This window comes from Crinia signifera, chromosome 11, assembly GCF_055691185.1.
Source record: "Crinia signifera chromosome 11, ASM5569118v1, whole genome shotgun sequence".
NCBI lineage: Eukaryota > Metazoa > Chordata > Amphibia > Anura > Myobatrachidae > Crinia > Crinia signifera.
In genome coordinates this window covers 100,813,500-100,885,138 of record NC_139227.1, presented here as the reverse complement: position 1 = coordinate 100,885,138, position 71,639 = coordinate 100,813,500, and the positions used below count along the sequence as shown (strand labels likewise).

The 71,639-nt window shown below is 46.9% G+C and overlaps 3 protein-coding genes across 11 annotated transcripts; 2 read left to right on the top strand and 1 right to left on the bottom strand.

The window, feature by feature from the left end:
• The first annotated feature begins 12,985 nt into the window (after positions 1 to 12,985).
• GTF2H1 (general transcription factor IIH subunit 1) lies at positions 12,986 to 34,936 on the top strand. Its single transcript, XM_083163949.1, has 15 exons — positions 12,986 to 13,144; positions 16,407 to 16,580; positions 21,385 to 21,577; positions 22,587 to 22,749; positions 23,115 to 23,208; positions 24,539 to 24,688; positions 26,001 to 26,080; positions 27,060 to 27,187; positions 28,352 to 28,442; positions 28,602 to 28,690; positions 29,326 to 29,443; positions 29,638 to 29,728; positions 30,496 to 30,611; positions 31,053 to 31,145; positions 33,607 to 34,936. Exons 2-15 carry the CDS (start codon positions 16,427 to 16,429, stop codon positions 33,691 to 33,693), a joined length of 1,647 nt encoding a protein of 548 aa, XP_083020075.1. The 5' UTR covers positions 12,986 to 13,144; positions 16,407 to 16,426; the 3' UTR covers positions 33,694 to 34,936.
• A 4,250-nt stretch (positions 34,937 to 39,186) lies between these two features.
• Positions 39,187 to 50,188, bottom strand: LOC146045227 (uncharacterized). 4 transcript variants are annotated; one of them, XM_083163946.1, is made up of 2 exons: positions 49,185 to 50,188; positions 39,187 to 42,379 (listed from the first exon to the last, which is right to left on the bottom strand). In XM_083163946.1, exon 2 carries the CDS (start codon positions 40,612 to 40,614, stop codon positions 39,340 to 39,342), a length of 1,275 nt encoding a protein of 424 aa, XP_083020072.1. In that variant the 5' UTR covers positions 40,615 to 42,379; positions 49,185 to 50,188; the 3' UTR covers positions 39,187 to 39,339. The 4 variants fall into 2 exon arrangements, with proteins under 4 accessions (XP_083020072.1, XP_083020073.1, XP_083020071.1 ...); XM_083163945.1 differs by having other exon boundaries at positions 39,187 to 42,376.
• Positions 41,706 to 70,786, top strand: HPS5 (HPS5 biogenesis of lysosomal organelles complex 2 subunit 2). Of its 6 annotated transcripts, none has more exons than XM_083163939.1 (24): positions 41,706 to 41,817; positions 49,203 to 49,512; positions 50,673 to 50,815; positions 51,391 to 51,501; positions 51,670 to 51,734; positions 52,375 to 52,567; positions 52,818 to 52,951; positions 53,318 to 53,533; positions 54,979 to 55,050; positions 55,137 to 55,225; positions 55,809 to 55,987; positions 56,279 to 56,437; positions 56,643 to 56,802; positions 58,142 to 58,265; positions 60,287 to 60,436; positions 61,033 to 61,113; positions 61,860 to 62,320; positions 63,458 to 63,575; positions 64,192 to 64,347; positions 65,595 to 65,714; positions 65,824 to 65,937; positions 66,272 to 66,378; positions 67,753 to 68,038; positions 69,781 to 70,786. In XM_083163939.1, the coding sequence occupies exons 3-24, from the start codon at positions 50,714 to 50,716 to the stop codon at positions 69,839 to 69,841; spliced, it is 3,258 nt and encodes a 1,085-aa protein (XP_083020065.1). In that variant the 5' UTR covers positions 41,706 to 41,817; positions 49,203 to 49,512; positions 50,673 to 50,713; the 3' UTR covers positions 69,842 to 70,786. The 6 variants fall into 6 exon arrangements, with proteins under 6 accessions (XP_083020065.1, XP_083020066.1, XP_083020068.1 ...); XM_083163940.1 differs by having other exon boundaries at positions 41,791 to 41,868; XM_083163942.1 differs by lacking the exon at positions 41,706 to 41,817 and adding an exon at positions 41,904 to 41,922.
• Positions 70,787 to 71,639: the final 853 nt, after the last annotated feature.

Genomic DNA, 71,639 nt, shown 5'->3' with positions numbered 1-71,639 from the left:
ATGGAGAGGGAGAGACGAGCCCAGCAGTAGACAGATGATGGTCCTCGAAATGACGACTTGGATACCGACAGATGACTAGACAGGAACCCAGCTAGAAAGCCCCAAGAGCCGACGAAATACACAAGCCGACCAAGAGAATGATGACCCCTAGACGACCCCACGTCGTGATGAGCAGAAGACCCACTAGAGATTTTTTTCTTTGGCCCATAGTTTTAATGTCAAGAGACACTAGGAATGACCCAAAAGGGCGTAGAAGGTTTTTTACCCTGGGACCCTATTCAGGTTTTTTAATCCCCTACTGCCCAAGGAGAAATGACTGTTCTCCACTCTTTCAGGAAATCTTTATAATACTCTGTTAAATTGTTTTTTGTTATGTTGTTCATCCATGTTTACCCAGCATCCTTTGTAGGACATATGAAGGTTGTACAACCCTGTACACCCTGCGGTAGGTTACACAACACCTATGCAGGAACACTACACCCACATAGACTACACATACACTCCCCAAATGTATCATTCAGTCGTGTGTGTCTGGGCTGTGGCCCTACAACTATTGTGAGGTCATAGTCTGGACATGCCGGCGTTAAGTAAATGCACTCCCCCATTTATTATTAATCTCGGATTAAGCCATTGCGCAAAAATGATACATCCCCTTCTTTATACATACACATAAGTTCCACCCTTTAAAAAATCTTTTTTATCAATGAAAAAATATTTTTATGAAAAATATTGAAATTTTATGAATTATGAAAATTAATGCGGAAATTATGCATTATTAATGTGACAGTTATTATAATCTGTCAAATGGGCGACTGTCAATGCCTAATTTTTCCCAGCATATAATTTCCATAATCATAATTATAATCATGCCCACTAAATTAATATAGTCAGGGATAAATAATCTTTTATCCCATAAATGTCATGTTTGGACTCTACATGTGCAAAATTACACTAGCTATCAGATGACAGTTATTAAAATTCCATATCATATTGCACTCACATGTTATTACAAATCATAAGCTCACACTATATTAAGATACAGCAATCAGAGGGGCGTGTCTATAAGCTAATGGATAGAATGTGCAAAAGGATCCAGCTAAGCCAGTCACAAGATACTGTAAACATAAGCTAAGTGATACCAGGGGAAGACAATAGGATCAACTCCTCCCCCGAGAGTTCTCTTGAAAGCCAGAGAAAATCAAATAGGTTAGTGTGTGATTTTAGCAGGAGACGGAAGGAGCTATGGGACTGGACTCGCCAGGACATGAGTGAGGGATAAGTATCAAATGTTTATATTACTGTGTATCAGGCATGGCTCGGAATATTGATAATGGATAGAGCTTAATCATGAGAGTATGATTCAGGTATAGAGTGTTGAAGGTCTGAGAAGGTCAAATGATTGGAAGGTATGTGAAACGTGACTGTAAGAGATAAAGTAATGATTGGAATCTGATATATATATATATATATATACATATATATGGGTATGTGTAGATGTTATGAATGTGAGTAAGGATAGGCTTAAATTGGTAGATATAGCCGTGTACGTTTACATGTGGACAAAGTGAGGCCTAAGCCAGCTGCTGCCATGTGGCAAAGCAGAGGCCTAGTTCCTGGATCTTTTGTATGCAAGGAGTAAATAGATTCCTTTTGTCTGCTATGTGTCTGGATATTTAAACTAGCCACTGTTGTGTCCATGTGTGGGTGTAGAACTGAAAGCTTTTGGAGTGTGTTGTCCGGCTAGATTATCTAGATATTCGGATGTGACTGTAAGAAACATGTGCTGTGAGGGTAGTCCCTATTGTCTGGATTCTTGGTATTTGAATGCATGTGTAAGGCTATGCAAGAACAGGGTGCGAGTGCTTTGTGTGGTGTCCAGTAAGAGTGTCTGGATAGACTATCGGATGGAAACAACTTATATGTAACAAATGTTAATAGCATGATGCTCGGATGGTGTGTGTGTAACGGCATGGGATGTGAGTATGATATAGCAAGGCCATAGATTGTATGTGCCAGTTTGGTGTTCTGTACAGAGAAGTACATTGTAGCTTAAATGATATTCAATTGTGTATGCTGCAGGTAAAGTGTGTTTGCTGAATGTGCGAGTTATTGTAAGGATTGAGAGTATCGTATGATGCAAGCTAGAGGTAATTTGGAATAAATGTTGTGGAAAGAAATTATGAACGTACAGTCAGTTTATGTGTGATTGCCAGGCGGAAGTTATTAGTCTTTTGTTAAGGTTTCCATTGTGTGCCATGTAGTGGAATCTAAGATGGCCGACAGTTACCATAAGATGGCTGAATGCCATGCGGCGGTATCTAAAATGGCGGACACAAAGACTTGGTATCACAAAATGGCTGCTTCTTCATAGCCACGCCCCCTCCCAGCACTGTAATTCACATACACATTATATAACACTGAGGTTAGCTTTATTTAAGGATGCTGGAATAATAATCGTTATCATGTATAAATACCTGTATTGTTATATTTTGTAATCCATGATACAGTTTCATCAGTTTACACTTATAAATAATATTCATTGATTATAAATCTGGACATTCAATTATTGGTTGCGTGCGAAAATGAATAAATTAGATAGACTTTGCATATATAAATAAATGTACTTCCATACGCCTGACTTGGTTCCCTGTGACTTTGTTCCGTTACCTAACTGGAAAAAGTGGCTCGCGGGGAAAAAATAAACATATTCATAGCGCAATTCAAGCAATTTGGCTGCAACAATTCCGGATGAGAGAGCTGGGTACTTGTTTCCTAGCACGGCCACACTGATTTGCATCGGGGTGATCGTGTCGGAAAAATTGCGTCGGTCGCGGAAGCGTGGCGAGCGGTGGCGGTGCGCGTCCTCCGACCTTTTCATACCCCTACTATCCACGTCGGCGTGGAGTTGAGAATATAAAGTGTGGCGAGCCCGAAGCGTGGCGAGCGCAGCGAGCCCCGCGAGGGGACACGTATAACTTCACAGGTATACGCGTCCCCTTCCGGGGCTCGCTGCGCTCGCCACGCTTCGGGCTCGGTGGCTCGCTGCGCTCTCCACACTTTATATTCTCAACTCCACGCCGACGTAGATAGTAGGGGTATGAAAAGGTCGGAGGACGCGCACCACCGCGCCTCGCGGGCTCGCTGCGCTCAACACTCTTCGGGTTGGCGTCAATCGTGGGGTGCCGCTCACAATGGGGTTGCGTAACCCATGACGGGGCCATATACAATGTGAAATGGGTCATATTGGCCCATTTCACATTGTTTCCTATGTAAAATGGACTTAATCAAGTCCATCTCATCTTGTGCCATTATAATGGCACAAGACCGACGCGATGTTTTCTGATTTCAATGTTAAAAATATTTTAACATTGAAGCCTATGGCAAAATCGGGGGCATCGCGTCGGTCGCGTCGGGGGCCATGTGAATGCTCGCGACCGACGCGATGCCCCCGATTTTGCCTTTGCCGGCAAAATGGACCTGATTTCAAAGGAAATCGGGTCCATCGCGTCCATCGTGTACCTTAACTTTAAGGTACACGATGGACGCGATTGTGGCCGTGCTAGGAAACAAGTACCGAGAGCTGGTGCATTGCCGTGGTGGAAAAAAAAAAGTACCTATAAACCAATCTGAAATTTGGTATGGTGTTGTTTGAAAGATGGTAGAACACGATAGTAATACAAACTTTCCTCAGCAACGCCACCTGTCTTCAAACACAGGTACTTATTGATCCACCCTCGTATCATACTAGCCTACCTGACCCTCTCCATGAGGGAGAAAATGCTCTGTTCCTGGACTTCCCTGGTAATGTGTGATTGCCATCACCTGTGGTGACACCTTTCTTATCAATGACCTAGCTCATTACCAGGGAAGCCCAGGAACAGAGCATTTTCTCCCTGAAGGAGAGGGTCAGGTAGGCAAGTGTGCCTTGTGTGTGTGTATTTATATATATATATATATATATATATATATATAGGGTGTAGAGGGGAGACGCACACTCATAGTATCCAAGTATCCAATATTGTATATCAATCACCGGAGAGGTAACCCATTCCTTAGATAGACGGGGCCAGCACACCCTTGCAAATAAAATGCAATAAAATAAAATCAATTTAATCGAGTAAGATACATTGATTCAAAATACTCATCACGTGGCAGTAGCTGAAGACAGCGATACACTCATGTCCACAGTATAGCCCTGACGGGCCGTTTCGGTGATCCACCTTTGGATGGTGGATGACCACCAAAACGGCCCGTCAGGGCTATACTGTGGACATGAGTGTATCGCTGTCTTCAGCTACTGCCACGTGATGAGTATTTCATTCCCACTGAACCTGTACACTGGCACACATCTCCTAAAGGACAGTGATAACCGTATAGCCGATCAATTTGTGACTGCATACTGAATGCACCTATTCTCGAGTATACATTGATCTAAAGCGGCCCCTGAATGAGAGTGTCCACCAGACAGGGCTAATTGGAGCAGCAACAACCGATATATCGAATGCTTATCCTAATGGCTCTTATATCTCAATATCCCTAAGAAGTGAACAGATTGTGGGCATATTAGCAGGGAGAATACCCTCGAACCCTGAAATCTCAAGTTATTTCAAAACTCTACACATATACGGACCTAATTGATTATCTGTATCAAACTTTTTGAGAGCTCAAACACCAGAGCAAAGAAGCGCTTGTTCATCTGGTCCAATGAAATATTGAGGGTACCTTGGGAGTTATAAGAACCTAGCATATAAATACAATCTGAAGACACCTTTTTACCAAGAAAATATTGGAAATTGTCCCTATACTTTTAGCGAACCCCTGATGAAGTCCCGTGTGGGGACGAAACGCGTTGGGATCGTCTATATTGCTATTGTGAAATTTACCACTGAACTTTTTATGGTCTGATCAAACCACCATTGTAGTGTGGAACCAGAGACATTTTAATAAATTTATACGAATCATTGGACTTTACTTGCTTGTTTATGGAATTCTGACTAAAGGCTTTATAGATCTAATTACCAAAGATCTCACTAAGGGGCGCCAACCCACAACTGCTATCCATATATATATATATATATATATATATATATATATATATAAATCAGGGTTGCCTACCCTCCCAGAATGGCCGGGAGGATCCCGAAAATCGGGTCCTCCTCTCAGCCCCCTGGAAAGCTGAGCAATCCTCCTGGATTCTGGGGGAACCCCACGCCACCCCCTAATTGCGGCGTCTTCCCCCTGACCTCTGCATTTAAATGCAGCAATCAGCATGTCTGAGAGGAGGGGGCGGAGCTAAAATGTCCACAATCGTGTCATTTTGGCCCGGCCCCCCCACGGAGATCTGTGAATTGGGGTATTTTACATCCTGGGGGTGGGGCTTAATGAGCCCCGCCCCTGAACTGCAGCTGGAAGTCTCCTATCCAGGCTTCTCCTGGAGAGGAGACTGATAAAGTCGGCAACCCTGATGCAACACTGTGACCCTGGATGTAAATGGGCACACTGCACCTGGCCCTGAGTCCCAGTAGCCTGACTCCAGTACAAGGTATTGGTTACTTGATATCCTGATATCGGTTCTCTGCAAATAGTAGGAAAGACCATCCCACCAGATTGTGCGATAGGTTTATTTCTATGTACGGCTTTCGCCATCCCTGATTATTTTTTAAAAGGCTTTTTTGCCACTGGACCTCTTTTTTTTTTTTGAATCAAGTGTTTTTATTGAGTTTTTTCAAATTGCATGTATTACATTACATTTACTTAACTAACCATACAAAACAAAAAAAAATAAAACAATAAAAGTATTAATCTTAAACATTACTTGTGTGTTACATTATTCCAAATTGGGAAAGCATACTTGGTGTGTTCAAACATATACATCTGCATTTTTTCATTAATCAGCAGTTATTACAGGTGGTGTATACAATGGCATCAATGGGAAGGATAAAACAAGGTTTCAAAGGGTCTCAACCGAGCTACAAACCGAGTCAAGGGCTCATCAGCTCTGTAGGTGTAAGGGGGGTTCAGTGAATCACTGGCATGGGTCTTGTAAATATAGGTTGGATGCTTGCCATAGGCTCCAAATTTTATTGTATTTCCCCAGGCAGTTCCTTTTAGTATACATTAAACGTTCATGGGATATGGTGGTGTTAACCAGGGCTACCCACATAGCATGCGATGGGGGGGAGGGACCCATCCAAGTCCTAGCGATACACACACGGGCCAGAGTGAAAAGGGCATTGACATAGACTCTGTGATATTTAGGGAGTAGTTCCTCCAATTCCAGGCCGAAGATACAGACATGAGGGTCAGTAAGCGGGGCCTGTATACCCGTGTCCTGGATACCAGCCAAGACAGCCTCCCAAAAGGAGTGTACCTGTGGACATTGCCATAGTAGGTGCCAGAAATCTGCATCAGGGCTCTTGCACTTGGGACACATGTCAGATCCGATACCACCCATCCGCATCAATCTATGAGGGGTCCAGTAAACCCGGTGTAGGATATATAACGGAATCTGCTGGAACCGTGCAAATGCCGTGGCCTCCCTGGGTGAGCACAGCATATGAGACCATTCCTCGTCCTCAATGGGCCCCAAGTCCAACACCCATCTAGCCCGTAGACCCTCCAACCGATCTATTCCCGAGAAGGTGAGAAGAGGGGAATACAGAGCGGAAACCCTCCCTCGATCTGGAAGCTTACTGATCAGTGTATGCACCGGGGATGTAGCAAGGTCGGGCATATTCCCTCTCCATTGTGCATTCACTGCGTGTCTGAGCTGGAGGTACTTATAGAAGTACTGTCTTGGTACTGCATATTTGGCCACCATTTGGTCAAAGGAGTGAAATGTCCCGTCTTGAAAGAGGTGGCCTATCTCAGAGACACCAAATGACTTCCAGTCTGGGCCTGCCCTTAATTTGTAAAGCTCAGGGAATTTTCTATTCCTCCATATGGGAGCGTAGGAGTCTACTACTGGGTCTCCCCGTATGGTCCCCGCCGTCTCCCACACTCTATGAGCCTGCTGTAAAAGGGGGGGAAGCGTCTTTAGCGTGGTTTTTGCCAGGAGAAATTGCAAGGGTGTAAAAAACAGATTTGCCCTGTTTAATAGAGCAGTAGGCAAATTCCCGTGGTGCGCTGGTGTAATCCATTCAACTAATTGGGCCAGTTGTGCCGCCAAGTAATACAGCCTTAGATCTGGGAGTGCCAAGCCTCCATCACATCTAGATCGGCATAGAGTTCTAGCTGCCACCCGGGAACGTTTGCTCCCCCATATAAAGGAGACTATGTGTCTAGTAATGAGCTTAAAGTAGGAGACAGGTATATATGTGGGTGAGTTCTGCAGTACGTATAGAAATTTGGGCTGGACCGTCATTTTAATGAGGTTCACCCTGCCCGTCACCGACAAAGGGAGCGTCTGCCATGTGCGAGCTCTCTGACGTAGGTGGTCAATCTGTGGGGTCAGGTTCAGGGATATAAATTCGGTGGGGGAATGGAAAATTTGGATACCTAGGTATTTAAATTGTGTGCACCAGCGTAGGGGGCCACTATAAGACAGGGGCTGCTGTGTGGTAGGAAGCAGGGGAAATACCAATGACTTATCCCAGTTTATTCCTACCCCCGAAAATCGGGCATATTCTGTCATCAGGGCGAGTAATGCTGGGAGGGAAGAGGTCATGTCAGATAGGTACAAGATCATATCGTCTGCGTATAACCCAATTTTTTCTTCGGTGTCGCCTACCCGAAACCCTTTAATTACGGGGCATGCCCTGATATAGCAGGCCAGCGGCTCCACCGCAAGTGCAAAAAGCAGGGGGGAAAGGGGACACCCCTGTCTGGTTCCCCTGCCCAGCCTAAAGGAGGCTGTGGTAAAACCGTTAACCATCACCCGGGCGGTTGGTCCAGAGTACAACAACCTGACCCATGAAAGGAAATTTGGGCCTATTCCAAACCTACTCAACACCTCCCACAAATAGCACCACTGAACTGAATCAAAAGCACGGGCTGCGTCTAAGGAGACTACAACTGCATCTTCCATCCCCTCCCGGGCCCAGCCACTGGACCTCTTTTACCAGTATTGTGGGAAGTCTTACAAAAACCGTCACTTCCATCAGTCATTGATTTTATACTGTTCTTTCCGTGCACGTATATAAAAAAAAACCCTGATGAAGCCTTTGTGAAAGGCGAAACGCACTGGGTTGTTTTTGGCATTTTGAAATGAAAGAATACTTCTATGAAATTTTAAAAGGAAAAACTTTTTAATAAAATATTTTTTTAATACAAATTTGTATACATTGTTATATGCGGTGTAAAATCACACTTCAACCAGGTGGTGGAATATAACTTAGCGCTCTCTATATCTTGGTGTCTATATATATATATATGGCGAGTGTGTTGGTACTTCTGTAACTATATATTTGGGTTGATTTTTAATTAACCTCTGTCACTGTGATCATAGCTTTCTCATGCACCCTAGATAAGCTCATTTACCTGAAACCTGTGACAGCTGCCCCTTTAATACTAATTCAGGTGCTGTGTTTGGGATGGTCTCACCTTTAAAAGCCATAAGGTACTTGGCAGTTGAGCTTTAACCCAAGAAAAAAAAAAACACATGTTCATTTTAGCTATGATGTGCAATCAGTTGCCAGGTTCCCATGAAAACCAGTTGTTAGTGTAGGACTTGCAGTGAAATGGGGTCCCTTGGCGATGGGCTTCAAGCTTAAATGCATTGATGAATTCATGAACTAAAACCCCATTATTTATTTAATTGATTTTTTGAATGTTAAGGTAAGTCAGTTTGTTGTAGTGAGTGCTGCCCTCCCTGTGTTTATTTATATTTATATATATATATATATAAATATATATATATATATATATATATATATATATATATATATCAGGGTTGCCTACCCTCCCAGAATGGCCGGGGGATCCCGAAAATCGGGTCCTCCTCCCGGCCCCCTGGAAAGGTGGGCAACCCTCCTGGATTCTGGGGGAACCTCATGCCACCCCCTAATTGCGGCATCTTCCCCCTGACCTCTGCATTTAAATGCAGCAATCCGCGGGTCTCAGAGGAGGGGGCGGAGCTAAAATGTCCACAATCATGTCATTTTGGCCCTGCCCCCACCCCCACCCCACAGAGATCTGTGAATTGGGGTATTTTACATCCTGGGGGTGGGGCTTATTGAGCCCCGCCCCCCAAAATGCAGCTGGAAGTCTCCTCTCCAGGAGAAGTCGGCAACCCTGATGCAACACTGTGAGCCATTTGTGTGCATTTGTTATTGATTTGTACCCTGAAGACATGTTTTAAAAAAATGGTTGTGGAGTGCCTACTTTTGGGATTGGTATACAATGACTTGTAGTGCACCTGACCTAGTTGATGTTTTTCAGTGGAGTGCCGGCATATTGCAGGACTATATATATATATATATATATATATATATATATATATATTGCAGATTGGATCCCAAGGTGAACACATCTCCCTCAGTTACAGGGAAAAAATCTTGTTCTTCTGGGTGCCTAATACCACTAAACTGTGGATTATCAACAGATACTACCCTACTAGGTTTCCAACTCAAGCCTAATATAAATACACTCCCTTACCAGGGTCTATAAGTGTCACAATTTTGAGACCATAAGAAGGCTTCTTCTATACCAACCATCCACCAGAGGTGCTCCAATAAGACCCTAAACACGGTTCCATTTATTGAATTGTGATTTTTCCATCTCTGGACCCAGAAGTGTTACAGTATAACCTAAAGATCATGAACCCCTGATGAAGTCTCTAAGAGTGAATCCAGAAGCTTCTGGATTCACTAGAGTGAACTTCTGGTCACCCAGCCTTATACTTTTTGAAGTTACCCACTGATCCTCGATGTTAACACCTGTATAAAAGGTGTGCGAAACAGGATAACTGGTGATACACGCCTGGGCTATTGCTTTTGTGTTCTGATGTCTGGCGACATATTTACACCCGTGCAACCCTAGCTGGAATACACAGCTATTTATTTGGTCATTTAGAGACGCTCCGAGAAGATATATATCTGTATGATTCTTGCTTGAATACACTGCCTTTGGTTTGATCAATTGCTTGAATACACTGCCTTTGGTTTGATCAATTGAAGACAACCCTAGAAGTGCTATCGCACCTATTACAATCAACATCCAAAACGCCCCTGATGAAGTCACGTGGGTGACGAAACGCGTTGGACCTGTTCCATACTATGGATTGTAAAATTATTTTATGAAATGGCTGTGTAACTCTGTCTGATTTGTTCTAAGATCAATTGAGGCTTTTTTATTAAATATTTATATTTTAATTACAAAGTTGTATAATTTACCTTAGCGCACCCTGATCTTTTCTGTATATATATATATATATATATAGTGATGTGTAGAGGCGGCACTCATCAGGTCTTTGTAGAAATATTTCAGGCGTGGAACACCATAAGTTATATCAAATATAACTCATATAATGTTCCACGTCTGAAATATTTCTACAAAGACCTGATGAGTGCCGCCTCTACACATCACTATCTACCCTACTCCTGGACTGGAGTAACTGAGGAAGGCACCTGGGCATCTAACAGTAAGAAGAGACTCCAACCAACCTTTATATATACAATTATATATATATATATATATATATATATATATATATATATACAGAGAACCAGGATGGATGTCACTCGGAGTATGTCAAATAAAGCAACAGCACGACAGTGAACTGATAGCCAACGTTTCAGGATGTTTAACCCTTTCATAATCAAATACAGAAGTGGCACTTCAAGAAGTCAGTGAAAAAAGTGTGGACTCTTTAATCCAATAAGCCCATCAACGTTTCGGGGTACGACGACCCTGTCTTCAGGCATTCGGCGGACTAAGATCAATGAAATAATGATCACCACACGGCTATGTCCACATCATTGTTTCATTACATTTACAAATATCGTCAGGATGTACATCCTGACGATATTTGTAAATGAAATGAAACGTTGATGTGGACATAGCCGTGTGGTTATCGTTATTTCATCCTGCTATTTATTCCGCCTCATTCAGACGGATGCGGATGCCCTGGGGCAAATATTATATATATATATATTTTTTTTTATTAATATATATATATATATATATATATATATATATATATATAAAAGAAACTGTAGTCAGCGGCACTCATCTCCAGTCCTGGGGTAACATATAAAGATACAGTGGCGGTGCCTTCCTTTAAAAGTTTATGGTTTGGGATCCACAAACTTATACGGTATTTGTTCGGTGGCGGCACTCAGCCAATAACAGGAGTCCCACAGAGGTTTGTTACAGCACCCTGACGAAAGCATTGAAACATTGGTTACAAGACCTCTGTGGGACTCCTGTTATTGGCTGAGTGCCGCCACCGAACAAATACTATATATATATATATATATATATATAAAGTTCGAATTGAAGAGGCACTCGTCAGACTTCATAAGATGCAATCAAAAGATTTCTTAAAAATCTTTTGATTGCATCTTATGAAGTCTGACGAGTGCCTCTTCAATTCGAACTTTATTTGGGAGTCTGACATCCAAAGTAGGCACCGGAGCATTTCACTATATGACCCAGACGAGTGCCGGATCTACCGTCTGTTATATATATATATATATATATATATATATATATATATATATATATATATATATACTGTTTAATAAAATAATATGGGATGTGTGACATTATTCCTAGCTATGGAGAGTGGAACCCTGATGGCATTTAATGGGGTTATTTAAGGTTACTTTGAGTGAATTGAATGATTGGCAGACAGACCTTTGTAGAACTTCACTCTGAGACCAGAAACTGGATGTTCTGTTCTACCGTCTACGTGCGTTTTATTTACTATCGGACAAGTAGATATTGTGGAGCCTAATCAGTGGACTAGGCTTATAATTGAGTGCACCGGGTGAATAACCTCCTTTATTATTGTATGGTCCCACCTATAATAATTTGAACACCACTACCACCTTAAGACCCACATAAATTGGGGATACTCTGAGACTACGTTGACCCTATAAAGAGACAACCTGGGTATCGTCCTTTCGAAGTGAAAGCGACCACTATGGAATCTATATGTCAATAGACATATTTAAATAACCTTTTAGATATCTGAACTTTACTCCTGTGAGGGAGGTCATCACGACCCACGTAATTTTGGAGCTTAATAAGCCGGTTCAAACACCGCTAAATTGCTACTGATTTTGAAGTCCGCCCCTTTGAGGGAGTTTTACACCATTTACGCATATTTGAGGAAATATACGCTGGTATAAGCGTTCTAATATTACAATGTACTAAACCCCTGATGAAGTCTTTTTCAAGACGAAACGCGTCGGGTTACTTGCATTTCCGAAAAGGATACTACTTCCAGATGTGACTCTGAAAAAATCTTTCAATAAAAAGCACACTGGTTTTATTAAGATTTGTACTGTTTTGTATTTTAACAAATTATTGGTTGAATCTCCATTTGGTGGTTGAAAGCGCTCTCTATACCTCTATTCCTCCTATTTCTAAAACTCCGCCTCCCACTAACAGGGGGGGACATAGAGTAGCTGCTTATAATTCTCTAAGGGCGCACGTGGGGTCACTCTTTTGTTGTGATATATATATATATATACTGTTTAATAAAATAATATGGGATGTGTGACATTATTCCTAGCTATGGAGAGTGGAACCCTGATGGCATTTAATGGGGTTATTTAAGGTTACTTTGAGTCAGCGCGGCCATTTTGTTGGTGGGTGTCAGGAGTATGAAAAGCGTCATTATTACTGGCAGTTTATATCCCCACCCACATATCATGTGACTTGAAACAAGCAATAGACTGAACGCTGCACCTAACCATGTGATCATAACTAACAAATGGTAAGGTTTATATTACAGCCATTGCTTTCTACTACCAGCTGACCACTGCCAGCCAATAACATGTCAGGTAGAGCCGTGGATGTTACTGGGATCGCGTGACCCTGATGAGCCAATGGGCGGCGTTGTTAGATATGATGTGAAGCTGAGGTGGTTTGTGCTGTCCGGGGTTCCGTACATAGACCCAGTGGAAGGAAAGAGGAAGCGGCGAGCGGGGCAGTCTGGGAGCATGGAGCCGCTGTCTGTGTGTGCCTAACCGGAGCGGTATGTGTCCCCGTGCCCCGTCACCCCCATCCGGGGCATAATGACACACTGCTGCCCCCTCACAGTGCCTGTTACCCTATATATCCTAATACTGTGCCACCCGTACACACTGACAGCGCCATGTCCCTGCTCTACCGTCTGTACGCAGTGCCTGCCACCCTATATATCCTAATACTGTGCCACCCGTACACACTGACAGCGCCATGTCCCTGCTCTACCGTCTGTACACAATGCCTGCTACCCTATATATCCTAATACTGTGCCACCCGTACACACTGACAGCGCCATGTCCCTGCTCTACCGTCTGTACACAATGCCTGCTACCCTATATATCCTAATACTGTGCCACCCGTACACACTGACAGCGCCATGTCCCTGCTCTACCGTCTGTACACAGTGCCTGCTACCCTATATATCCTAATACTGTGCCACCCGTATACACTGACAGCGCCATGTCCCTGCTCTACTATCTGTACACAGTGCCTGCCATCCTATATAGCCTAATACTGTGCCACCCGTATACACTGACAGCGCCATGTCCCTGCTCTACCGTCTGTACACAGTGCCTGCTACCCTATATATCCTAATACTGTGCCACCCGTATACACTGACAGCGCCATGTCCCTGCTCTACCGTCTGTACACAGTGCCTGCTACCCTATATATCCTAATACTGTGCCACCCGTAATACACTGACAGCGCCATGTCCCTGCTCTACCGTCTGTACACAGTGCCTGCTACCCTATAAATCAGTGGTGGGGAACCTCAGGCCCTGGGGCCGTATGCGGCCCCCGTAGCCGGTCTGAGTGGCCCTCCTACCCACTCGGCAACTTTGCCGGGAGACAACTACAGTGGAGATTTTGCGAGAGGTCGGTAGTTCTTGCGAGATTCCTCTTAATTAACAGCAACCAGAGACTGTCAGTCCTATTCAGCGGCAGCCGCCGGAGCGTGGGACGGCTGCAGCAGGACAATTTGTAAGAGAATGTTTTACATATGGCCCCCGAAGGATTTTTCCACCATACAATTGGCACTTGGCACAAAAAAGGTTCCCCCACCCCTGCTATAAATCCTAATACTGTGCCACCCATACACATTGACAGCACCATGTCCCTGCTCTACCGTATGTACACACTGACAGCAACATGTCCATTTCTGTCACCTGTACACATTGCCTGCTACCTTATATATCCTAATACTGTGCCAACCATACACACTGACAGCACCATGTCACTGCTGTACCATCTGTACACATTGTCTGCTACCTTATGTATCCTAATACTGTGCGCCCGTACACACTGACAGCAACATGTCCATTTCTCTGTCACCTGTACACATTGCCTGCTACCTTTTATATATCCTAATACTGTGCCGCCCATACACACTGACAGCGCCATGTCCTAGCTTCTCAGTTTGTACACTGAACACAGCCCTTTGGGGCAGATTTATTAAGCTTGGTGAAGTGATAGTGTCTGGTTTTTTATCACCAGTTCCTACCTGTCATTTTTCAAACCAAACCTGTAACTTCACAGTTAGGAGCTGATTGGCCGGTGATAAAAAGCAGACACCATGTCCCAGCATTACCTTGTATATTCTAATACTATGCTATCTATTCAGTAACACCTTTTATATACAATATCATCCTCACACAGTGACAGCACTGGGTGCCAGCATCATGATCTATTCACAATGCCTCCCACCTTGTATTTCCTAATAATGCACCATACATACACAGTGACAGCACCGTGTCCTAGCATTATTGTATATTCATGATGCCTCCCACCTTGTATTTCCTAATAATGCACCATACATACACAGTGACAGCACCGTGTCCTAGCATTATGGTATATTCATGATGCCTCCCACCTTGTATTTCCTAATAATGCACCATACATACACAGTGACAGCACCGTGTCCTAGCATTATGGTATATTCATGATCCCGTCCATCTTGTATTTCCTAATAATGCACCATACATACACAGTGACAGCACCGTGTCCTAGCATTATGGTATATTCACAATGCCTCCCATCTTGTATTTCCTAATAATGCACCATACATACACAGTGACAGCACCGTGTCCTAGCATTATGGTATATTCATGATGCCTCCCCCCTTGTATTTCCTAATAATGCACCATACATACACAGTGACAGCACCGTGTCCTAGCATTATGGTATATTCACGATGGCTCCCATCTTGTATTTCCTAATAATGCACCATACATACACAGTGACAGCACCGTGTCCTAGCATTATGGTATATTCATGATGCCTCCCATCTTGTATTTCCTAATAATGCACCATACATACACAGTGACAGCACCGTGTCCTAGCATTATGGTATAATCATGATGCCTATCACCTTGTATTTCCTAATAATGCACCATACGTACACAGTGACAGCACCGTGTCCTAGCATTATGGTATATTCACAATGCCTCCCACCTTGTATTTCCTAATAATGCACCATACATACACAGTGACAGCACCGTGTCCTAGCATTATGGTATATTCATGATGCCTCCCACCTTGTATTTCCTAATAATGCACCATACATACACAGTGACAGCACCGTGTCCTAGCATTATGGTATATTCATGATGCCTCCCACCTTGTATTTCCTAATAATGCACCATACATACACAGTGACAGCACCGTGTCCTAGCATTATGGTATATTCACGATGGCTCCCATCTTGTATTTCCTAATAATGCACCATACATACACAGTGACAGCACCGTGTCCTAGCATTATGGTATATTCATGATCCTTCCCACCTTGTATTTCCTAATAATGCACCATACATACAGTGACAGCACAGTGTCCTAGCATTATGGTATATTCATGATGCCTCCCACCTTGTATTTCCTAATAATGCACCATACATACACAGTGACAGCAATACTGTCTTTTCACAGGGACTCAGAAATGATATATCCTAATACAATACCATCCATAGTGATTACCAGGACATCTGACTACTGCCCAATAAGCCTTGATTTGGTTATTTTCAGGCTGTGCTAATTGCGCCGGTACAGATATGGGGTAATATATTTATACATTGTCCAGCTTTAGAGTCTGTTCCCTGTAAATCACTGTGACCAGTCCAGCCTGGTGTTGGGGCTGGCATCACTAAGATGACGTATTCCCGACTATCGGACCCATAGGTGCTTTGTTCATTGTGGAAGGTTTCTTCTTACATGTCTGTTTAATATCACAGCCAAGGTAACGCAGAGTTTATATGTCATTTATCACATTCTGCAGCACTCGCCCAACTCGCCACCATGGCTACATCCTCCGAAGAAGTACTACTCATAGTGAAGAAGGTGCGTCACAAAAAACAAGATGGGGCCCTTTACCTGATGGCGGAAAGGATCGCCTGGGCCCCTGAGGGCAAGGATCGGTTCACAGTGAGCCACATGTATGGGGACATCAAGTGTAAGTGGCTGTCGGCAATACAACATCGGTTACTCTGGGCAGACTTATTATTAGTGCGTTCATTATAGCAATACAAAGCGTGTAGTTCTTCCTCTCCTCATTCTGGTGCCCTCTCACCTCCTCCTCCATGTTGTCCTCTGGCGGTCCGGAGTATGCGAGAGGATGACAGTTGCCCATGGCTGTCCTACTAGACCGCGGACACATTGACTAGTGCTGGTGTTTTCTGTTATGTATTTCTCAGCCGTAACCCTACAGTCCGCCAGGAAACAGCCCCGTTCTCCTGCACACCTCCTCATAAGAGCCCTGTTAGTGCTGCTACCTGTTAGCTGCTTGTATGTAATGCCACGGACAGGTGGATTCTTCGGCTTCTTGCCCCAGACAATTTATAGATTACTAGGTGATTCATCGCGCCCTATTGGCGCTTCTCACATCGTCGTAAGGGGCTCCGCCCACTTAACATGTGAACGCCTTTAGTGTGTGATATCTGGTTTGTATTATATGGAGGATTACTGGTATTGGTACTATAGTTAGAGGTTTCATATTTAAGATGAAAAGGGTGTTCGATTGTGAAGAGGGTGTAGGTTATTTTGTTGGTATGAACAGTGCTTACAGACGATGGGCGTCTGTGGCATTGGTGTGGCTGGTTGCAGGGATAATGTGGAATGTAGAGGTGCAGTGTTTTGGCAGTTGGATGTGGAGGTGCTGCGTGTGGTGAAGGGGGCTTGGTGTCGTTGGAGATTTTTTTTTGCGAGTGGTGGAGTTGGAGGTGCATGTGGGTGGTGCGGGGGTGAGGGTGCTGTAGTTGGGTGGAGGGTGGTTAGGGAAGGGGTTTGGGCATGTTGTGGATGTGTGAAAGGCCAGTGTAGCTTTGGTGGGGGAGGGGTGGTGTGGGTGTAGCGGAGGTGTGGGAGGGGCGGTTGTCGTGTTTGCGCAAGTGGATTTCGGTGGGCTTGTGTGTTGTGGTATAGTTTGTGGCGGGGGGGGGGGGGAGGGCTAGTGTGAGGTGCAAGATAGTGTGGGTGGTGGAGTTACACGTGTGGTGGTGTGGTGGTGTGGTGCATGGGTGCACCGGTTGCTAAACATGCATTTTGCGGGGGTGCTGTGAGAAGTGTGTGGTGTTGGGAGACAGATGGGTGTGTGGGTAATGCGGGAGGGGGATGGGCGGGTGCAGTGTTGGTGCTGCTTGTTGCGGGGGTACTTTGGGATGGAGAGGGGCAGGTGCAGTATTTTTGCAGGTGGATGTGGAGGTGCTGCTGGTGTTGGGGGGGGGGGGTTATGTAGGGGTGTGGTGGGTGTGTGAAGGTTGGGTGTAAGGTTGCTATGGGTGTGAAAAGGCATTAGGGGGTGGTGTGTGTTGTGTTGAGCCAGCCTCGCTCTGCATAATTTATGCTGCATATGTATGTTATATGTTGTCTGTCTTGTATGTCATTTTTTTATAATGTTGTAATGAAAAATAATATGTATTAAAATAAGTGGTAACACAATTCATGGTCCAGCTGATCTTTTTGTTAAGCAGCGCCACCTGTGGTGGTTTGCTTATAGTAAATCTACCAATCCCTTCTACATGTGTTGTGAAATGGAAGATGTGGGGATATTGTGTATGTGGGGTGGTTGGCCATGTGGGTGGTGTGGGTTGGTTAGTAGTGGTGGTGCACCGTTTTAGTGCGGTGCATTTGCGGTGGTGCTGTGGGTGTAGTAGCAAGGGTTGTGTGTTTGGGTGAGGCATGGGTGTGTCGGCAGTGTAGGTTGGGGATGGGCTGGTATGGTGTTGCCATGGGTGGGTGCATGGATACTTTGAGTTAAGGAATTTGAGGTGGAGGTGTGTTGGTGTATTTGTGCCACGAGGGGCAGGTGCAGTGTTTTGGGAGGTTGATGGGGGGGGGGGGGGAGGGGGGGGTGTAGTGTGCGTGGGGGGGTGGAGTGTAGTGTGGGAGGGACGGTTGTCATGGTTGTGCAAGTGGATGCGGGGTTCCTGTAGGTGCTGGAGGGGTGGGTGCGGTGATGGGGGAGGGTGCTTATTAGTGTGGTGGTGTGGGACGGATGGGCACGTTGGTTATGTGGTAGGGTTATTGGCAGGAAGAGTGTTGTGGGGGTCTAGGAGTGTTAGGAGATTTGGGTGTTGGGGTGGTGAGGGTGAGTGCATTAGTAGTGCGGTTGGGGAAGTGGGGTATGTGGAGTGGCTGCAGGTGGGTGACAGTGTACAGTGGTAGGGGTGGGTGTTCTGCGAGATAGTTAGTCCTGCGGGTAGGGGGGTGTGTATAGACTAGTTAGGCTTGTGGGGGTGTACTGTATAAATAGAGGGAGGCTTGCGGGGGGGAGGGGGTGCATAGGTAAAGTTAGAGTGTGTGTGAGCCCAGGTTACTAACCTGGGCTTAAAAGGAGGTGGCTTTTGGGGGACACACCGGACCAATTAACTATTGCATCCTATGGGGACCTCCGCTTCCAGGTTCACTGCAGGCTGCTTCTCCCTTCTGTTCTCCCTTCTGCCACTGGGACCCGCATTTCTTCTGGTCCAGTGGCAGGCACCCTGCTTGTGTCCTCTTCATCAGGCCAGGCCGAACAAAACACTGGGTCTAGAGCGCTTTGGGATAGTGGCTGTGTGCTGCCTACACAAGCTGCTTTATATGGTAGAGGGATGCTGCCCTCAAATAGTTACCAAAAAGAGAAAAGAACCATCGGGCGCCAATGTACTTTGTGTACAGTTGCAATTATATTATCCACAAGTGATAGAGGAATCTTGGCAGCCGTGGCCGGTTGTCAGGCCGTTTGTGCTGGGCTGCCGCTGGCAGAGGTGGCCGCAGGATACAGGAGCCGCTGCTCACACCGCGCGGCATCTCTGGAGCTCCAAGCTGATGAACTGACCAGCGGGCCAAGTGGGAGACTACCTGTTCTCAGCGGGTGCGTGGCTGTGTTGGAAGGTGAGAAGGCACGGTACTTGTTTCCTAGCACGGCCACAATCTTTGGGATCGTGTACCTTTAAGTTAAGGTACACGATCCCCGCGATGGACCCCGTGGATAGTAGGGGAATGAACAGGTCGGAGGACGCGCACCGCCACCCCTCGCGGGCTCGCTGTGCTCGCCACACTTCGGGTTGGCGTCTATCGTGGGGTGGGGTTTACGTTGGAAAATTTGGGGGTCTAGGGAATATTTTACATTGAATCCAATGTAAAATCGGGTCCCAGGGACCCTATTCACATTTGATTCAATTAAAAAATCGGGTCGGTTGCATCGATCGCATGCGATGCGATCGACGCAATTTTTCCGACACGACCACCCCGATGGAAATCGGGGTGGCCGTGCTAGGAAACAAGTACTGAAGGCACTTCTGCCAGGTGACTGCCCAGGATCCTGGGCTGTGTGTGCACTCCTCCGTATTAGCGGTAATCAATGTCTGTGCAGTCTGCACCGGGACCGTGATATGAGGGGATCTGTAGACTGAATGAATGCAGATAAAAAGTTGTCCCTTAGGTCACCGGCCAGTTGTGCTTAAGATCTCCTCAAAAACGCGTTTCGCCACGCTCAGGGCGGCTTTTTCAATTCAGAACCTGAATTGAAAAAGCAACCCTGAGCCTGGTGAAACGCGTGGATAATATAATTGCAACTGCACATTTCTGCTCCCCCCCCAACTGCCAATTTTGGAGATCCATATGTGAGTACCTATCAACTTACCAACACAATACATCTGTTGGGAGGACATGAATTACTAAGTTTGCGGATATATACCTTCCCCTTGGGACTTCTAACAAAGCTGTTTAATCTGTGCAATGTAACCTGTACTAGTCAGGATTTATGAAATATCAGTATCTAATACGGTTAATTTTAAAATAATTGTATGTGCCTATTTATGGTGTACTTATATTCCTTTTAATATAATATGTATATTTGTTTTTTCCATGCATGCAATTAATTTTATTTGATTTATTAAAGTGTTATTTGTGTACATTGGCGCCCGATGGTTCTTTTCTCTATCAGGCCAGGCCGGCCTGGCTCCTGTCATACAATCAGGGGCCGGCGCAGCAGAGAGCAGACACATGTTCGGGGAGGGAGAGACACTCTGAATCGCTCTGCAAGCCTGCGCACACATACTGGCACTGTGCCAGTTAAATTAAAGATTGAAGGGGGGGGGGGCAGTTGGGAGTCCCCCCAGCATGAAGGAATAGATGTGCATGCGCACAGCATCTATTCAGCGACGCAGAGGATGAAAAAGGGGGTATTCAATGTTTGGCGTGCTCCCGCAGCCATCTCCCGACGGGAGATATATAAGAGATTTTTTTTTTTTCAATTTATTATTTTATTTATTCAGTTTCTTATATCGCACAGCAAATTCAGTTCAGTGATAAACAATTGGAAACAGTGATAACATCTAAAACAATTGGAATCAACAAGACTGGGTAATAACAGTCCTAGAGGTAGTAGGGTCCTGCTCGTAGGCTTACAATCTATAGGGAGGTAGGCATTGATACACAAGGGTGGGTGTTCTCTATTGCATGACGGGCCCCCAGTCGCGAAACTCTGCACGTGCCATGTGCAGGACCAGTCCTGCGATTGTGGTATTTGTGGGAGGGACGGCTGGTATTTTCGAATATATGATGTTCTAAACCGGTTATACAGGTGTACATAGGTTGCAGTGGTCACTTTGTAATGTCTTTGATGTGATCCTGGGGTCCAGTGAGTGGACAGAGAAGTGCCCCCAGTAGCCTGTCTGGGTCTACCAGCGTCACTTCCCACATGCTACGTGGCTTGGGTCGATCCTTGACAGTTTTACCATGAATCTTGCATCTGATTTATTGCTTCCTCTCTCCAGGTCAGAAGATCAGCCCAGATGGCAAAGCCAAGGTCCAGCTCCAGCTCATCCTCCACGCGGGAGAGACCACTAACTTGCATTTCTCCAATGACAGCACAGCAATAAAAGAGAGGGATGCCGTGAAAGAGCTGCTGCAGCAGCTGCTTCCCAAATTCAAGAGGAAGGCCAACAAGGAGCTAGAAGAGAAGAACAGGTAAGCAAGAAGCTGGTACAGTGGTTACTCCAGGTGGCCATCCTGTACCCCACCCTTCCCTCTTTATCATAATCCCAAATCGGCATGTCTCTCATGATGAACCCCAGGTTTAAATTATGTGTAAGGGATCACACATAGAATAGTCCCAGGTTTAAATTAGGATGGGGCAATTGGGACCAAATTAACCACTTCTCAAATTGCCACTTTTACCAAGCCACACCTTCTTTGTGTCAGCTGATCATGCTCCTGTGTAAGCCCCACCCCTCTTCAGGATCCTAGATAACGTCTGTCCTAGCTGCCTAAGCCATACTCTCCAATATGAAGTCCTCTAATGTGAGTAATACCCCTTTTCCACTAGCCTAAATATCCCGGGTTTTTGCACAGGATCGCGCAAAACCCGGGATTTTAGGCAGGTGGAAATGCTCCTTGTAGAAATAATGCAGGTCGTAAGACCCGGCATTTCTACCCAGGTAGCGACCAGGGTTGAACACAGGTTCAACCTGGGTCACTGTGTAGTGTAAACGGGTAACCGGGGTCGATGTGACCCGGGTCCTGTTCACTACAGTGCAAAAGCTGGCGCTGGGAGATGCTTTCATCTCCCAGCCCCTCCCCGACCCCACCTCCCGGTGATGTCACCCGCCCGGCATTCTGCCGGGTGCGGACTCTAGTGTAAATGGGTTTGCAAGCCGGGTCGCACCCAGGCTGTAGCCGGGTACAAAATCCTGGGTGCGACCCAGCTTGCAGATGGAAAAGGGGTATAACTGGATCCATGGTCCTTAACTCCCCTGCGTCTGTCTGGGCTATAGAACATGGGTAAGAGTAATTATAGGGACGGGGACTACCCAAAGAAGGTCACATATCCTGAACTCTGGACTAAAAACTCCAAAGAACCGTTTGTGGCATTGCATCTGTCCGTCACACATTATCTTCAATACATTAAGGGGGTATTTAATGCAGGGTCACGACTGTCGTGATGGCAATGATGCAGTGATCTGCTCTGTTGTCTTAGGATGCTGAAGGAGGACCCCGTCTTGTTCCAGCTCTACAAGGACCTTGTGGTCAGTCAGGTGATCAGTGCCGAGGAGTTCTGGACGAATCGCCTCAGCCTGACCTCGCTGGAGAGCACAGTGTCTAACAGCAAGCAGGACGTGGGGATCTCCGCTGCCTTCCTGGTGCGTTCACTATGATGCCGCAAGGGGTCAAATAGAGCATTGTATGCATCAGTATTTAAGGGGTGGGCGGGGGTAACAAATGTCTCCAGTATGACACTTGGGTGAATCCTATGTAAGAGAATATGGCGCTAGCTTGGCTCACCCTCATTCCTTGGAGTAACTCTGACACTCTGACGCTGCACGCCTGATTACAGAGCCTTGCCGTGAGAGCACTTGCCGCCCCCTTGTGGCAGCTATCAGTAATGGGCCATGACCCATAGCACACACTATTGATTGTTATAGTGTAAATGTATAATTAAGGTACATACGTCGCTTAGCGTTATACTATGCTGGCTTTGCTATGAATATGTTTGTTTTTCCTGTAGGCAGATGTACGCCCCCAAACTGACGGGTGCAATGGTCTGCGATACAACCTGACTCCAGACATTATTGAGTCCATATTCCGCACATATCCTGCAGGTAGGGTTTCACAGTGTCGGTGTATAGCAGTGGTCTTCAACTGCGGTCCCCAAGGCACAGTCCAGGTTTTATGGCTAACCCTGCTTTTGCACAGATAAGCTGACTTAGGTACAAATCAAGTCATCTGTGCCTTAGCCTGGATAGTCTGAAACCGTGGACTGGTGGTCTGCCTTAAGGACCCTGGTTCCTGGGGCTGGCGGCACTGTATGTATCATGTCTCTCTTATTCCTGGGGCCGGTGGCACTGTATGTATTGTGTCACTCTTATTCCTGGAGCTGGTGGCACTGTATGCATTGTCACGCTTATTCCTGGGGCTGGCGGCACTGTATGTATTATGTCATGCTTATTCCTGGGGCTGGTGGCACTGTATGTATAGTGTCACGCTTATTCCTGGGGCTGGCGGCACTGTATGTATCATGTCACGCTTATTCCTGGGGCTGGCGGCACTGTGTGTATTGTCACGCTTATTCCTGGGGCTGGTGGCACTGTATGTATAGTGTCACGCTTATTCCTGGGACTGGCGGCACTGTATGTATCGTGTCACGCTTATTCCTGGGACTGGCGGCACTGTATGTATCGTGTCACGCTTATTCCTGGGGCTGGCGGCACTGTATGTATCGTGCCACGCTTCTTCCTGGGGCCGGCGGCACTGTATGTATTGTGTCACGGTTATGCCTGGGCCGGCGGCACTGTATGTATTGTGTCACGCTTTTTCCTGGGGCTGGAGGCACTGTATGTATCGTGTAACGCTTATTCCTGGGGCTGGCGGCACTGTATGTATCGTGTCACGCTTATTCCTGGGGCCGGCGGCACTGTATGTATCGTGTCACGCTTTTTCCTGCGGCCGGAGGCACTGTATGTATCGTGTCACGCTTATTCCTGGGGCTGGCGGCACTGTATGTATAGTGTCACTCTTATTCCTGGGGCTGGCGGCACTGTATGTATAGTGTCACTCTTATTCCTGGGGCCGGCGGCACTGTATGTATCGTGTCACTCTTATTCCTGGGGCCGGCGACACTGTATGTATCGTGTCACTCTTATTCCTGGGACTGGCGGCACTGTATGTATCGTGTCATGCTTATTCCTGGGGCTGGTGGCACTGTATGTATAGTGTCACTCTTATTCCTGGGCTGGCGGCACTGTATGTATAGTGTCACTCTTATTCCTGGGGCTGGCGGCACTGTATGTATAGTGTCACGCTTATTCCTGGGGCCGGCTGCACTGTATGTATTGTGTCACGGTTATGCCTGGGCCGGCGGCACTGTACATGACCTAAGCTGGCTGTAGGATGAGACTACAGAATGGATAACACGTGTTACGTTCCTTACAGTGAAGCTGAAGTATGATGAGAACGTTCCCCACAACATGACGGAGAAAGAGTTCTGGACCCGCTTCTTCCAGTCTCATTACTTTCATAGAGACCGGCTCAACACGGGATCAAAGGACTTGTTTGCGGAATGCGCCAAGCTGGATGAGAAAGGTAATTACATCTCTTTATCTGCGGTGCGTGGTGCCGAAGATCTCATGTATCTGTTATCATGTCATAGACTTCAGCTGCCCCCTGCAGCTTCCCTCTACCAGTGCCCATGTCTCGTCCAGTGTTCTAGCCCTGTTTGGTGTCACTGGTACATTGTACTCCCTGCCCTCAGTAGATCCGTGACCTACACATGTAGATTTATCAGGTGCTGGAGGAACAGTGCTGGCTGAGGGGGTGCATCTAGCATGCTAGCAATTCGGATAGGCAAAATCTTCACTGGGTATCTTCACTCTTTCCAATTCTCTCCCTATTTCTTTTTTTTTTAATCATGAATTTTTTATTCGGTACTAGCATTCCAACAATAACAAACAATTTGGGTACACAGATTGCAGAGGTACAGTAGAAATCTAGCATTACAAAGATGTATATTAGCACTAGTAATTGTTCGTGGTTGCAGGTTACTGCTAGCATTTTGCAGCGATTGGAGTGAACGCTGTGGGTCATCTTGTATTTAGGCTTGATTTGAGTCAATTGTGATCCAAGAATGTATATAGACCGAACAGTTTCTTTTCTTTTTTTTTAACTCTTAACATGTAAACTGTAATAAACATTTTTAACTCGACACATCATTGGTGGCTTGTTATTGGCTTGTTTCGTTTCGTGTGAAGTTCATTGAACATGTGACTACACGATTTTTCAACTAAGTTACAGTTCTCACTCGAATGCTATCTGTGTTTTAGATATTACTTAAGTAGAATTAAGGGGGAAATAGTATAGACCTATGTAGGTTTTTAGGTTGTAGGATGAAAAGAAGGGGCATGTAGGTAAGAGAATTGTAAAGTAAGGGGTTGGAGAAGGGGGGGAGGGGGTAGAGAAAGGGAGAAAAGAAAGAGAAGAGAAGGTTGCGCTAGGACTCCGGGGATCATGCAAGACTTGTGCCACGGATTTTTTATCCTGATGTTTTCCGCTACACCAGGGCCTGAAGGTTTTTCGTATCGTCTTGGGTTGTACGTCTTGGTCAGTCAGGAGTGTATGTGTCTTTAGGGTAAACATATGCGTAGCTGGCGTATTGTGTCTGGGGGTAGTGATTTGATGTAGTTTTCCCATATATTGAGTAATTTTTTCTGGGTTTGTTGGTTATTCGTATATGTCCCCAACCATGTCAGCTTGAAAAACAAGAAAAGTTTGTCCTCAAAGATTTGCATAGAAGGCGGGAGGGGAGACAGCCATAGTTGCAAGATGGATTTTCTGGCCACACCTGCGATTCTCTCCCTATTTCTACGCCTAATCCATGACTGTATTTATCAATTTCCAGGTCTGAAATCCCTGGTCTCTCAAGGGGTGAGAAATCCAATGTTAGACTTGTTGTCGCTGGAAGACAAGTGTATGGATGAGGTAAGAGGGGATATGTGGTCTCACCATCATCTTTCCTGTTCTCTAGGGCAGTCCGGTGGCACGGAGCAGACTCCTAGAATAAAAGGGGTTATTCAGATAGCTCATTGCCAAAATGTAACATTACTCAGTGTTTAACCCTTTGAGCGCCGAGCGCATTTGTCAAAATAGGTGTGAAAATTGGCAAGCAAACATTTCTATTCATCATAATGAACGGTAACGTTTATCTCCTGTAGGAAATATCCTCTTTTATTACACAAAATATTTTATTTGAATCTCTGTAACAAATGTGAGCGACGCCGGCACATTTAGCGGATATTTTACGCATCTCTTTCAGATCTTGGCGCTTTAAGGGCTAAATAACATACACGGTGACGGAGAAATACATTGTGTTCTTCGTACTTCATTATTAGAAGTCAATATGCAGAGGGGCAAAACTTCTAAGAATATTAAATGTTAATAAAAAGGTCATGGTGGAAAATGATAAATGAAAAATACAAAGGAATTTACAGTTGGAGCAGAGTTTATTGCCATGGGTTTGGATTGCGTGAAAAGGATTCGGGACAACATTCTATAATCAGTTTAGTAATTCTGGGGTTGGCCAATGAAGCTTAAAGGTAAAAATGGAAGGTTATGTGGTGCGCTTGTGCAGTTGACGCTGGAGTGTTATGGGGCTTGTGTATGTGCGCAGTTGCTGTGCTGACGACAATGCTTCCAGGTGTCGGCAGCTGCATTGATGTTGCTATATGTCAAAAATGTCGACATTACAGGTTAGGGAGGCACTTGCCTTACAAACTGTGTTGACATTCTGAGCATGCTGACATTTCAGTAGTGTCGACTTATGACACAGCATGCTGTCCAGTGCAATGAGAGGACAATTCGTGCCCTCTGGAGTTGGGGTGGGGGGGGACGTTGTAGTCCGTTCCCCGGTAGAGTAACCCTGCAATGTTGTGTATGACCATGTGCTCTGTTCTTGTTCCAGGGCTACGGAATTTCCTCGGTTCCATCCACCTCAAATGCAAAATCCGTGAAGGAGAACAGCAACGCCGCCATCATCAAACGTTTTAACCACCACAGTGCCATGGTGCTGGCCGCAGGACTCCGCAGAGAGTGCGTTTACCCTTCTAGCCCAGCGCAGTAAAGGGGGCACAGTGTTCTTTGTTTTTTAAGATTCCTTCTTCTATTTGTCACGTCACAATTGTGTTTTTTTTAGTGAATGGAAATGACCCGAGCATCATATTATGGACACCTCACACTAGGGTGACTGTGATGTGACTAATGCAGAGGAACTGTGCAAAGCTTCCCAAATGCCATCGTTACAGTCCTGGATGTCATGGATATCCTTAAAACTTGGACTGTAATAGAGCTTGGGAAACTGTTCTATGGCAGTGGTTCCCAAATGTGTGGTCCTCAACACACTCTCAGTCCAGATTTTAAGAATATCCATACTTAGGTACAGGTCACTTCATAATGACCTGAAACAGTCTGATTATACCATTTACGCACAAGCAGGGACATCCCGAAAATCTGTACTGCTGGGGCATCCTGAGGTTCGCATTTGGGAACCACTACTGTAAGGGGGTTTTGGTTTCCTCTACAGCAGGGTTTCTCAGCTCCAGCCCTGAAGTCCCACCAACATGTCATGTTTTATGGATCTCTTTATTCATGCAGAGGTGAGATAACCTGTGTTACTGGGTCACTAATGATCCCATTGGCTTCCACAGAAAGAGATCCTCAAACCCCAGGAACTGTTGTGGCTCATTCAGGGCTGAGGTTCAGTGGCCACTATCCTATAAGTCCTGATGCCGTTTTGGACGATAAAAATGGCCGGATGTCACAATTATTGACCGATGGCCCGATTATCGGCAATTTGTATTGACCGAAAATGGACACAAAATCTGTCAAAAACGTGTAATCGTGGGTCACGGGGCTGCTTATCGGGCTCAGGCACCACCTTGTGGTAGACTTGGTACTGCAGGCTTATGAGGCAGAATGGGGCACATTTAGCCCCATAAATACATTCTACAAGCAGGCTCGGCAAGGGGTCCATTGTATTGTTCTGCCTGAATTTCCCTTGTTGATATGTTAATGTATTTCCCAATTATGTATCGTTTTATTTTGCCATTTCATTTGCATCCTGCCTATCTGAACTGTAATAATCGTGCATTTAGAACAGTTTGCTTTGAAAGTAAAACTAAGCGTACCCAGAGTTAGTTCCCGAATGTCCTGCAGTGTTTGGCTCACTCTAATGGGGCTACGTCTTATTCTCACCAGAGAAGCACAACAAAATGACCAGTACAGCGAGACGAGCAGCACAGACGGGAACTCCCGCGATTCTGATTTCTTTCAGCCCCCTATAAAAAAGGTAACCATGAACGTTCTAGACCGGTCATTACAATGTCTGCTGACTGTTCTAGCTAATGTTGCGTTGCTTCTACCCCAGCTGGGCTACTAGGCCTGAGTTCTGGGGCAGGCCTCTGTCACTCAGGACAGGGAACAATGTGTCTGCCTCTGTCATTTGTAGGTGAAGATGCAGGAAGCCATAGATTACGAAGATTTGGGGGAAGGTAACGGTATAAAACCAATAGCGCTAACTCTCAAGAAATCAGATAGGTGAGTTCTAAATATGCCGCCACTGCTTCTTGTGTGTATTGTACCCCCGGACCCGTGAAAATATATTTGGTATAACAGGGTGTTTATTTTTTTCTCAGCTTTGGATTCTAGTAGAACTGCGGGGTGTATCCAATGTGGGGAGTTGGTTGCTTACCAATGTCGAGGGGTAGTACAGGAGGGATTTCTGTAGTAATGAATGAGAATATAAAGTGTTACACAATCTGTTCTATTCCCACATAGCTTAGTTCTAAGGTAAATCTTTAAGTTCTGCTAACAGCTCAGTCTATCAGCAGGTCATTGACTAAGGAGGTGGCACGGAAATAAATATATATGGCAGAAGGCACCAAGCAACCTAAGGACAAGCTGTTCTGACCTCTATAAGAGAAGGAAATACCACAATATGCATGCTAATCCAGGGCACTTCCATGCGTTCTAGTGCCCAGTTAATCTGATGAAATAGAACACTGTACAATGGGGAGAAGGATTTTACAGTGCGCCAGAGGAGGTGGCCATGTTGTGGGTGGAGCCAATAGTTGAGACTGTCCTGATATAGGTCAATAATTAATCTTCTTCTCTAGCTCCCGCAGTCGGTGATAGTTACTGGTGGTAAGTTTTGAGTTATTTATGTTTTCCAGGTATTATCACGGACCAACCCCAGTCCAGTCCCAGCAATACGCAACAAGCGAGGATATTATTAACTCTCTTAATAGTATTAAACAACAAATGGAAAACTATGTACCAAGACTAACTCAGGTAGGTGGGAGTACTTACCAATGTCCAGGGGTAGTACAGAATGGATTTCTGGGTAATGTTTGCCCCCTGGGATAACTATCGGTATTTCCTGATCATGCATGCTAAATGTGGAATCATGTGAATTAAAGGGTTTAATTAATATATATAAATATATATATATATAATGTGTTACATTTTATTTGTTTAATCTGTAGGTTCTTTCAAGTGGTGCTGCTAGTATTACAGTGTCTGCGTTGTCCCCTGGCGGAGCCTTAATGCAGGGGGCAAACCAGCAATCCATAAACCGTGAGTACAGCACTCTCTAATGGGAGTGGTCCTGGCTGAGCTCCCTATGACCTGTATTCCAGGGAATAAGCAGGGAGAAAGGAACGTGGCTTCGGCCCTCTGAGGGAAGTGTGCAAATAGGTCACAGAGCCGTTGTGGGAACATAAGACCGTTTATTTTATTCTCCCCAGAAAATGCTTTCAACTGGGTGGTATAAGTAGCCAGGTGGGGGCAGTGAAATCGTAGTAGGACTCAGAAATATTACTTTTAAAAACTCTTGCAGATTTTGGCCACCTGCCGTCTGGACACGGATATAACGGTGTCCAGTGGTGCATGCTGGGACACGGTGCCGTGCGCTGAAGCAATGCATGCTGGAAGACCGGGGGGAAGATGTTATGTGGTCATAACAAAAATATTTTAAAGGCATCTTTAAATCACAGAATGTAGGTCACTAAATGGGTATTTCTTGGCATCATGAAGCAGCAGCCTCTCTGCACACACCACAGCTGCGTATTGGGTTCAAAGGCAGAAGCTGTGGCACTGCCAGGTAAAGGGGGGAGGGGTGTGGTGAGCGGTGGATCTTGGTCCCTGCCGGGCCACTCCATCAGACCATGGATTGGTATTGGCCCACCCCTTCTTGGTGCCACTGCTGGAGGCGTTAGCAGTGGAAAATAGGGATGCTCAAGAGCCACCAATGATCAAGTTGTTTTATTTTGTTTCTCCGCCTACATGGAGAACGGGACGATCGGTGTGCGGGTTGCTGATATATCCCTATCTGCCTCTTTCAGAGATGGTGCCAAACGACATCCAGTCTGAGCTGAAGCACTTGTACGTGGCTTTGGGAGAATTGCTTCGCCACTTCTGGTCCTGCTTCCCGGTCAGTACGCTCTTCTTAGAGGAAAAGGTAAGGGCTCCTGCATTAGCCTCCATGTTGCTGCATTTCCGCTCCCTGACGTGTGTTCTGTAATTATTAACCTTCATAGAATCCCATTGTGCTTTACAATTGCAATCGGATAAAACAGAGGGGTCGGAGGGCCCTGCTCGCAAGCTTATCCTCTATAGGGAAGCAGGATTGTTATACGAGAGATACATATTGTATATAGGGCCAGCCTGGGCGGTATGATCCAGTCACACAGCATTGTCAGCCTGGGGTCAGCGGGACGGGAGTGTAGGAACATATTGCGTAATTTGCCGGAACTAATTGCTCTTGTTCCGTTGATATTATCGGAGTATAACTTGAATTGTATGTCGCTGGGGCGTTTAGTTGTTGGTGGCTTTTTCAAAGCATCGCAGCCATTAATATCTTACTACTTATAGTAACAAAGATGAATTTATCTCTTTTCAGGTTATTAAAATGAGGAATAACTTAGAACGGTTCCAAATTTCCAAACTCTGTCCATTCCAGGAGAAAGTGAAGAAGCAATACCTGAGCCCAAACGTAAGCCCCCTGGGTTCTGTACATTCATTCCAGGATAACATGGTTGTTGAGGTTGTACAAATACATAAATCCATCAAGTTCTACCTATATATGATCTGCGCTGTGTAAATGTCCCTGATGAGGGTAGCTGAAGATTTGCCACCTTCATGTATTCTCGCCCCCTCCGCATCATTGTCCCCACTAGCTCGGTCCTTCTACCAGAACCTCAGAGCAGCCGCCGGTGAGTACATCCTCAGAGCAGGGAGGGGTGTATCCCGGCACTGGAACCCCGGAAGCCGCCTGGTTATCCCAGGTTTTGTGGCTGAGAATACAGGAGTGTGCTGTGTGGATGAGCGCCACTTCTGCCAATCAGATGCTGCGATCACTACGCACCTCTTTTGTTCTGTTCTAGCTGTTCTCGAGCAATGGGAATGTCCCCTGTCCTGTGCACTAATATGGGGTGAGCATTAGGGATTTGGGGGTCACCAAAAGATGGCAAAGCCCTTAAAGTGGCCATACAATATGCCCCCCATGAGCCGCTTGTGACCGATTATATGGCTTACAATTTATCACGTACAACCCTGTTTCCAGCACCCGGGAGGGCCGAGACGGAGGTTGGACGGGCAGAAGGTAAGAGCTCTGGGCTCAGCTCCGATGTGCACGGGACCGCCAGGGCCGGCAAAAGAAATCTTGGGCCCGGAACACTGATATCTCTGGGGCCCCCCCAACACAGAATGCAGATTGTTTTTACATTGCATATTGAATTTTTTTTAAAATTAGAAATGAATAGATAACTAATATTCACAATGCAATATAATAGGGAAGGGCAGATGGGAGGGCTCAGCATTGTGTGTTGTGTGGTTTGGTGTGTTCCGTGATGTGACTAAACTCATTAGAACGGGTAGCCAGACAGGTGATTAGGCAGCCATGCATACAGATCCTGAGTCCCTCAAAGCTTTGGGGCCCCTCAACTGGTCGGGGCCCGGTACGAGTGTCCCCTTTGACCCCCCCTGTCGCCTGCCCTGGGGACCGCACATCGGACCCAAGGGGGATGGCAAACACATATGATTTGGGATGATTTTTTGGCTCGATGGGGGCCTTAATCCTCATCCCTCCTGTCCTCGCAGCTGGAGTCCCTCCAGAGTAATCCTATAAAGTGGGCATCACAGATTAGGGGGCTGCAGGTGCCTTTGCAAATGGATTATGTGCCCGGGGTATACAAACTTAGGGTCCTGTGTCTCTAAACCAATGAGTTATTCCACTGTTCAGTGCTTGGAACCTGTCCATGAATGTTCTTACATTGGATAAAAAAAAGAGGGGGAGTACAGCGCTAGGTTTAACTGAAAAGAATGTACACTACCACATGTACATAAATTCAAAACATTTATTTATACAAAGAAATGCATGAGAGCTCTCATGAAAACATAGATATTGTTAAAATAAAATATAAAAACAATCATACAAGGCTCTCTGAATAAAACTCCACAGTGTAAGCATCAGCACGTGTATAGTTACCAGAGGGAGAGGGGGGGCACATGTAATCTCCTTGGTGAATATAGTGCATGGGTATGTCCCAATCCGGATAGAATGCCCAGTAGTCCAGGAGTCAATGTAAAGGTGTTTTTAGGCAGTCCTTATGGTATATAAATACCAGGCTTGATTTTGCAATGGCTGCTTGGAAGAAAAGGTCCTGGAAGGTGGTGAACTGGTCCGGAAATAAAGTGCAAGGTTTGTGGTGCAGTCTCGGCTGGTGCAAAAGGGCAATAAAGTGCAGTGGAGTGATATAAAAGCTGCTCAACGCGTTTCGACGCTAGCTTGCGTCTTCATCAGGAGCTGGGATACCCCAGCTCCTGATGAAGACGCAAGCTAGCGTCGAAACGCGTTGAGCAGCTTTTATATCACTCCACTGCACTTTATTGCCCTTTTGCACCAGCCGAGACTGCACCACAAACCTTGCACTTTATTTCCGGACCAGTTCACCACCTTCCAGGACCTTTTCTTCCAAGCAGCCATTGCAAAATCAAGCCTGGTATTTATATACCATAAGGACTGCCTAAAAACACCTTTACATTGACTCCTGGACTACTGGGCATTCTATCCGGATTGGGACATACCCATGCACTATATTCACCAAGGAGATTACATGTGCCCCCCCTCTCCCTCTGGTAACTATACACGTGCTGATGCTTACACTGTGGAGTTTTATTCAGAGAGCCTTGTATGATTGTTTTTATATTTTATTTTAACAATATCTATGTTTTCATGAGCGCTCTAATGCATTTCTTTGTATAAATAAATGTTTTGAATTTATGTACATGTGGTAGTGTACATTCTTTTCAGTTAAACCTAGCGCTGTACTCCCCCTCTTTTTTTTGTCTATATCAATATCGGGAGACCTACACACTCCCTGTACAGCAGCTTTGGTTGTGCCTTGGTTCTGTTCTTCCTTGTTCTTACATTGGATCTCTGTTCTCTTGTGCAGCTCACAAGCCACTTAGAAGAAATGCTGCAGACGGCGTACAACAAGTTCCAGATGTGGCAGTCTCGCCGTATGACTAAGAAGACGTGAGGTCGCCCCTCCGGCAGTACAGATGCAAACCAGTCCTGGCAGAAGTGCGCAGGGCGTGAGGTGTGCGCTCTGGCGAGAAGACCCGCACGGTCCTTGGCGTTGATCTCAAACAGCGAGCACATCGCTACAGCCAAGTAGAATCACATCGAAACCGATAAATATATAATCCAAAAGCGGGAGAGAATTGCATGAGATACTCAGGGACTGCACCAATTCTTCCCTTTCTGGTTATGAAGCTGCTTGGGGGGGGGGGGGGGTGAACTTCTGTAAGAACATCCCCAGAACAGAAAACAAATACACTATTTCCGGCTTTTTTTATTTCATTATTTTTTTTTTTATTCCATTTAAAGGCTTAGCGATGCCGGTGTGTGGAAAACATTTCTTGCTCTTACCTGAGTTTTAGTTTGGGAGTTTAATACCAGTTTAAAGCTTTTAATAAAAGTAGTTTTTGGGGACGTTTTTTTTTTCTCTCCCATAAAAATTGACTTGAATCATTGAAAAGACTGAAGTAAACTTATTTTCTGGTTTCTTCCTCCGATCTGTGTCTACCATAGACAAGTGGGTTATTGCGCTACAGACTGCCGCTATCCGTTATCCAGGGTGCAGGGATGTTTGTACAGTGACTTTCCTTGGACAAGAGGACGGGGAGGGTGTAAAGGGGGGGGGTCTAGGTTAAGTGTTTCGTCATCGCATTGATAATCATTGACGATATGGAACAGGGTGGCGAATGCCGCAGCCTGAAGTTTAGGTGCCCGAGCCTGTGCCACAAAACTTTTCTGCTTTGGATTGGCTCTTACATGAAAGCTGAGTCTTGTGTTACAGAAGAAGAGATTGGATGTTCTATACATACATATATATTGTGTTCTCTTGGCAACCTAAATGAGCTATGCAGATATGGTTATGGAGCGTTTAATTTTTGTTTTCAGCTTGAAAAGCAAGATGTGTTCTGATATTATCTTTGTCTTGGTGATGGCGGCCGTCACCCCCCTCCCCCCGGCTGTTGTTGTGCCGCCTGTCACAGGTGTCCAATGACCTTCTTCTTTTTAAAGAGCCAGGTGCGTTTGAAACACTGCAAACGAGCGTTGTGACAAATTGTCACTGGACGATTTCTAGCCGGGATCTGTCACTTGAAGAGTTGCGATGTATCATTATTACGCAGCCGACTTTAAACAGATCTCGCTCCTTTTTTCTTGTGTTTTTTTTTTTCTTTTTTTTATATGTAAAATAAAAATGTAATTCATAATTTTGTGTTTTGTTTGGTGTCTTAAAGGGTGACGAAATCCAGACAAATACCCCTATTGTTAATCACGTTCACAATGTGATCTGAGTGCGATCCTGGTGACCAGGATAGAATTGCATGTAACATAACATAGATCCAGCCCACTACTGCGCATATCCACAGAATGGGGCATGGGCTGTTAGAGCGGCCGCATGCAGAATTAGGGATTAATAAGCAAGCATTAGGGATATACAGCCTGTACTGCACCCAATCGAGCAGTACAAGGGGAATGTGACAGTGATGACTACACCTGTGCACCAGCTAGGTGATCTGGGACATGTGACAGCTAGTAATCACTACAGCTGTGCACCAGCTAGGTGGTCTGGGGAATGTGGCAGTAATGACTACACCTGTGCACCAGCTAGGTGGTCTGGGACATGTGACAGCTAGTAATCACTACAGCTGTGCACCAGCTAGGTGGTCTGGGGAATGTGACAGTAATGACTACACCTGTGCACCAGCTAGGTGGTCTGGGACATGTGAAAGTTAGTAATAATTAGACCTGTGCATCAGCTAGGTGGTCTGGGGAATGTGACAGTAATGACTACACCTGTGCACCAGCTAGGTGATCTGGGACATGACAGTTAGTAATCACTACATCTGTGCACCAGCTAGGTGGTCTGGGGAATGTGACAGTAATGGCTACACCTGTGCACCAGCTAGGCGATCTGGGACATGTGACAGTTAGTAATCACTTCAGCTGTGCACCAGCTAGGTGGTCTGGGGAATGTGACAGTAATGACTACACCTGTGCACCAGCTTAGTGGTCTGGGGAATGTGACAGTTAGTGATGACTACACCTGTGCACCAGCTAGGTGGTCTGGGGAATGTGACAGTAATGACTACACCTGTGCACCAGCTAGGTGGTCTGGGGAATGTGACAGTAATGACTACACCTGTGCACCAGCTTAGTGGTCTGGGGAATGTGACAGTTAGTGATGACTACACCTGTGCACCAGCTAGGTGATCTGAAAAACGGGGACTGTTGAAAGATCTCGAGGAGACACTTCCGACGTCACGGATGACACCGACATCATCTCCCACAGTAATTGTGGCACCGATAATGTCACTGATGATGTCATAATTGATTTGCAGACACTTGCAACATAACCTATACCAGCCCAGGTTGTCGACTATGCCAACTGCTTGTATAATGGACAGACGTGCCAATGTGCATCGACCTTGACAGCGTTCAAAAGGGGATATTAAAGCAACCAGATTGATCACTCCGATGATGTAACAGTGTACACCCGTTTGTATTCGCTTACTTCAAGTAGTTCATTATGTTGCTATTGTGGCAGTATAATGAACTTACCTCAGTACCGAGCAAACGTAAAATATGTGGTCCGCCAAAAATAAATCCACGAGGTGTACACCAGGCCACCAGACTCCTCAACTCAGCGCATTTCTCCACCTATGTCAAATCAGTTTCCTTAGAACAGTGGTTCTCATCTCGGTCCTCAAGTGAAATAATTAGCTCCACCTGTGATCTCTTAAAATGTGTCAATGAGTAATGAGTGCACCTGTACACCTGCCAGGTGACCTGGAAAACGTGCACTGTTGGGGGTCTTTGAGGACCGAGTTGAGAACCACTGCCTTAGAAGCTAAGATAGAGCCTGCGGCCACGGGTGTGTCACGTGATCGCAGCCCTGAGGGATCCGGGACATGTACAAGAGGATTACTTTTGTCTGGTTCCAGCAATGCTACATCAGAACTGCGGTGTAAGTCTGATGACCCTTCTGTGGATCACATCTTACTCGATATAACGAGCTGTGGGCTGAGAATGCTAAATCTCATGGGTAGAGATCTTGCCCTTATCGCCCAATCAGATTCAAGTTATTCATCCAGCATGATCTAGAACAGAGGTAAGCAGACAGTGGTACTCTGCTGTAGTACTAGGCATCCCGGCATGCCCTAACATCAAAACTGTGGCAGGACATGCTGGGATATGTGGTGCCACAGAATTCCTACTCATATGCGTAACTGTTTCATTTTTAGAAGGTTTGGTAAATCTATAATTAAATGTTGTTAAATGTTTTGTCTCCCTACACCAGGGGGGGCCAAACGGGATGCAGTTTAAATCCCGGCGTTCAAAATCCCGACGCCGGAATCCCGAATGACGAAATCCTGACACTAAATTAGTGTGCCGAGCGTAGCGAGGCACCGGGCCCGCTGCGTGGCGAGTGCAGCGAGCCCGCAAGGGGGGCGATCCCTTGTCGGGATTTCGGCGTTCGGGATTCCGGCGCCGAGATCCCGACCGCCGGCTTTTCATGTCGAATCCGGCCAAACCTCTCCTCGAGATCTTTCAACGGTCCCCGTTTTTCAGATCACCTAGCTGGTGCACAGGTGTAGTCATCACTAACTGTCACTTTCCCGAGACCACTAAGCTGGTGCACAGGTGTAGTCATTCCTGTCACATTCCCCAGACCACCTAGCTGGTGCACAGATGTAGTGATTACTGTCTCATGTCCCAGATCACCTAGTTGGTGCACAGGTGCAGTCATTACTACTGTCACATTCCCCAGACCACTTAGCTGGTGCACAGGTGTAAACATTAATACCTGTCACATTTTCAAACATTCATTCATTCATACTATAGATCTACAGGTTGCCTGAGGCACAAGTACTGTTGGTAGATCTTGAGGATAGGTTTGGCCACCCCTGATCTACACCTTTTGCTACATACATATATCTATATTTTTGCCCTTCCAGCTGTACTTCTCAGTCACTTTGCCTGGTTCTGTGTCAGTGAGACTGACCAGCAGAAGTGGAGCCTATAGAATAGTATCCAGTACGGCTTTAGGGGCATTCACTGTTCACAAGCAGGATCCTAAAAATCCAATATAAAACACCCTTCATGTCTACTGTGTAATTACAAGGCAGGTGAGCGTCTCTATTCTGTAAAATAAAAGTGAAAGTGGCTCACATGAGGCTAAGTACACACTCGATGACGTTCGTAATCATCTCAGGAAGGAGAACCTGGAATTCCTAACCTAGATTTAGACCTGAGATCTGCAGAGAGCACAGGTAACTTTTTATATAAGGGACAGGCAGACCCAACAGGCAGGTGGAAGGGGATACTGATTAATAGCAGACTGAAGGGTGGGAGGGGAGACTGAGTAATAGCAGACTGACAGGTGGGAGGGGATACTGAGTAATAGCAGGCAGGTGGAAGTTGAGACTGGTTAATAGTTGGGGGGGGGGGGGGGGGGGGAGATTGAGACAGTCGCACAGGAGTACCTAGGGGTGAATTTACGCAATGTTACCCTCGTGTATTATTCCTTTTATTTATCTATGGAAAAAAGAGGGTTTGCTACCACTGGACACAAATTGACATTGTAGCAAAGAAAAGAAAGAATTACATTCTTTCCTTTGCTACAGAGACTGATTAATAGCAGACTGACAGGCAGGTGGAAGGGGATACTGATTAATAGCAGACTAACAGGTGGGAGGGGAGACTGACTAATAGCAGACTGACAGGCAGGTGGAAAGGGAGACTTATTAATAGCAGACTGACATGTGGGAGGGGAGACTGAGTAATAGACTGACAGGTGGGAGAGGAGACTGAGTAAAAACAGACTGACAGGCAGGTGGGAGAGGAGACTGATTAATAGCAGACTGACCAGCAGAAGGGAGGTAAGACTGAGTAATAACAGACTGACAGGCAGGAGGGGAGATGGAGTAATAACAGACTGACAGGCAGCAGGTGGGAGGGGAGACAGTAATTTGACAGGCAGGCGGGAAGGGAGACTGAGTACTAGCAGACTGACCGGTAGATGGGAGGAGAGACTAAGTAATAGCAGACTGACAGATGGGCAGAAGGGGAGACTGAGATATAGCAGACTGACAGACAGGCGGGGGAATAGACAGAGTAATACCAGACTGACAGGCAGGCGGGAGGGGAGACTGAGTAATAACAGACTGACAGGCAGGCGAGAATGGAGACTCAGTCATAGCAAAAACAAGAAAAAATGGAAGGCAGCGCTATTGAAAGTAATAATGTATTAATTCGAAAGATTAAATAATAATACAATAAATATTATCACACAGTATTTCAGTAATTGATATATACCGGCCGGTGTTAAAGAAACTTAAGAATATGCAATGAATAAAACAGGAGCTCTCTCACAACCATATAAATATATATATATATATATATATATATATATATATATATATATATATATATATATAAAAAAATTATAATCCAGCATCATGATATCCAATCCTAGGTGAACAGATGATTAATTATAATGGATTTGCAAGTGTATTTTATATTCCTGAACTCTCTCAAAGTTCAACACTACTTAGCTTTTGATTTGCGATATTGCAGGTACCTTTAGATAATAAAGGTATTTTAATGTCCTTTAAGGAGTTGTTCTATCCCGCAAATTTAGGCTTTGTAGCCGCCAAGGTCCGTAATAGCAGACGGACAGGCAGGCGGGAGGGGAGACTGAGTAATAGCAGATGGACAGGCAGGCGGGAATGGAGACTGAGTAATAGTAGACGGACAGGCAGGCGGGAATGGAGACTGAGTAATAGCAGACGGACAGCCAGGCGGAGACTGAGTAATAATAGCAGACGGAGAGGCAGGAAGGAATGAAGACTGAGTAATAGCAGACTGACAGGCAGGCGGGAGGGGAGACTGAGTAATAGCAGACGGACAGGCAGGCGGGAATGAAGACTGAGTAATAGCAGACGGACAGGCAGGCGGGAGGGGAGACTGAGTAATAGCAGACTGACAGGCAGGCGGGAGGGGAGACTGAGTAATAGCAGACGGACAGGCAGGCGGGAATGAAGACTGAGTAATAGCAGACTGACAGGCAGGCGGGAGGGGAGACTGAGTAATAGCAGATGGACAGGCAGGCGGGAATGGAGACTGAGTAATAGTAGACGGACAGGCAGGCGGGAATGGAGACTGAGTAATAGCAGACGGACAGCCAGGCGGGACTGGAGACTGAGTAATAATAGCAGACGGAGAGGCAGGCAGGAATGAAGACTGAGTAATAGCAGACTGACAGGCAGGCGGGAGGGGAGACTGAGTAATAGCAGACGGACAGGCAGGCGGGAGGGGAGACTGAGTAATAGCAGACGGACAGGCAGACGGGAGGGGAGACTGAGTAATAGCAGACGGACAGGCAGGTGGGAGGGGAGACTGAGTAATAGCAGACGGACAGGCAGGTGGGAATGGAGACTGAGTAATAGTAGACGAACAAGCAGGCGGGAATGGAGACTGAGTAATAGCAGACGGACAGCCAGGCGGGACTGGAGACTGAGTAATAATAGCAGACGGAGAGGCAGGCAGGAATGAAGACTGAGTAATAGCAGACTGACAGGCAGGTGGGAGGGGAGACTGAGTAATAGCAGACGGACAGGCAGGCAGGAATGGAGACTGAGTAATAGAAGACGGACAGCCAGGCGGGACTGGAGACTGAGTAATAATAGCAGACGGAGAGGCAGGCAGGACTGGAGACTGAGTAATAGCAGACTGACAGGCAGGCGGGAGGGGAGACTGAGTAATAGCAGACGGACAGGCAGGCGGGAGGGGAGACTGAGTAATAGCATACGGACAGGCAGGCAGGAATGGACTCGGAGACTGAGTAATAGTAGACGGACAGGCAGGCGGGAGGGGAGACAGTCATAGCACACTGACAGGAAGGCAGAAGGTGAGTGGGCCCTGCTCACAGGTTTACACTACTGTATGTGTATTATGATTAAGGGGGAGATTTTTTACACTATGCTTTGGTAATAAAGGGAACGGTCCCGGTTCTCTGAACTCTGGACTGTCTCCCTGCAGCAAACTCTGCCATACTGGAGCATACCTCCCAACTTGTGAGTTGAAGAAATATGGACGAGCGCCTGAAAAGGGGGCGGGGCGTATGCAAATGAGGGCGCGGCTTATGCTAATTAGCCGCGACCTCATTTTAATACGAGAATAGACGCTGTGCGCATGCGCACAGCGTCTATTCTATTAGATTGGGGGGGTCTCCCAACTGCCACCCCCCGCAGCGGGACAATGCCTGCCGCGGGTGGGACAGCGGGAGTCGGGACAGGAGGACCGAAAATCGGGACTGTCCCGCTGTATTCGTGACAGTTGGGAGGTATGCTGGAGCATGTAGTGCAGGGGCGGCCAAAGCTATCCCCAAGATCTACTAGTTCATGTATATCAGGCAACCTGTGTGTGTGTGTGCGCGCTCTCTCACAGGGGAAGGAGATCACAGCTGATTTGCATGGTCAGGAATGTTGTAATCCCCCCAGAAGGCGAAAAGCACTACAAGCCCCAGAATGGCAGAGTTTGCTGCAGAGAGCCGGTCCGGCATTCTGGGATCTGGATTGTTCTGGCTTTGACATAATCGCTATCAAGCTTTCTAAGGCAGACAAGTGGAGGTTGTCCATAGCAACCGATTCTATTTCTAGCATAGTCTATAAATGCTAGCTGTAAACTGAGAGGTTGCTATGGGAAACACTTTAGGTGTGACACATCCCCCTCCAGGCCCAGTGGCTGGAAGTGACTGCAGCATTTTGTTTCCAAATGTTTCCTGGTGTAAGTGTAACAATGAAACAGTGTCTATGGGAGAATTCCGGCCAGTGTGACCAGGGGAATGTCCAACCTGAGCCCCTCCCCATGGGAGACCCTTGTACTAATGGTAGGCATGTGATACCCCAGTGAGACCACTTAGCCCTGTGACTCTCCCCCAGGACTCTGAGCCAATCACACACCCGCTTACAGAAAAGCTGATTTCCTGGCAGCCAGTGAGAAAGTCTCTTTCATTTCCGCCTCTTTCACAAAGTGCTGATACATGTGATGTGATTGTGTCACGGAGTCAAAGAGGAAGAGTCTGACAGTGAGTACTGGGCTGCGCTGGTACTTGTACTTCTGCTGGAGGGAGGTGACAGTGAGTACTGGGCTGTGCTGGTAGTGGTACTTGTAGTCTCCTGATGGAGGGAGGGTGAGTTCTGGCATCTCCTGGCACTTGTAGTTCTTCTGGTGTAGGGAGGTGACAGTGAGTACTGGGCTGTGCTGGTACTTGTAGTTCTGCTGGAGGGAGGTGACAGTGAGTTCTGGGCTGTGCTGGCACTTGTAGTTCTCCTGCTGTAGGGAGGTGACAGTGAGTACTGGGCTGTGCTGGTACCTGTAGTTCTCCTGCTGCGTGGAGGTGACAGGGAGTACTGGGCTGTGCTGGTACTTGTAGTTCTGCTGGAGGGAGGTGACGGAGTACAGGGCTCTCCTGGCACTTGTAGTTCTCCTGCTGGAGGGAGGTGACAGTGAGTACTGGGCTGTGCTGGTACCTGTAGTTCTCCTGCTGCGTGGAGGTGACAGGGAGTACTGGGCTGTGCTGGTACTTGTAGTTCTGCTGGAGGGAGGTGACGGAGTACAGGGCTCTCCTGGCACTTGTAGTTCTCCTGCTGGAGGGAGGTGAGAGTTAGTATTGTGCTGTGCTGGAACTTGTAGTGCTCCTGCTGGAGGGAATTGACAGTGAGTACTGGACTGTACTGGTACTTATAGTGTTCCTGCTAGAGGAAGGTGACAGTGAGTGTCTGTGTGCCTGAAGTGTGCTCCAGGCTGTACAGTAGCATTAGGGTCTGAGTGCCTGCAGTGTGCTCCAGGCTGTACAGTAACATTAGTGTCTGTGCCTGCAGTGTGCTCCAGGCTGTACAGTAATGTTACTGTACAGCCTGGAGCACAATGCCGGCACAGACCCTAATGTTACTGTACAGCCTGGAGAACACTGCAGGCACAGACACTAAAGTGTTCCAGTGTTCTCCAGGCTGTACAGTAACATTAGTGTATGTGCCTGCAGTGTTCTCCAGGCTGTACAGTAACATTACTGTACAGCCTGGAGCACACTGCAGGCACAGACACTAATGATACTGTACAGCCTGGAGAACACTGCAGGCACAGACACTAAAGTGTTCCAGTGTTCTCCAGGCTGTACAGTAACATTAGTGTCTGTGCCTGCAGTCTGCTGAGTGTGATTTGTTGTACAAATTGTGAAAGACAATATTATAAGATGTTTATTACAAACACTGACTGGGAGCCTGTGTATTGCTGTAATTATATGTCTGGTGGCATACTGATGTGTTGGTGTATGTACTTTCTATGTAGCGTTTGACAGATACAGGGGATTTCTGGTTTCCTTAGATGTGAGTGCAAGCTCTCCAGGGCAGCTCCCCCTTTAGGTATATAGTAATACAGTATGTATGTAACCGTCTGTGATTCATCTACATTGTGATGGTATGTTCTGTATTAATAACCTGCTTCCCGTCATTCCATGATGATGGTGGAAAGCCGACACTGCTACAGAACCTCTTGTATAGCATCACTGTTCCAGCGACTGTCAGCCACCTAGACAGACATTCTGTGCCAAGCTATATTGAACTTACTTCTATTCAGCTGTACATGTTACCCAAGCCTCACTGGTTACATGTCTCATGTAGTACAGTGTAACACGCCTGCTGTTAGCATGGTATAACATGTGAAGTGGTAGCATGGGGTAAAATGCCTCCTGTTAGCACGGTATAACATGTGAAGTGGTAGCACTGGGTAACACGCCTCCTGTTAGCATGGTATAACATGTGAAGTGGTAGCACGGGGTAACACGCCTTCTGTTAGCACGGTATAACATGTGAAGGGGTAACATGCCTCCTGTTAGCACGGTATAACATGTGAAGTGGTAGCTCCTGTTATTAGCATGGTATACCATGTGAAGTGGTAGCACGGGGTAACACGCCTCCTGTTATTACCACGGTATAACATGTGAAGTGGTAGCACGGGGTAACACGCCTTCTGTTAGCACGATATAACATGTGAAGGGGTAACATGCCTCCTGTTAGCACGGTATAACATGTGAAGAGGTAGCACGAGGTAACCGTAACACGCCTCCTGTTATTAGCACTGTATAACATGTGAAGTGGTAGCACGGGGTAACACGCCTCCTGTTATTAGCACGGTATAACATGTGAAGTGGTAGCACGGGGTAACACGCCTCCTGTTAGCACGGTATAACATGTGAAGTGGTAGCACGGGGTAACACGCCTCCTGTTATTAGCATGGTATAACATGTGAAGTGGTAACACGGGGTAACACGCCTCCTGTTATTAGCACGGTATAACATGTGAAGTGGTAGCACGGGGTAACATGCCTCCTGTTAGCACAGTATAACATGTGAAGTGGTAGCACGGGGTAACACGCCTCCTGTTATTAGCATGGTATAACATGTGAAGTGGTAACACGGGGTAACACGCCTCCTGTTATTAGCACGGTATAACATGTGAAGTGGTAGCACGGGGTAACACGCCTCCTGTTAGCACGGTATAACATGTGAAGTGGTAGAACGGGGTAACATGCCTCCTGTTAGCACGGTATAACATGTGAAGTGGTAGCACGGGGTAACATGCCTCCTGTTAGCACGGTATAACATGTGAAGTGGTAGCACGGGGTAACACGCCTCCTGTTAGCACGGTATAACATGTGAAGTGGTAGCACGGGGTAACACGCCTTCTGTTAGCACGGTATAACATGTGAAGGGGTAACACGACTCCTGTTAGCACGGTATAACATGTGAAGAGGTAGCATGGGGTAACACGCCTTCTGTTAGCACGATATAACATGTGAAGGGGTAACATGCCTCCTGTTAGCACGGTATAACATGTGAAGAGGTAGCACGAGGTAACCGTAACACGCCTCCTGTTATTAGCACTGTATAACATGTGAAGTGGTAGCACGGGGTAACACGCCTCCTGTTATTAGCACGGTATAACATGTGAAGTGGTAGCACGGGGTAACACGCCTCCTGTTAGCACGGTATAACATGTGAAGTGGTAGCACGGGGTAACACGCCTCCTGTTATTAGCATGGTATAACATGTGAAGTGGTAACACGGGGTAACACGCCTCCTGTTATTAGCACGGTATAACATGTGAAGTGGTAGCACGGGGTAACATGCCTCCTGTTAGCACAGTATAACATGTGAAGTGGTAGCACGGGGTAACACGCCTCCTGTTATTAGCATGGTATAACATGTGAAGTGGTAACACGGGGTAACACGCCTCCTGTTATTAGCACGGTATAACATGTGAAGTGGTAGCACGGGGTAACACGCCTCCTGTTAGCACGGTATAACATGTGAAGTGGTAGCACGGGGTAACATGCCTCCTGTTAGCACGGTATAACATGTGAAGTGGTAGCACGGGGTAACACGCCTCCTGTTAGCACGGTATAACATGTGAAGTGGTAGCACGGGGTAACACGCCTTCTGTTAGCACGGTATAACATGTGAAGGGGTAACACGCCTCCTGTTAGCACGGTATAACATGTGAAGTGGTAGCATGGGGTAACACGCCTCCTGTTATTAGCACGGTATAACATGTGAAGTAGTAGCACGGGTTAACACGCCTCCTGTTAGCACGGTATAACATGTGAAGTGGTAGCACGGGGTAACACGCCTCCTGTTATTAGCATGGTATAACATGTGAAGTGGTAACACGGGGTAACACGCCTCCTGTTATTAGCACGGTATAACATGTGAAGTGGTAGCACGGGGTAACATGCCTCCTGTTAGCACAGTATAACATGTGAAGTGGTAGCACGGGGTAACACGCCTCCTGTTATTAGCATGGTATAACATGTGAAGTGGTAACACGGGGTAACACGCCTCCTGTTATTAGCACGGTATAACATGTGAAGTGGTAGCACGGGGTAACACGCCTCCTGTTAGCACGGTATAACATGTGAAGTGGTAGCACGGGGTAACATGCCTCCTGTTAGCACGGTATAACATGTGAAGTGGTAGCACGGGGTAACATGCCTCCTGTTAGCACGGTATAACATGTGAAGTGGTAGCACGGGGTAACACGCCTCCTGTTAGCACGGTATAACATGTGAAGTGGTAGCACGGGGTAACACGCCTTCTGTTAGCACGGTATAACATGTGAAGGGGTAACACGACTCCTGTTAGCACGGTATAACATGTGAAGAGGTAGCACGGGGTAACACGCCTCCTGTTATTAGCACGGTATAACATGTGAAGTGGTAGCACGGGTTAACATGCCTCCTGTTATTAGCATGGTATAACATGTGAAGTGGTAGCACAGGGTAAAACGCCCCCTGTTATTAGTACGGTATAACATGTGAAGTGGTAACACGACTCCTGTTAGCACGGTATAACATGTGAAGTGGTAGCATGGGGTAACACGCCTCCTGTTAGCACAGTATAACGTGAAGTGGTAGCACGGGGTAACACGCCTCCTGTTATTAGCATGGTATAACATGTGAAGTGGTAGCACAGGGTAAAACGCCCCCTGTTATTAGTACGGTATAACATGTGAAGTGGTAGCACAGGGCAACACGCCTCCTGTTAGGACAGTATAACATGTGAAGTGGTAACACGGTAACACGCCCCCTGTTATTAGCACGGTATAACATGTGAAGTGGTAGCACGGGGTAACCAGCCCCCTGTTAGCACAGTATAACATGTGAAGTGGTAACACGCCCCCTGTTAGCACGGTATAACATGTGAAGTGGTAGCATGGGGTAACACGCCCCCTGTTAGCACAGTATAACATGTGAAGTGGTAACACGCCCCCTGTTAGCACGGTATAACATGTGAAGTGGTAGCACAGGGTAACACGCCCCCTGTTAGCACAGTATAACATGTGAAGTGGTAACACGGTAACACGCCCCCTGTTAGCACGGTATAACATGTGAAGTTGTAGCACGGGGTAACACGCCCCCTGTTAGCACGGTATAACATGTGAAGTGGAAGCACGGGGTAACACGCCCCCTGTTAGCACGGTATAACATGTGAAGTGGTAGCACGGGGTAACACGCCCCCTGTTAGCACGGTATAACATGTGAAGTGGTAGCACGGGGTAACACGCCCCCTGTTAGCACGGTATAACATGTGAAGTGGTAGCACGGGGTAACACGCCCCCTGTTAGCACGGTATAACATGTGAAGTGGTAGCACGGGGTAACACGCCTCCTGTTAGCACGGTATAACATGTGAAGTGGTAGCACGGGGTAACACGCCTTCTGTTAGCACGGTATAACATGTGAAGGGGTAACACGACTCCTGTTAGCACGGTATAACATGTGAAGAGGTAGCACGGGGTAACACGCCTCCTGTTATTAGCACGGTATAACATGTGAAGTGGTAGCACGGGTTAACATGCCTCCTGTTATTAGCATGGTATAACATGTGAAGTGGTAGCACAGGGTAAAACGCCCCCTGTTATTAGTACGGTATAACATGTGAAGTGGTAACACGACTCCTGTTAGCACGGTATAACATGTGAAGTGGTAGCATGGGGTAACACGCCTCCTGTTAGCACAGTATAACGTGAAGTGGTAGCACGGGGTAACACGCCTCCTGTTATTAGCATGGTATAACATGTGAAGTGGTAGCACAGGGTAAAACGCCCCCTGTTATTAGTACGGTATAACATGTGAAGTGGTAGCACAGGGCAACACGCCTCCTGTTAGGACAGTATAACATGTGAAGTGGTAACACGGTAACACGCCCCCTGTTATTAGCACGGTATAACATGTGAAGTGGTAGCACGGGGTAACCAGCCCCCTGTTAGCACAGTATAACATGTGAAGTGGTAACACGCCCCCTGTTAGCACGGTATAACATGTGAAGTGGTAGCATAGGGTAACACGCCCCCTGTTAGCACAGTATAACATGTGAAGTGGTAACACGCCCCCTGTTAGCACGGTATAACATGTGAAGTGGTAGCACAGGGTAACACGCCCCCTGTTAGCACAGTATAACATGTGAAGTGGTAACACGGTAACACGCCCCCTGTTAGCACGGTATAACATGTGAAGTTGTAGCACGGGGTAACACGCCCCCTGTTAGCACGGTATAACATGTGAAGTGGAAGCACGGGGTAACACGCCCCCTGTTAGCACGGTATAACATGTGAAGTGGTAGCACGGGGTAACACGCCCCCTGTTAGCACGGTATAACATGTGAAGTGGTAGCACGGGGTAACACGCCCCCTGTTAGCACGGTATAACATGTGAAGTGGTAGCACGGGGTAACACGCCCCCTGTTAGCACGGTATAATATGTGAAGTGGTAGCACGGGGTAACACGCCCCCTGTTAGCACGGGGTAACACGCCCCCTGTTAGCACGGTATAACATGTGAAGTGGTAGCACGGGGTAACATGCCCCCTGTTAGCACGGTATAACATGTGAAGTGGTAGCACAGGGTAACATGCCTCCTGTTAGCATGATGTAACATGTGATGTGTTTGGCACTGCCAGGGAGCTGCACACTTCCCCATTCTCTGTGTGGTCACATCCAGGCTGCGGGGAGGGAATCACATGACTGGCATTACAGAATCCTGTCCCTGGGCAGCGGGCAGGAGTGCTGTGCGGAGAGGACTAATAACTTCACATGTGCATGTGGCATGTGAGCTGCTTGTGTACACAGACATTGGGGTGAGTCCGGCGTCTCTGTCAGGGGCCACACATGTATGGGCTTTGTATTAGAAGGCAAATAACTTGGAGGGGGGCATGAGAGGAAGCCGTAGCAAAGCTATGTAGAACATACAGACTCCACATCCACAGGCCCTGGTCGGAATGGAACTCCTGTCCCCAATGCAGTGAGATCGCAGTGCTAACCACTGTGCTATGGCTATGAGAACAAGTCTATAATATGCCATGGCAATCCTGTCTACAAATAATTTGTTATCGCTGCCATTTAGTTACAGTGCCCGCCCCAGACGCCATGTCTGTTTCTGAAAAATGCTCCACGATATGCCATCATAAGCCGCCCGTTCCTTACTGGGATCCTGCGCGGTTGCTAAATGTATCTGGCGTCTCTGTCACTACAGAAGGCCGGGATTGTGTAACATTTACTGGCTGCCACTTCTGTGTAATCTGTCCTTTATAGTGTATGGGCTCATCCTGCGGTGGGGAACATAATATGTGTACAGTGCAGATAGAGGCAGCCTATCGCTGGGGATAATGACCTTCACAGGACGCGTCTTCGTTACAGGATCAATAATGGGCAGAGAGGACAGGAAGCGGCTGAGAGATGCTGCTACTGTCAGACCGTGTGCTGGGAATAGATCTCCAGAGCAGGGATATAAGGTGATAGTGTCCGGGAAGGGTCTGGTGTATGCTGTGCAGGGATAATCTGTGCAGAGTAAGCCAGGAGGGGTGTACTAGGGACATAGCAGAGGAGCAGCCATGTACTAACCGGTTATTATGTTTGCAGATCCTGTGTGAGGACATCGCTATTCGCATCCTGTGATTCTCCAGATCGTCTGTGCATCCTGTAACTCTCCGGATTATCTCTGTGCGTCCTGGGACTCTCCGGATCGTCTCTGTGCATCCTGGGACTCTCCGGATCATTTCTGTGCGTCCTGGAACTCTCCGGATCGTCTCTGTGCGTCCTGTGACTCTCCGGATCGTCTCTGTGCGTCCTGGGACACTCCGGATCGTCTCTGTGCGTCCTGGGACTCTCCGGATCGTCTCTGTGCGTCCTGGGACTCTCCAGATCTGTGACTCATGATATCGGGCACCAGGTAACATTAAAGTCCCCTATTAAATAGTAGAAGAGCTCCATGCAGATCTCTGGCCAGCCGGTATGTGTCTGACAGTCCGGCACCATGGTCCAGTCTTCAGGCCACCATGTGGGATCTCCCTGGACTGCTGCAGCGCTATCGCCACAGTCCTACTAGGGGCAGATGTACAAAGCCAGGAGAGAGATAGTGTCAGCCAATCTGCCATCTTACAGGTTGTGTTTAAAAATGATTGGTACTTTATCTCTCTCTACTTATCCCTCTCCAAGGTTTAATACATCTCCCCCTTAGGCTTTGCAGCGCTCATGGGGGGTAATTCTGGTTGACTTGGTCCTTGGCTTGTTCGCATCAGAGAATGATGTTTTCACACTGCGCATGTGCAGGGCTGCTGTGCGGTGCCTTCGGGGACTTGCATAGTCGCACAAGGGGGTGGGGGGCACCTGCCTGCCGGGGGCGTGTGGCTGAGGTCACAGTACACCAGACAGACTGCGAGCAGGGGAACATAATGTGTCCTGCGAGTGGATGTTTAAACAAAGTGTTGGGATGTTCGGGGTGCGGCCGGCAGCGTTAGAAGGTTTGCTAAGCAGTGAAATTTCGCTCCTTAGCGAGTCAATCCAAATTGTACCCCCAAAATGTATGGAATAGCATTACACGCTTACATGGCAAATAACAAGTGTGCATTGTCTCTCCCCTCTACCTCCACCTCTCTCTCCCTCTCTCTCCCCCCACCCCTCTCTCTCCCCCCCCCTCTCTCCCCCCCCCTCTCTCTCCCCCCTCTCTCCCCCCCCTCTCTCTCCCCCCTCTCTCTCCCCCCCTCTCTCCCCCCCTCTCTCTCCCCCCCCTCTCCCCCCCCTCTCCCTCTCTCTCTCTCTCTCTCTCCTCTCTCTCTCTCTCTCTCTCTCTCTCTCTCTCTCTCTCCCTCTCTCTCTCTCTCTCTCTCTCTCTCTCTCTCCCTCTCTCTCTCTCTCTCCCCTCTCTCTTCTCCCCTCTCTCTCTCTCTCTCCCCTCTCTCTCTCTCTCTCTCTCCCCTCTCTCTCTCTCTCTCTCTCCTCTCTCTCTCTCCCCTCTCTCTCTCTCTCTCCCCTCTCTCTCTCTCTCTCCTCTCTCTCTCTCTTCCTCCCCCCCCTTTCCTTTCTTCCTTCCCCTCCTCTGTGTCTAATTAGTGGATGTAAATGAGTGATAGAGAGACCCGTCCGCCACCTCTATGACTGCCGTGGTACCGGAATCCTCCAGCCATGTCCTGGCAGAGTTTGACACCTTTGATCCATTACTGTCACTGCTTCGCCTGGATTCCAGCAGATTGAAGGTTTGTTGCGCTCACCCTGCCAGCCACAGAAACATTGGGATCATTGTTGTCTTCCCTAAACATGCAGGCAAACCCCGGGGATGGTGCAGAATGGGTAACAAGCTCTTTGTAGCAGACTCTTTCCCATGGTCACATTCTGTACCGTCCACACCTCATTCTTGCATGTATTAAGGGGTTGATGCTTTTTGCAGCTCAGACACTAGAAACTGATGATCTTCATATTGCACCTGTGTTATAGGTCTCTCTGCTCTATGCTCTGTTACCTTCATGTACCTCAAATCGCAATAAATTCATCAATTTGCCAATAACTTCTATTTCTTGTGCTATACCTTATGGAAGAAATACAGTATCTATGAATGCTGTTTTTAATACATCCGCTTCAGATTGAACTGACCACGTGCAGGCAAAGCGGCTAACCGTTACATTGTCTGTGATCCTTTCTGTTGCTGCTCGCAGAGTTGGTAAAACTGTACTAATAAGTGCTGTACTTCAGCCATAAGGAAGGAAATGATCTCATCAGCTGCAGACTATGGATTGCACCCAGAGAGCAGCAGTAACATTGTCTGTGGTTGCAGTGTACATGTCTGGGGGTGTCCCGCCGATGGCTGGCTCTGGGGAGCTCAGGAGGAGGCCTGAACCTCATACAGAGAGACTGCTGGAAGCACCGCCTCTTCCTCACCCACAAGGTAAACCGATGACTTTATACCGGGTCTGATGCGCTGGGAGCTGGGGGTCAGCGTCTGTCTGTGTTCCCGTTTTCTGTTTATCCTGCGACAACGTTACCTCTGATACTAACTGTGTCTCTGTGACTTCTATGGGTTATATTCACCCCGTGTCCTCTGTTGTGGCCCCAGGAAGGTGCAATCTCCAGAGTCGCCTGCTGCCCCCACGATGACGATTTTGTGGCTGTTGCAACAAGGTAATAAATCCGTAACTCTCAGCCATCAAGGGTATTGGCGGGGTTCTGGGATAGTGGGTCGACAGTCACTAGGTCAACCATTATTGGTCGACATACCCTAGGTCGACAGTGACAGAAGAGCGACACAAGCTTCAACTCAAAAGATCGACACGAATGATGACACATGTCGACATGGACACTGTATAAGTGTACCGCGTCCCCCAGCATGGCTCGATGCGCTCCGCATACTATGTCAACCTAGGGTACGTCGACCATTCTTAGGTGTCGACCAATCGTAGTTGTCCTAGAGACCGGATAGCCATTGGCGGGCCCCAGAAGGGATGAAAGCACACATCAGGGGCTCTTGTGAAAGAGGCATGCTGCTACCGAGGGGTGGAACTCACCACGATGAGCTATGTTGAGGGTCTCCCCTGTACCTCTGCGGGGCTTAGTACCACCCACCTCTCTTGGTAGCCCCACCTATGGTGTGCAGAATGTGTAGTCCTGCTCGAGGCCCTTGCAGAAGGTGTCCTCAGTGTTCCGTATGGTCCTGTGCAGCCAGGTCTGTAGCGGGATGGGCAGCACATGCGGGACTGTAGGGATCATCTGTCCCATTGTTCAGACTGTCCCACCGTTTGCTCACCTGATGACCTCTTTGCAGTCATGGAATCGTGGTGGTCTGGGAATTAAACCAAGAGCGCCGCGGGAAGCCGGAACGGATCTACGTCTCTTCTGAGCACAAAGGGCGAAAGGTGACCTCCCTCTGCTGGGACACGGCGGCTCTGCGCGTCTTTGTCGGTGACCACATGGGCAAAGTGTCTGCGGTCAAATTAAACTCCACTAAGCAAGGAAAGGTAATGGAGGCCTCAACATTCTTGGCTTATAAGGGGAAATGTCGCAAAGCTTGGGAAGAGCTACTTACTTTTATTTAATGCCATACTGTATATACATGTGTGTGTGTGTGTATACATATATATATACATATACATGCCATAGCACGCTTCCTGCATGACAGCTGAGGTACGCCATGCCTATATACATACATACATACATACATACATGCTATAGCACACTTCCTGAGCGCATTCCATCATCTCTCTCCAGGCCACCGCTGCTTTTGTGATGTTCCCAGTTCAGATTATCACAAGTGTGGACTCCCGCGTTGTGCAGCTGGATTATGTAGACGGCCGGCTACTGATCTCCTCCCTGACGCGCTCCTATCTGTGCGACACAGAGAGGTAAGTGCCGCAATGTGTCTGCTGATAACTGAATCCTCACCAAGAGATGCCTCCAGGAGACAGCGAGTGATATGATAGTACATGCCAACACAGATGCCATTGTTAAGGCTAAAGACTCGGTAACCATCCCGGAAAGCAGGTACCTTGGTGAATGCGCAGTGCGTTCACCGCACAGTCAGATGGTAATTGTGCAGCTACGTGACCATCGGTACGGCGTACAAATCAGGGAAAAATCGCTCCCAATCAAATGATTCGCACCCCTGCTGAATTGGGCCCAATATCTCCAGTGCTTTGTAAATAAATTAAAAGAATTCCATATGAAGATGTTACTGACCAGAAGCTGTTTCTTATCTGTCTCCGTGAAAGGGAGAAGTTCTGGAGAATTGGCAACAAGGAGAGAGATGGAGAGTACGGCGCTTGTTTTGTCCCTGGAGGACAGAGCTCCGGGGGCCAGCAGCCCCTGATCTACTGCGCCCGGCCTGGATCCAGGATGTGGGAGGTGAACTTTGAAGGAGAGGTGCAAAGCACTCACCAGTTCAAGCAGCTCCTGTCCTCGCCACCGCTGCCCATTATCAACCCACGGTAAGCAGCATTTGCCTATCTGGCGCAGGTTTAGCGGGTGAGGGAACGTAAGGGCGGCTTGTCTGTCATAAAACCAGGGGGTACCCTTTTCCTCTCATCCAGTCGCAGCCTTTATACCTTTTAAAAAATGTCTCTGTCGCAAATGATTCTTTGTGACAACTATGTTTTGCATAAAACCCCAATGACCCTTGGCTGGTGCAGCTTTCCAAGGGTTTTATCTGTAAATTATAACAAATAATAATCTGTAGATCACTGTGACAAACTGTTTATTGATCTACATTTGTTTTTATCTGTGTGGAGTTGTTACAGGTGAGTTCACTGTTGTAAAGGGGCTAAACCTGATCAAGGAAGCCCATTATACAGGGTTAGGTAAAAACTGGAGCGGCCCAGACCCTGGAATGTCTGTGGGGTGTCCGTGGACACATAGAGAGGGAGAGATTACAGCTTCACCGTATGGTATGGTCACCATTCTGGTTTTTACCAAATCCCTAGATCATACAGGGTGACGCAGTGAGGTGCGGCACGGGCTGGAGGTGCAGTGAGGTGTGAAATGGGTTGGAGGCGCAGTGAGGTGTGGAACAGGCTGGATGCGCAGTGAGGTGCGGCACGGGCTGGAGGCGCAGTGAGGTGCGGAATGCGTTTGAGGTGCGGAGCAGGCTGGAGACGCAGTGAAGGTGCGGCACGGGCTGGAGAAGCAGGGAAGGTGCGGCACGGGCTGGTGACGCAGGGAAGGTGCGGCACGGGCTGGTGACGCAGGGGAGGTGCGGCACGGGCTGGAGACGCAGGGGAGGTGCGGCACGGGCTGGAGACGCAGGGGAGGTGCGGCACGGGCTGGAGACGCAGGGGAGGTGCGGCACTGGCTGGAGACGCAGGGGAGGTGCGGCACTGGCTGGAGACGCAGGGGAGGTGCGGCACAGGCTGGAGACGCAGGGGAGGTGCGGCACGGGCTGGAGACGCAGGGGAGGTGCGGCACGGGCTGGAGACGCAGGGGAGGTGCGGCACGGGCTGGAGACGCAGCGGAGGTGCGGCACGGGCTGGAGACGCAGGGGAGGTGCGGCACGGGCTGGAGACGCAGGGGAGGTGCGGCACGGGCTGGAGACGCAGGGGAGGTGCGGCACGGGCTGGAGACGCAGGGGAGGTGCGGCACGGACTGGAGACGCAGGGGAGGTGCGGCACGGGCTGGAGACGCAGGGGAGGTGCGGCACAGGCTGGATGCGCAGTGAGGTGCGGCACATGCTGGAGGCCACATCACTGCGAACGTTGATTTCATTCGATTTTAGTTACAGTTCGGTTTTTCACAATTCTTTAGAGAACAAACAGAATATTTAATGTTTCTGTATCCAGTCAGAATACCATTGTGCAGTTCTATGAGATGCTCCCTGTACAAGTTGCGCTGTTTCCGAGAATGACCTTGTCCCCTGCTCCATACTTTCCTCTGCCTACAGGTCGGACCCTGAGTTTGAGCCCTCTCCTGGTCCTCCGCAGTCTTTAGCTTTCGCCAAACTCCTGTTTGTGGGGTAAGAAACGAGCATCCTCTACCGTTAGATGCAAATGGTGGTGTTCCGCAGACTGAGTAACGTCCTTTGTGTCTTCTCCTCGATAGTGAAAACAGTGTCGTGACCTGGACAGACCGCGGCATCTATGTGTTTATCCCTCAAACCATGCAGGTTCTGCTCTGGAGTCGCGTGAGAGGTTGGTTGAGTTGACCTGACGCTGCTGTCTCACCCGTATACGGTCGCTGGGCCGACGCTGTCTAGATCGACAGTTACGGGATCCCCCACTCTTGGGCATCTATTTAGAAGCCTAAATATAGTCGACCACGTCTAGATCAATAGAAACGAGGTCGACAGTCACCATGTCGAAACAAGTTTTTCATGTTTTTTTTGGTGCAGCGCAACTTGGTTCGTACTTTACTATCCAAGTGGACCTAGAGTATAATAGCGTTCCTTGTGTAGCGAGGCACCGTGCCTGAAGCGAGGGGACATTATGCCCATATAGGGCATAATAGGGGTCCATGGGGACCCCTGTGACATTCGGCAACAAAAAAACATGAAAAACCTCATGGTGACGGTCAACCTTGTGTCCATTGATTTCCACCTCTTGCTTTTAACTCCCAACCCTTTCGATCTAGACCCGGTCAACTAACTTCAGGCATCTAACTAGAGGCCTTCTTCAACTAAGAGTGGTTGACCCCCCCTGTAACTGTCGATTGTCTATCCCCTGACCCGTTTTACCACGTTGCTGTGCACTCATACAGTACAAACCGTCTCCGTAGGCATCCAGGACATATCCATCTACAAGAACGAACTGTACTGCCTGCACGTCGATGGCAAGATCTCCCACCTCTCCCTGCTGCCCGTGGACAGATGCGTGGAGCGGCTGATTAAAAGGAGCTTGTGGGGTCTGGCGGCCAAAGTGTGCCACCTCTTCCAAAATGCTGTTGTGTCCAGCAAAGTGAGTCACTCGCCAAAACATCACAACCAATGTAAGGGGGTTTAAACGCCGCTGACCGACCAGCAACTCGACCCGTTCTCCGCTTAATCTCTGGATTTAATGAATTTTTGTGCGTAGCCCTTTGGATTTGTGAGTCCAGCAGTACAGTAAGTGTGGCATATATACGCACTATCATAGGCTTTGGGGTGCAGATTTAGATCGCTGATGGATTTCCTCGTTCCCCGGTAGGGAATAATCTGCAAGCGACGTGTAACCTGTGTTTAATAGGCTCTGTAATTGTTTGGCCTTCAGGCGAGGAAGTTGTTGCCGATCGATAAACTGGAGCAACTGAAGGCGCAGCTGGACCTCGTCCTCCAGCAGGATCTGATCGCTCAACTGGAGGAAATTCTCTCCAAACTGGAACCTGTGGATTCAGCCTGCAGCAGCCGGCGGAGCAGCATTTCCTCCCACGTCAGTGTTATCCTGGCTTTTTGACTTGCAACTGTAGGAGCAGATCACCTTGCAGCATTGTAGTCGTTCTATGTGATACTAAATAGCTTGAATGGAGATAACCTTTGTACAGTTGCATGTCGGATGACTGCATGAGGAACATTTAATACGTGTTTATATAGCGCAGCTTGTGTCCTGCAAATCCTAACCCTCACTCGTGTTACAGGAGAGCTTCAATGTGTTGGACTGCGGCATCTACCGCGTGATCAGTCGCAGAAACAGCCAGTCCGACGAGGACTCCGGGTCCCTGCACAGTCAGACGCTGTCCGAGGATGAGAGGCTGCGGGAGCTTTGTGTACAGCAGGACGAAGAGCAGACGGAACTGGGTAAGAGCAGGTTACTTCATGAGGAATGTCCTGGAGGAGGAGCCAGATACAGGTATGGGATCGTTAGCCAGAAGTGAAACGCGTGGCGATGGTCAGTGGTTGAATATATGAGAGGCAGCAATGCATGCTGGGATCTTGTGCTGATTTCCAGTCCTAGGAATAATAGAACAGTAAGGAGATAGTAATACATACAGTACTGTATATGGTCGTTGGGACTACATGTATTGGGTGGACCACTGAAGGGTTGGAATGTCAACACAAAGCATTAGGTAGACATGAGTTTTTCTTTGAGCCGACAGTTGACGGTGTCCATGTCAACAATGTCGACATTTGGGACAAAAGAAAACAGTGAAAAATTAATGTCGACCTTTTTGACTATCGACCTAGTGTATTAGGTGTATAGTTGTGCCTAGCTTATTGTAAGGTTCAGAGTTGTGGTGCACGATTATCTAATGGGGGGTCGAGGGGGGGAGCCCATTTAGAGAATAGTTCTCAATATGTCTGGAAGCAGAGTATTGTTCTATTCTCCTCCTCTGGCCTCATCCTAAAGGAAGTAGGCGACGCGGTTTATGGTGTGTACACACGGTCAGATGTGCCTTAAGATCCTATCCACGATCCGATCAGATCGGATCGTGGATAGGATCTTAAGGCACATCCGATTTGCATCCAATCTTGACTATATAGTGCAGATCTGCACTATATAGACAAGGCACCCAAGACTTTCTGGCTTCCGATACGTGAACGCGTTAAAACCCTTGAGATCTGCATCCGATGCTGATCCGATGTTGACTATATCGTCAACATCGGAAAGAAAATCGGACCGTGTGTACACACTATAACACCTTCCAGCTGCATTTTGTCAGTTGGTTGCTTCAACCAGCACCGTACAGTGTAATAAACCCCTTACCAATGTCGCCATCTATAGGACAAACTGTGCAGTCATGTAGAAGAGAAGCGCATAGGTGTGCATGAGCTGGGAGATCCTAGGTGGAAGTTGGTTAGGCTAATGTTGCGCTCGTGCAAACTTGCAAATAAAGTTTCTCCTCACCGGATAGGCACACTTACAAGTTTTTTTTTTGTTCTTCATCAACAAGCCTTACTGTGAGACGCTTTATTATAATACAGGGAATGTCCGACACACAAGTGTGATCTCAGCGTTCCTCTGTCAGCAGTCACTGCGAGGAGCTATAGTATGCAGATAGATGTCGCTATAGTATCCCATACCTGTACTGTGTCCTGCATCCGATGCCGTCTAGTGTGACTTGTCATATCATACATATTTATTTTTGTGTCGCTTATTCCGTCCTTTTATTTTCATCATGCATGTGCTGCTGGCCAGATACCGTTTCTCATGCATCTGTGAATATCGAGGGTAATCGGACTGAACCCATTCTCCCATTCACTATCTCATTGCCATTCCGCTCCACCTCCCCCCGCATGTCTCTTCAAGCGGTCAAAGAAAGGTAAAGACTCAAACAACCGGCGATAGAGATGATAGCAACCCTGGGCAGCTGCTTCATAATAGCGAAACGCGTGTCATTGCGGTTAAACGCGTGGCAATGCAGTCGTCCAGCTCAGTCCCCAAATGACTGGGTTTGCAGCCATAATGATTTTATTTGGGGTCTGTTTGAATGACCGAGATAGAGGTATAATCATTTGCCACGTGGACAGGAGATGACCTTCACATATTGTGGGGTCAACCAGTTCTTATTGCCTAAAAACAGGCTAGCGTATGTGTGATGCTAGTGCAGTGCTGACTTCCATTGGCTTTGGATAAGAACTGGTCTGGGGCATGTTTGTTAGTAAGTGGGGGTTTGACTTGGCCAAAAACCCATTGGAGATTTGTCATTGGGCAGAACTGCTGCAGAGGTCCTTAGATATTATAATGGGGGTAAATCCTGAACTGTACTATAGCAAATCATGGATAGACCCATAAGACAGGTGTATAGTTATGGAGGTGACCAAGACAAAAAGAGGGTCAGTATCAGTGGCGATCCGTACCTTTTTCTGGGGAGGGGGGCTGCCTCTGACCGCAATGCAGGCAGGCACCCATCTTCCCTCCCTGTCGCTGCTGCCGACAGTCCCTGCAGACTGAGTTCCTGGCGCCTGTGCCCTGATGACAGGCGGGACTGGTGCATGCGCAGTATATACCTCTATACTGCACATGCAGCCAGCTTCAATGGGCTGCTTCTGCAACAGCCCATAGATGTAATCATGGTCCCGGCACCTGTACAATACAAATGACAGGCACCGGGACCAGCCAGTGTGCAGTACCAATGTAGGTACAGTACATGTGCAAATGGCGATTCTGCACCGCAGCCCGCAGAAAGGCCTCCCGGAGGGAGGGAACGCCTCCCAATGGGACTGCATTGGTGATTGGCAGGTCGGACTTCCAATAGGAAGTCACTGCCAGTGACCGTGAAGCCAGTGCAGTCTCACAGACTGCATCTGGCTTCACTACAGTGGCGGATTTTACCTGGGGGGCTGCAGCCCATAGGACATCAAAATTAGGCTGGAGATAAAGTAGCAACCAACCAGCTCCTAACTGTCTTTTTTTAAACCTGGGAAGATGTATTAAGCCTAGTGAAGTGATAAAGTGTTCAGTGATAATGCATAAGACAATCAGCTCCTAATTGCCATGATACAGGCTGTGGGGCAGATGTATTAAGCCTGGAGAAGAGATAAAGTAGACGGTGATAACACATCAACCAATTAGTTCCTTACTGTCATTTCACAGGCGAGTTTGAAAAATGACAGTTGGGAGTGTGGCAGGAACAGCATACTTCAACATGAAGTGAATGTGGAAGATCCAGTCCAGGATTTACAGCAGCAGGGCTATAGAGATCCAGTCCGGGTTTTCCTAAGATATATTGTGAATAACTGTCTGATAATTAACACCTGTTACTTTCTGTTATAGGTTTGTCCAGAGCAGAGGTTAAGTGTTCCCAATTCCTTTTAGCAGCTGGGCCATAGGCTGGGGGGAATGTGGGGATTAAATACCCTTATTGTGAAGCCTGTGTGTTGCCTGTTGAAACCTGCCATTGCTGTAACCTAAGAATTGCCCAGCTGTTATCCTGGTATGCTGTCTACCTGCTACAAATAAAGAACCATGTGATTCCTTGTCACATGAGCTGATTGGCTGCTGCGTTATCACCTTTAATTTTACTACTTCTCTTTACTACTTCTCTAATACATCTGCCCCACAGCCTGTAACATGGCAATTAGGAGCTGTACCTCTGTGTGTCAGGTCACCCTCCGACCCATTTGCACCCTAGGCGGCCCCTGAGGTTCGGCTAAAAGTGCTGTTGCTGACCCCACTGTTACGGTAATCTGAGAGCCATTGCTGTAGATCTTTCTTGTTGTGTAGGATAGCGGCAGGACCCAGGGGCATGGTAAATGTCATTCACCTTTATGTCTGCCACAATCCTGATAAAACCAGGAATCCCTTTAAGTCATATTTTTAGTGGCTCGGTTCTGTTTCCAGTGTTTCTAGTTTTGTTCGAAAAACCACAGAGAAAATTGGAACTCTCCACATGAGCCCTGAGATCAGGAGAAAGCAGGAGGCCACGGAGGAGGAGCAGATACCCCAGGTGTCTGTGACCGAGGTGCCCCAACCGGACGATGTGAAGACTGGGTAAGATTACTATGGGGGTGTTCCCTTTCCCACTCCGAATCCAATTCACATTCCTCTTGCTCCCCATACAGCCCTCAGCGCCTCACTCCCTACATCTCCATCCTCCTTTCCTCCCTCTGCTAGTGACTGCCACCTCCGTTCCGATCACCTGCTCCACTACACGACTCCTGTGCTGCCCCTATCCACGGAAGTGGCTTCTCCAGCTCTAGCAGACTCTGTCCCAGCCTTCATACATGCCCTGAAACCCCCCCTACCACCCATACTCCTGATTCTCCAGCCTAGGCTATCCCCAGTTCTTTGTGTCCACTCACAGCTCCTCTAGGTTGTAAGCTTTTGGGGTCCAGCGATCTCTTTCTCTAGCTGTGATCTCTATATAATGTTAATCTATAGATTCTAATTCTATATGTTTTTATGCCAGGAACGTTATGTGCTTGCCTATGACTGTTGGATTACTAATGTATTGTGTAAATTTGTATTTTCCATCCAATATCGCTACGGAACCCTTGTAGTTAGTTGATAGTAATAAGTACAAATCTTTCTGTAATATTTGACTACTCAGCATCAGATTTATAAACCTTCTGTCATCTAATTTGCAGGGTGGACCCTCCGCAGCCTCCCCAGCCCTCTGTGGAAGAAGTCCTGTTACAGGAGCTGAAAGGGGTAACATTGGAGGCTATGTAAGTGATGATCACAAAGCAGTGACGTAACTAGAAACGCTCCGTTGCCAATGTTGCCAGGCTTTTCATGCTCGTTGCCAAGCTTTACATGCTCGCAGGTGTCCCACCGGTCTTGGAATCCAGGACTCCTGGTTAACGATACACACGCTGCACATCCTTGACACCCTAGAGGTCCAGTAGGACCCCTTGCATCAGTGTCCTCCGACGCGGCGGCAATTTGTTGAGGGTATGCCGATACCATGCGGAAGACTAGACTGCATGGAACCTGTGGGGGGCATAGCTCTGCATTGCTATGCCACTGTGCCAAAACTCCTATTATGGGACCACCTTCTGGGGCAGGTGTTGGGGGCGCCTGGGAAGGTATAGTAGTGCCGCCGCCTTACCTCCAGGCCCATTGAGACCAACCTTTTATTTACAGTACGCACAGATTTTATTTAATTTAAGTTATTTTCCATATTACAATGTTCAGGAATATTTCTAAAAACAAATCTTGGAATAGAGAACATTGTTTTTCACAATTACACTAAACATATATTCTTATTTTACTTTAAGTGGAGGCAACGCTTTTATGCCCTGTATTCGAGACAGTGTAGCGTCTAATCTTGGAACTAGTGACATCACTGTGCGAGTGATGTCACTAGTTCCAAGCTTTCACGAGCCTCATTAAATGTTTGGCCATTAGTGACTTGAATATTGGTTAAGTCCACAGACTGTGTTAAGGTGATGGCTGCACTCAATTTTTCTAGGCAGAAGATCCAGGATCCTCAGGTGTTGTTTGACCCCACTGCAGTGAGGGAGATCCTGCATAGCTGGCTTGCGTACCTCGAGAAGGCACTGGGGCCCCGGCATCCGGCTTTGCATGACGCATTGGGGGAAGAGGATGGGGACCCCCCGGAATCGGCACACACAGAGGAGACTGTAGAGGAGACAGTTGTTCTTTCTAAGACTGAGGAAGATCTCTGCTTCCGTGTCCAGCCTCCGTGTCTCATAGAGGAGCCTCTACACAGAGACGTGTCTCATTTAACGATGATGTGCCTGGAATTCAAAGTGTTCCCTAACGACTCTCATTTGGATTCCGAGACCTCTGCCTGCAGCCTCATCACAAAGTTCTTCTTTCTTCTTGACTTGAAAAGACTAAAACGCTGTATTTTACTGAATTACAGGGACTCTGCCGCCGTATGGAACACCTACATGGAGGGCTTAAAAGGTGATCGATATACATTTCCTTTTATTTTCTATGTATTTTGGTCACTATGGGGTGGGTCTATACAGTACAGAGCTGTCACCTAACAGGAGGCTGGGCATTAAGAAGTCTTTAGAAGACTTCCTTTGTAGGCTTAAGGAATGCCTGCTGAACCTGTATCCTCCATCCTGTATACAGTGTATACAAACCTACACAAGATGACCTGAGATGTCCTCATCTAAGCTAATTGGATGGCTGCAGCCAGACCTGTGCACCCTGCTCCTGGGGATATTAAATGCAGTCTTATTACCTTCACTCCACCTGGTGATGTGGAAAAGAGTTATTAGTTAGCAATTGTGCCACCAGGTGGCGACAAAGATCACTTGAAGCATACCTCCCAACTTTTGACCTAAAGAAATAGGGACACTCGCGCGGCGAAGCCGCGCGCGCCCCGAAAAGGGGGTGTGGCGTATGCAAATGAGGGCGCGGCTTATGCTAATTAGCCTCGACCTCATTTTCATACGAGAATAGACGCTGTGCGCATGCGCACAGCATCTATTCTACTAGATTGGGGGGTCTCCCAACTGCCACCCCCCGCAGCGGGACAATGCCTGCCGCGGGTGGGACAGCGGGACAGGACCCGAAAATCGTGACTGTCCCTCTAAAATCGTGACAGTTGGGAGGTATGCTTGAAGAGCCCTGTAATTGCTAAGGGAAAAACTTTACCAAAGAATTGGTCATCTGCCGCTACTTTTAGATATCTTGGCTACCCAAACATTGAACCTCCTCACCCCATGTGACTTTTGGTTGTGGGGTTCTTGAAGAGCCCAGGTGGGGTTGCCAGATCCAAAATGCAGCATTAGATGTCACATGCTGTCTACTCCACCTGCACATGCTACGTTCAGCGTTCTTTAAGAACGCTGTTCTTCCAATGGAAACTGTTGTTGACCACAGTGAAGGACACATTGAACAATTCAGGCATTTTTTCCCCTGATTTGTATTGCCACATCGCCATCTAGTGATAGAAATTGTAACTAATCTTTTTTTTTACTGTAAATTTCTATCCCATCCCCTGAAATAACTATAATTGCGGTTTCTATAATCTCCCCAAAGCATGTTATAATAACAGTCCTCAGTCCAACCAGCTGTCTTCTCTTGCAGAGCTCAGTTTGGGGCCCACAGCCTCTGCAATTGAAAGAGGAGACCTGGTGAGCGCCATACAGACCTTGAACAACTTGGAGCCTTGGGACAGCCCTCTTCTTCTCGCTTACGTCTCCAGGTATCGTCTCATATTCTTCTATCCAGGTGCAGTATGAGCTTGTAACACATTAATAAAGAAGGTCAACCTGGACCCAAGAAAGTCCCATGTGACTGACACCTTACACTCCTTCTACACCTCCCGTGGTTGGCTCTGCACAGTCTCATTTGCCCTCATGCCTCTCCTCCCATCGCCGAAGGGTCCTGCTGAGATCTGTTTTCGCTCTCATGACTTACTACACCGCAGGTGTCCGGGAAACCATGGCCACAGTCTTACACCTTTAGCAGTTGTAGTAACTAAGGGCTGATGATGACGCCTTACTTTTATTACCCCCACTCTAAAGACTTTTCTCCTGGAGGAGGTGATAGCCGCTCCCCATGTTGGTTCATAGATGGTAGGGAACGGTGAGGCCCCACCCACTAAGCTATATTATAGATGATATCGCTCAGTGTGTGTGCGCTACATCGTTCCATCAGAGGCTCCAATGATATCACTCCTGGCGCGAATCATCTGCATATGGGGCTTTATGCGGGACTATGACCTCATGCAGTGATTACAATGTGTGCTTCTATGTAAAGAACAGACTTTGCTGTTTAACTATGCCGACAGCCGCTGACTGAGCCTCTGCTTCATCTAGGGCTTATGAAAAGTTTGGTGAAGCTGCTGCCAGGTCTCTCGTTAAGTTCTACCCGTCCATTTTACCGGCAGACGTCTCGCAGCTTTGTAGAGGAAATCCAGGACACTTTCTGGCCTACTTGGACAATCTTATCAAATCCAAGCCAGAAGAGCAGAGGTAGGAAACCGTGTTTGTAGCGGTTCTCACAATGACATAGACGTGGTCACATTTACTCAGATAACGGACATAGGGCCTGATTCAGGGTGCATGCAAATGGACAAAACCATGCTGCACTGCAGGGGGTCAGATGTAACATTTGCAGAGAGTTTGGGGTGAATTAACTGAAATTGGGGTTCTATTTTAAGATGGATGTTGCCCATAGCAACCAAACAGATCCAATCTATTATCTTCTAGAAGGTGCTAAATGAATAAGAAGAAGAATCTGATGGTTGCTATGGGCAACATCAGATCTTAAATAGAACTCCCATCTTAGTAAATTCACCCCTTAGATCGGGGGGGAGGGGACGGTCTGAAATCTAGATGGCAATGTAAAAAAAAAAAAGCTAACACCTGCGGGTTACATGCAAAGGCAGCCAGTATTTACCCTGCACAGAAACAATATTTGCATCCCATGCATTGCAACATGGTTTGTTCCTGATACAGATACAAATTGGTATCCGGACTCCTCATAGGTTGACTCTAGGTCAACAGTCATAAGGTCTACCACTACTGGCCGACAGTCCAAAGGTCGACGGTCCAAATGTCGACAGCCAAAAGGTTGACATGGTGGTCGACCTGTTATTTTTTTTTTTTTACAACATCTTGAGCCGACATGTTGCCGACACGGGGTATTTCATACCCTACCATCAACTACGGCGTGGAGGTAGAATATAATAGTGTGCCGAGCCCGAAGCATGGCAAGCGCACTTGGTACACCTTTGACCCTGTAGACCTTGTGTCAACCTTTGGACCCTGTCGACCATATGATTGTAGACCTAGACACTAGATCTAATAAATAAGTGAAAAAAGTAATAATAATCTGTACAAGATTTCTATTATTCCCTGTATCCAATCCAATTTGTTAGATGGGGCTAATTACTATACATTGCACAAAAGGGCATTAATCATGGCAGCCAATCAAATATGATCTTTTTATTAGGTTATGTCTCTACAATGTCTACAATTTAGACTGTTTAAAAGCTTAGAGCTCATTGGTTGTAACATATTGACTGTCATAGCACAGCAGCCAATCTCCAGAGCTGCTGGCGGAACATTTTGTGGCCGATTAATCCCAATTTGCCCCCTGTAGGAAATTATGTGATATGGACATTGTTAGTAATAATACTGAAGGCAGAATCTCTCTGGGCACCTACTGTATGCTATGGGATAATTATTGTACCTACCCGCTGCAATGTTTATTCCAGACTACCCTTACTGCAGTCGCTGGCTCAACCCGAATCCCTAAAACTGGACTGGCTTCTTGTGGCGCTGTCCCACGATGCACCTCATTCCACAAACACGGTAGATTCGGAAGGAAATCCCCGGTAAGGTATATAGGGGATATGTGTGCGTTGTTACAGAAGCTTTGTGAGTACGGCTCCTAGGTGCTGATTTGTTGTCCTGTACCCCTGTATCTGTTTATGATCCCTCCAGGCCCCGCTCGCACCTCTTCACCTGGGGATACGGACAGCTGGTACTACTTTTAATTAAACTGCCGTCTGACTTTGCAACCAAAGAAGCAATGCTGACTCTGTGCAGAACATCTGGGTGAGGGTCTTATACGTTTTATTTATACCCTGTATGAGAATTCAACTGTATCTGCCTGGTGCAAGTTACTCCTGAGCAGTGTACAGATGGAATACCATCAGAGAATAGGGGGTACAGTCACCTGTAGTGAGGGGTACCACCCGAAATAATGACCCAATGAAATCACATAGGTCATTACTACTGTATTGAACACATGTGATTTAAGCAGTAACTAGATGCACTGTTCCGGGGGGCCGGGTGTGTGAGGTTCCCATGAAGCGGTTGGGCCCCATATGGAAGATTTCCTATGACACTGATACAGAATGTGCGTAATTACTGATTGCGGGTCTCGTAGGTACTGGCCGGGATATATCGCACTGTGTATGGAGCTGGACAGACGGATGGAAGCACTGACCACCGTTGTGTATCTGGATGACATGAACCTTATTGATGAAAGAAATGGTTAGTAAATGAATATATTCTCATCACTACTATATATGGTGTGGCAGAGATTCCCCAGCAGCATATAGGGCTAACCCGTAACACACTGCACAGGTATGGACGAGAACATGGCTTATATAGATAGACCATTGCATGGGGGATATGGTGGGAGAGGGATCTGCAAAATAGTACTTACAATATAGGGGATGGGCGGACACAAGCAGGGAGATGGGGGGACAGTTGGGTGATTAGTAAGAGGGCTGGGCATGAAGAAGTACATTTGAAGGGTTCATTTAAAGGCTGTGACCTTGGAGGTGAGTCTGATTGGGCAAGGGAGGGCATTCCTTAGGGTACAGAGAGACTGGTATGAGGGTGACAGACCATGTGTAAGAAGAGACTGGCATGAGTACAACGGACCATGGGTAAGGAGAGACAGGTATGAGTGGGACAGACCATGGGTAAGGAGAGACTGGCATGACAGGGACAGACCATGGATAAGGAGAGACTGGTATGTGGGGGACGGACCAAGGGTAAGAAGGGACTGTCATGACAGGGACAGACCATGGATAAGGAGGGATAGGCCTGAGGGGGACGACCATGTGTAAGGAGAAACTGCTATGTGTTGGATGGACCAAGGGTAAGGAGAGACCGGTATGAGGGGGACAGACCATGGGTAAGGAGAGACTGGCATGAGGGAGATGGACCATGGGTAAGGCGAGACTGGCATGACAGGGACAGACCATGGATAAGGAGAGACTGGTATGAGGGAGATGGACCATGGATGAGGTGAGACGAGCATGAGGGGGACAGACCTTTGGTAAGGAGAGACTGGCATGAGGGAGACGGTCCTTGGATAAGGGGAGACAGGTATGACGGGGACAGTCCATCAGTAAGGAGAGACAGGCCTGAGGAGGATGATCATGGATAAGGAGAGACTGGCATGAGTGGGACGGACCATGGGTAAGGAGAGTCTGGCATGATGGGAACGGACCATGGATAAGGAGAGACAGGTATGACTGGGACAGACCATGGATAAGGAGAGAAAGGCATGAGGAGGACAGAACATGATAAAGAAGAGACTTGCATGAGGCGGGTGACCCAGGATAAGGAGGGACAGGTATTAGGGGGATGGACCATGGATAAGGAGAGACTGGCATGAGGGGGACAGGCCATGGTAAAGAAGAAACTGGCATGAGGCGGATGACCCAGGAAAAGGAGAGACGGACCATGGTTAAGGGGAGATGTGTATTAGGGGGACGTACCATATGTAAGGTGAGACTGGTATGAGAGATGAAGTCCATGGGTAAGGAGAGACTGGCATGAGAGATGCAGGCCATGGGTAAGGAAATATAGGCACAGTGCTTGGTCTGACATGTCTACGTCCTGCTCCTTCAGGATTATTACCAGAGACCATGGAGGAATGGAAGTGCATTCTGCACCTGGCACAAAGCCGTGCATCCGACCACCAGCCCCATGGCATGTCGAATGGAGACACTCTCACTAACGGACATTCTCAGTGGACAAACTGCATCACGGTGGAAAATGTAGCACTTCTCTTCTCCAAGGTGATTGGTCCGGAACGCGCCATGCCGTACCTGCAGGACTGGGGAGTGACCGAGAGGTTCTCGAACAGATATTTCAAGATCTGTGAGGTCATGAAGGTGGCGGAGAAAAGACAAAGGTACGTTGTATGGGCGGTGAGATCCAAACCAGAATCTCCTTGTGGAAAAGAGTTATAAACGCAGAATACAGACTTGACTTGCGGCCATGTACAGCTACACTAACACAATCCTATGATAGCGTTGCTGTAGGTTACCTGTAGCGGTCTTAAGGAGAAATATAGAAAATCTGAAAACATGGCATTCTATCCTATTCCGTGACTGCTACTGTCAGGAGATGGGGGCCCACCAGATGAGGTCACCTCATAACAAAGGTGTAGAGGTAAATAGATGTGTGATATTAAAGTCACATACAAATTCTCCTCTAAAAGAGAGTGCCACAAAGCTGAGTATAATTAATCAATTTGTTTTATTATCATATTATTAATATATTTTTATAAATAAAAAGCATATAACATTCTATAACATTTTATAAACACATTAAAAATTAAATAAAAACAATAATGATATTAATAAATTCTGCTGGAAATTATACTCCTGTGTTGGTTTTTTCTTTACTTTCAAAAAAAGTTATGTAATCTTAATAAAATAGAATAGAATTGTTCCCCTTTAGTAGGGAGAATTATAGTCCCGTGCTGCGGTACTTCATTTATCGGGTGGATAATTAGTATTTGTATCCACAGAAATTTGTTGTGATCCCTTTTGTAATTAAAGGCATATATATATATATCCACTTTTATTTATTTATTTATTTATGGCTTGTAAGGATGTTTGTTGTGGGCATATGCCCTTTCCGTGCAGGATAGATAGGCTATCTGAAGCAGAGATGGACGGCTCGCTCCCTGTCTGCCTACAACATCGAGCAGCATAACATCAAGCGGCGCTGCCGCACAGGTGAGCTAGAGCCGTCCGGCATAACCACTCTTGGCCACTTTAGCTATCCTGCACGGAAAGGGCATATGCCCACAACAAACATCCTTACAAGCCATAAATAAATAAATAAAAGTGGATATATATATGCCTTTAATTACAAAAGGGATCACAACAAATTTCTGTGGATACAAATACTAATTATCCACCCGATAAATGAAGTACCGCAGCACGGGACTATAATTCTCCCTACTAAAGGGGAACAATTCTATTCTATTTTATTAAGATTACATAACTTTTTTTGAAAGTAAAGAAAAAACCAACACAGGAGTATAATTTCCAGCAGAATTTATTAATATCATTATTGTTTTTATTTAATTTTGTATGTGTTTATAAAATGTTATAGAATGTTATATGCTTTTTATTTATAAAAATATATTAATAATATAATAATAAAACAAATTGATTAATTATACTCAGCTTTGTGGCGCTCTCTTTTAGAGGAGAATTTGTATGTGACTTTAATATCACACATCTATTTACCTCTACACCTTTCGATTATCTACGCAAATATCCAGTTTGCTATTGGGAGCTGCCGTAGTAATTGTATAACTTAAGGTCTCCAGCCCATTATTACTTTCAAATAAATTACACCTACTAGAGGTATATATTATTGGAATTTTTAGTGCGCCTGATTTTTTATATATATCACCTCATAACAGTCTGTGAGCCCATATGTTTTTAGGAGATGGCCCAGTAGTAAGGAAATACGTACGCCTTGTGCAGAATTTTGAGTAAAGAGTTCCGATTAAACGATTCTCGGATAATAGCATCATCTCGTGGTGGTGTAAACCGCAATAATTATGTATCAAGCTTTACTAATTAACGCTTCCTGTGGGTCATTTATTTATCTGAGAGATGTCTCTCATTGCAGGGCGCTAATTCAATCTATGTTGGAAAGATGTGAAGGATTTCTGTGGTCCCAGCAAGTATGACCGGCGGCCGCGACACCTCTCCTGGCACGAGTTGTGGCCACTGACGTTTCCTAGGTCTTGTTCTGTGACCGTAAATGGCAGCTTCATCCAACAAATCTAGATTATGTACTAAATCCGGAATCTACAACCGTTCGGGGTCCAGAATGTTCTGGTGCTCCTCTTCCCCCAAGACTCCATACTTGTGCATTATAATGTATCTGAAGCCTGCAGAACCAGGGCGCCGGTAACCGTTTATATGTAACGTTGGCACCCGCCAATGAATACTCATAGACTGAATACTATGATGGCTGGACTGCTCCTTCAGGCCGATGTCCAGCATTAATGGTGATTTGATGTGTCAAACTTTCGTCCAGCACAATCACGTACCATCCCTATCTTGCCATACACTAATCGGGCACATCGATCACTGTGTGTGCATTCTGCCAGCACCGGTAACGAGATTTATTTTTGTAAAAAGAGAGTTTTCAACCATTCAGATGTTGGTGTTTATATGTCTGTCTTATAGATGAATGAAAGACAGTTTGTGATAGGTCGCCTTGTGTCCCCACTCACTTTTGCACCATGTTGAACTATCACCCCAATAAGATGTGATTTAACAGTAAAGGTTATCACATCAGCGCTGTGTGTTTGCATAGACTGGATGGGATTTGGCGTTCTCCGCGTTACTCTTGGTTACCGCAGTAACTGCACTTGTGTGTACGATGCTTTTTCCGGCAAGATAGAAGAATTCCCATATTTGGATGGGTCTTTATTCTGGATCTTGTTGTTACAAGATATGATAATAACTGATATGTATTATTACTATCTCCCATTTGTACCTTTTATCCCTGACTGGGGGAGACGGGGGACAAAGTGAGTTGTTTTTATATCTCGCACAATGACTCATGTCTGACCAATGCGCACATGTACTGTATATATGTTGGTTATTAAAAGGAACAATGTTTATATGGTGTTTTTACAGTCTTGTATATCCCCAGTGTGTCAGACCTGCAGTGTTTATTACATTTATCCACTAGGAACTAATTTCTCCATGTGAATACTTCTGGTTAACATATTCTCTTTCCTGAATTAAAATTGGATTTATTTATATTTGAATGTAGCTTACACAAAGAGGTAGACCGCTGCGTGGTCCGTTATACGGTCACACGATCCCGTGGTCCGTCCTACGGTCACATGATCCCATGGACCGCTTTGAGCTACGTCCTATGGGTACATTAATCAGTAGACTTCTGTGTGTGATGAGGAGGAGGAGGAGGATGAGGAGGAGATATGAGTGACTCTTCAGCAAATTGTCACACAAATGTGGTTCCTGTGGATGAATATTCTGCCACTGGGATGCAGAGTCCTGGCTCAAGTGTAAGTCACCAGTAAAGGAGCAAATCCTTGTATGTCCCTGGCTGTACAGCAGGGGGCGTCTGTGAGCAGAGGTTCACCTTCTTTTGCTAAGCCCCTTTTACCTCAGACTCGATTTTTCAGAACTAGAGCACTAATTAATGAATATGCAGCTAGGGTTGTATAAAAAGTGAGGCTGTCAACCACCACAATAGAAGATACATGCAAGAAAAAAAAATGTATCCAACATTTATCATACACTTAAAAAAAATGTCATAAATATATACATAACTCAATCAGTGTGAAGTGACTTTATCATTGATCCAACAGTCCAAATGTATCTGTGGTGAAAATCTCCAATCTCAACCCACACCAGGAAAGTTCCAGGGTGGGGTGATCGGGAGAGAAGAAAGAGATACAATTGGTGCAATACTTCCAAGACAATTGCAGATTTGTCTTTTCTAAA

Coding starts and splice junctions, on each gene's coding strand:
- GTF2H1 (XM_083163949.1), top strand. CDS start 16,427: ATGGCTACATCCTCCGAAGAAGTACTACTCATAGTGAAGAAGGTGCGT. Junction 16,581..21,384: donor CATGTATGGGGACATCAAGT/GTAAGTGGCTGT, acceptor TCCTCTCTCCAG/GTCAGAAGATCAGCCCAGAT. Junction 24,689..26,000: donor CGCCAAGCTGGATGAGAAAG/GTAATTACATCT, acceptor ATCAATTTCCAG/GTCTGAAATCCCTGGTCTCT.
- LOC146045227 (XM_083163946.1), bottom strand. CDS start 40,614: ATGACTGTCTCCCCTCCCGCCTGCCTGTCCGTCTACTATTACTCAGTC.
- HPS5 (XM_083163939.1), top strand. CDS start 50,714: ATGACTGCCGTGGTACCGGAATCCTCCAGCCATGTCCTGGCAGAGTTT. Junction 51,502..51,669: donor GCCTCTTCCTCACCCACAAG/GTAAACCGATGA, acceptor TTGTGGCCCCAG/GAAGGTGCAATCTCCAGAGT. Junction 55,226..55,808: donor GCTCTGGAGTCGCGTGAGAG/GTTGGTTGAGTT, acceptor CCGTCTCCGTAG/GCATCCAGGACATATCCATC.